Source organism: Henckelia pumila, chromosome 1 (genome assembly GCF_033568475.1).
Source record: "Henckelia pumila isolate YLH828 chromosome 1, ASM3356847v2, whole genome shotgun sequence".
In the NCBI taxonomy this organism is placed as follows: Eukaryota; Viridiplantae; Streptophyta; class Magnoliopsida; order Lamiales; family Gesneriaceae; genus Henckelia; species Henckelia pumila.
This window is the reverse complement of record NC_133120.1, coordinates 129,699,181-129,771,269: the sequence shown is the minus strand read 5'-3', so window position 1 is coordinate 129,771,269 and position 72,089 is coordinate 129,699,181. Positions and strand designations below refer to the sequence as shown.

Here is a 72,089-nt window from a genome sequence, read left to right as displayed (position 1 = left end):
AAATTAGTTGATTTAAAAAAAATTAAAGATAAATCAACTAATATTTTTTTAAAAAATTTATCCGATCAAGAATAATTTTTAAAATCACAACCATATGTGATAGACAGATATCCAATCCCGATTCAAACAATGAAAAATATTTTGATTTAAAAATAACAAACAAAAAAAATTAAAAAAAAAGGAAATGTTGCAGTGGATGCGGACGCTGCAATTAAATTGCAGCGTCCGCTCTTCGTGGTGGTGTTTTTGAGTTTTTATGCAAAACTCCACCACGCACAGTATTTTTAAAAAATTATTTATTTTTTAAATTAATTGTAAAAAAACCCCGACCTAAATACCATTTTAAGTCAATATAATGCTAAACATGATTATCTAAGCAAATCAAGTGGTTAATCGGCTTTAGAACCAAGAAAATAGGCTTCGAAACGTTCGAAGTGTAGTTTGGAATCACAGAACTGGTCAGTGTTGAGTTCGGAAGCAGAGGAAGAGTTCGAAAGGTCCAAACATAGATTGAAAGGTCTTATCAGTAGTTAGGCCATGAAGTTAGTGAGGTGTCAATAGTGCACCAACATGTGGAATATCGGAAGCTCCGATCCTGAGTTTGGAAGGTTGGAATGCAGCTATCCATTGATGTGTCAAGACGCCATAGACATGTCACTGCATGTAGAGTTCGGAACTTCCGAACCCAGCCTATAAATAGGCCATCCAAGATTCAGATTTTTTTCTCATTCCACATTTTTCTCTCTCGTTCTTAGTGTATTCCATAGTGTTTCTAGACATATTATCGAGGATTGAGTGATAGCACGGCGCTTTCGGGATAGTAATGGAGATGTGCCAAAGTGTTGAAAAATCAATTATCAAGTTTTGGTGTTATAAAAAATTAACTAAGGCAAAATAAAAGACTACATAAAGAAACTCAATTGGACGATGTTAGCCATCTGAATCAAAGAGGACCATGATTGGACGATGATCAAGTCAACCAAAGTTAGGGAACTAGTACAAAAGCTAAATTAGAATATTACGTGAGTGGACTAGACAAATTAAGTACGAGAAGAAATCATAACTGGGTACAACCGAGTAATTGACAACTGAAAACTACGACTGAACCATAATCAGAATATTGTCTCGATTAGTCAAGAATGCTCAACTAGTCTGATCGCAACTGGAGTTAAGGGCGACTGACATATTTCAGGGATATTCAAGAATTGCAGTCTTGATCCTTAAACATTCCCAAAACATTTGGAAGACTCCATATTTACTATTAGCTATTTTTGGATATAAATATTCGTATACTGTAGACGCCGCAGCAGTGGTAGTGCGCATTATTGTACTGAAAGTGTATACAAGAGTTACAAGACAAGACAACGGATATTTATGAGAGAAATGGATATATTTTGAATCCATTTATGACCATTGCAATCGGTGCCTATAAACAGGCTTGAAGATAACTTGAAAAACCTCTCCAAATTTATACGCATTCTAAGCTATCTTTGATTTCAAGCTTTCAGCCGTACTTCCAAGATCACGAGTTTTATGACAACTAATATAGCATACTCTTTGAAGTTCTTAAATGATCAAGTTAGGATCTTTTTGTGCTAAGTTCTTAAAGTGTAATGTTGTAAACATTCAATCAGCCGAGAATTGTTTATTGTATTTAATTGAGTGCTAGGAGTTTCAGTCGAGGCACTATTAAGTTGTGACTGAATCGGGGTCTTACAAATTACTTGTAATATCCAAATCTTCTAGTGAATCTTTCCCAAAATGAAGAAGGGGTGACTTAGGATTTTTTTAATTTTCGAACATCCAGAAACATCTCTTGTGTCACTTACTTTCAGTTGATCCATCAGTATTCTATTTTTTTGCACATATTTTTGGCTAATTGACATCAACGGTCAAGAAAGAACAAGTGGTTCAGTTGACATCTCAACTGAACTCATCATTCGAAGAAGAAAATTTTGAAGTGTGTATTCAACCCCCCTCCCCTCTCCCTTTCTACACACGCTTAATCGATCCAACAAGTGGTATCAGAGCAAAGACCTTTCTTGATTTGAACACATATATCAAGATGACTTTATTCAGTAAAATTCTCATGTTCTCCAAAGAAGAATTTGACGATTTGAAGATTCGTATGCAAGCTCACTTAGCAGGTCAAGATGATGACTTATGGTAAGTCATCACTAATGGACCTATCACTATTACCAAATCCAATACATCCATCTCCATCCACAGTGGTGCTCCACAAATGATAGAGAAATACAGAAGCAAGTGGACAACAGAAGATAAAAAGAAAGAAAATCTTGATAATGTATCCAAGGACATCCTCTACAAGACTCTCAACAAGAATACCTTCAGCAAAATCAAAATGTGTAAAGCTGTCAAAGAGATATGGGAGAAGCTCATCCAGATTTGTGAAGGGAATGAGCAGACGAAAAAGGAAAAATTGTCAGTAACCACTCAAATGTTCGACAATATCAAGATGAAGCCAGGAGAGTCAATTATTGAATGTGATAAAAGAATTAGCAACATTGTCATTGATTTGCTTGCTCTCGGGAAGACTTATACTAATTGAGAAATCATTTTAAAGGTGATGACAGGGCTACACAAGGAGTGGGACGTCAAGACCATGGCAATGCTTGAAGGATCCAGGAATATGATTTAGGATGGGCTTGAACTTAATGTTAAATAAATTATATATTATTATGAAAAATGTATAAATTATATGTGCGTGTGTGTGTGTATATAACAAAAGCCAATATATCATGTTGTTCAAAGTAATGCTCTGCAAAATTTTGAAATATAAAATTCATCTATAATAGAATCAACATATATATAATTAGCTAAATCTCGTTGAATAAATAGAGTGATAAAAAATCACAAAAAAAGTCATCCTCAATTTTATTGAGAAGTATCATCTTAACATGTTTAATTGTTACAAAAAAAACTCACCGATGAATAGTGGCGATAAAAACATATAACATCAAAACCAGATGAATCAAAGGGATTTTATTTGTCACTAACTATCTCATCATCATATACACATTTATATAATATAATATAATATAATTATAATAAATTATTTTTATTATTTATACTAAATTATAATGAAAGAGACGTGAGAAAAAAAGAGTTTTGGTTTCTTAAGATTTTAGCCCATCGCTATATATTTAAATCCAAAAATTTTTAACACCTGAAAACAAGAAAAAATAAAATAAAAATCCTAATGAGTAATGATAGACTGAATTGATAAAAAAAGCAAATACTTATTATATATAAAATAAAAAATTTATAAACAGATGATACATTACTATAATACATATATAAGTTAAATAAAAAAAATTTGTATTGTCAACATGTTGAAGCCTGAGTTGCAGAGCAGAGAGAGTGATCAGTTGACCACCGCAGTCACCAAGGCCTTAGCTGCAGTAAAATTGGAATCACCATGTCCAGTCGATAATATTGTGGAACAATTGAGCAATGATATAACTTATCAAATCAAACAATGAAACGTATCAAAATCACACAAAAAAAATAAAACTTCAAGTTATCGTCTTCTTCAACCAAGAATTAAAACTTAGCCACGAAGGGCTATGAAATTTTTAGAAAAATTAATGAACGAAAAGAATCTAAGAACAAGAGAGAGAAACCTAGCCGCCGAACGTCTTCCATAGCTTTCTGTCATTTTTTCCTTCTGGTTTTCGTAAGTGTTTATCTAAGTAAAACCCTAGAGTCCTTCCCATCCTTGTTTCTTTTTAAAAAAACTTTATTTCCTTATCTCGGGCACTCCAGCGGATAAAGTTTACGGCTCGAGCCCGATGTTTTTTGTTCTTGTGATTTTTTTTTTGTGTAGGTGGCGCCTAGCGCCGCTGACCATCACCTAGGCACTGATTTATTCACTCCAGGGCGTAGATGCGCCCTTCCTACAGCACAGGGGCGTTGTCCCTTCCTTTATTCGCGCTTGAGCGGCCAAATTTCACGTCTCGAGCGTGAATACTTATGTCCAACATATTTTCTTGATCCTCGAATGCGCTAGAGCGGTTAAAATTTGCAGATCGAGTGCAATACTCTCTGTCCATTATCAAAAATTCTCTCTTTTGCACCATTTCTTCTCTTGTTCCTATATCAAATCGAAAACCATGATTAGAAACTATAAAATCAATTTAATCACTGCGTATTCACCCAATCATAACAAATTAACCCAAATAAACATAGGAAAATATAACCACATCAATAAGTTATAGTGATATGACATTTTCTTGACTTGTAGGCTTGTATTGTAGACAGTTGTTATGCTAGACTATTAGTTGAGGTACGTAAGTACTGACTGAGATAGTCAGCTGAGTATACATATCTATGTATTGCATTATTATTTTTCATGAGATGCATGATATTACTATTCATGATTTGTATGCGGCATTGGGATACCATGTTGAGCATATGTATCCTTTCGATATAGCCAGTTGTTATAGGGTCGCTCAACCCTAGGGTTTTTATTGTACGATTGGGTATCATGTGACACCAACCAGACCAACAAGGCACCGTGTGCGGTTTACCCAGGACAATGATAGTCCAAGATCGAGTTTAGTATATGTGGCACCAAATGAATCCAACAAGAGCAGCATACGTATACTAGAGGCACCTATGTTTCTGAGCATGATATTCCAGATCTTATCCCAGTATACCAGAGCATTTAATATTTCATGTAGCATGCATCATAGAGACTAGTGTACTCGTACTTTATGTACTGGGCGTTAGCGCTCATGTCCTTTCTTTTATCTCGGACACCCAATTCGATGGGACATGTTTGCAGGTGGACCAGGAGCGAGTTCAGTGGTTGGTTAGGTGACCATTGCTTGGTGGCAGAGGACTGGTGATTCCATGCTTCAGATTCTATTTCGGTATTCATTCAATTGAACTCTATATTAATTGTCTTAGGTTTTCAATGATTTACCGTTTGTATTCTGCCGGGTTAGTATGTAATTGAGTTTTCATGTTTAACTCTGATTGTGTTTATGTTTAAGTTTAATTGCATACTTAAGTTTTTGGCTAGTAGGTGATTTCGGAGTGGGTCGCTACAATCCTTGATATATATGTAGACTAAGATTTTAATTTCTCTCATAATATTTTGAAACAAATTATGAGATATAGTCGTCTGGATGAATAAACTAGATAGATCTTCATGTGTTTATGAAACACTTCTTCAGTAGACTGATTCTGATTCTGTCTCTCCATCAGATTCTTTTAAAAACTTTCTTTTCCTGGTATATACTTTCATCTAAGGGGATATCCTCAAACTCGTATACCTGAATCTAATCTTGATAATAAACCGTCTCTTCAATATCTAGAGTTGGTTTGAGGCGCCTTATTCTTATTTTCTCATTTTTTTGGTCAGTTAGTTGAAATATGTCCTCTCGTTCCACATATCCAATAGTTTCAATCTTTAAAACTTTTCAATAGCTCGGGTGTGAGATTTTTTGGAATTTTTCCTTGTTGGTGTTCGTCTAGTGCTTAGAGATAAACTTGATGTTTGAGACAAAATTCTACTTTTTGATGTCCCACTTCTTTGTTTAGATTGATAAGTTCTGGCTTTTTGTCATCACCATATTGTTTTTGATTTCCAAGAACTTCTTCCACTTCTAGCATAAGAATGAGTTCTGGATTTCTTCCTTTTCTAATTATGTGGATTACTTCCAATAAAAGTTGGAAGATCATTTCGTCTACAACATAAAGGAGTACGTTTGTTAATATCCCTTAATATTTTGTAGTTCTTTTGTAATGAAGTGGGTGTTTGGTTGAGTTTATAAGCTCTCCAAAACAGCTTCTAAGATGTTTTGGAGCTTATAAGCTCCACAAATTTGTTTGGTAAAAAAAATTAAAAACAGCTTATAAGCTGTCAAACAAAGTTGTTTGACAGCTTATAAGCTGTTTTTAAAAAAAGTAAGGGATGAGGTACTTTCTTCAAAAAGATCTTATTTTAACATTCTATCTTTCTAAAATATCCTTGAATATTTTAATAAATATCCATCATATCCTCTACCCATTAAATATTAAATATTATTTTAAAAAAATTCCAAATCACATAAATTTTTCTAAAGTAAAATATTAAAAAAATTTATTTTTTAATATAGGTTTATTCTAAAACTATTTTCGTATATGTATAACTCAAAATATTATTTTCATATAATTATACCCTTTTTGGTAATTTTGACAATAAAAAGATCTATAATACCAAACATAACAACATCTTTAAGTTATTTAAAATAAGTTTACCCAAAAACTTTAACAACTTATTTTTAAAATAAGTTCTAACAGCTTATAAGCTCATAAAACTCTAAGCTCTAAGAGCTTATAAGCTCTTTTTAATAAGCTTAGCTAAACACCCTCGAAGTCAGATGAAACCATTCTGCCAATTTTTCTTTAAGAAAAGAGGCTATTCTAGGCTCTATCCAAAATATCTGGATCTCCCTTATAAGAATTTTGTTAGAGTAGATGACCTACAAATCAACTATTGGCTAGAGATTTTATTGACTCATGTATAATAAATAATTTTTATTTTAATATAATTTATTTTTTATATTTTTGGCAACCACTTTATATGTATACTCTTGCAAGATGCATATATAAAGACCTTAAATATATTATTGTATTATAAATAAGAGGTTGTACATATGATGACAATCATGAAACAAATATTTGAGTTACTATATATTGTAAACAAGTTCCTAATCAATTAAGCCGCCTAAAAGAAGGATAAAGATTGCTTGAGCATGAAACTAGCATCTGTGATGTTGTGTATCATGTTTCATTGGTAAGGATATAGGGATGTTCAAACATACAAAATGAGTGTTCATTTGATGAGTTCACTAAACAAATCTCCTTAGGACTTTCCTAGTAGTTATCATTTATCGAATTGATAAGTCTCTGATTATATTAGTACATCATTAGTCATTATGACCCGGGACAACATTGAGGCCGCTTTACATGCTAGGGGTCAAGGCTGCACTTTTATTCGTTTATCTACTCCATGATGGTCATTAGGTGGCGATTTTGGGTATAGTCGTGACACACGTAGGAGCCGGTGCATTGTATTCGAGGATTCACCGCTCACCTATGGGAGTGGATATCCTATGTGATATAAAGAGTTAATTGTGCAAGGAGTCTCTGACCAGAGCAAGATATGTGTTTTAGATAAATGAGTTTCTATATTTGTACATGTGATGCCAATATATCTTCTAATGTATTTCAAACGGTTATCGAATCACGATCAACCCTTGGTGTACCAATGGTTGAAGATTCGATCAAGATATATGACATAAAGGGACTGTATTGTACTATAACCATACTCGATTGGTTCTTGCAGACACTATTAGTGATAACAACGGAATCATGATATGATGTTACTAGATGCTCATACCATGATTCGATAGGTATAGTCAGAAATGATTTCAGATATTTTGTGATCAAAGAGTTGATGCATGGAATGGGATTGATAACTGCATTTTACGTGCATATTTTGGTGTTGTTTTTATATTTATTTTGCATGCATTCATATTTTTTATAAGTTTTATTCATGATTTATTCCATGTGTGTGCATTTCACTCCCTGGGTTGATTTTTGTAGGAATTTGGAAATTTTGAAGAAATTTCGGGCAGAAAGTTTCTCGCTCGAGCGCAATTTCTTGTCGCTCGAGCGAGCTCGGTGGAAAAAGAAAAAAAATTGCAAAATTGTTTGCGCTCAAGCGCAACTTCTTGCCGCTCGAGCGCGACGCGTACAGAGTTCTATTCTGAGAAGACTCTTTGTGCGGGAAGGAAACCTATTATTTTAAGATCTTGGGCATATAAATAGAAAATCTTCCATCAGATTAAGGGTTCTGAGTTAAAAATGACAGAGGAGGCGGCTACAGCACGTTTGGAGTGAAGATTTCTCCCATCTTCATCCTTTATTTGAGTTGTTATTTTTGATTCGTACTTTTTGTTGAAAAAACTTTAGTTGGGAATTATGTTTAGTTTTGAGTAGCCGTTTTTCTTTGATTGAGGCCACGAGATTGGGCCGAACAGATTGTTGTTGAATACTTGGATGCTTATTTGGGATTTTTCAGATTTTTATTAAGATTATTGATTGTTGGATTTATATTTTGTTCTTGTGAATAATCTGGACAATTATTTACTTGCATGTTAATTGATTCTAAGTCGAAACATTAGGAATTAATTTTGATCATTCCAACAATTGACACAGGGTTAAATCGAATAGAAATAATATTCGATTTCATTGTGCGGCTTTAGGTGAAAACTAAATTTTCATAGTTCCTAATGCATTTGAATTTGATTAGAATTACTTAGAGATAATTAATCCGTTAATATTTGAATAGGTTTAAATGTTCTAGAAATAGACTATTAAATAAATTAGGAGAATTCGTCGTGATTTAAGATTAAATCTGGATTCAAGATTTACTACATGTTTGCATAATTTATTCGGTATCTGCGCGTGTTTTGATCGAATTTTCTCTTTAGTGAATTTAATACTTAAATTGTTGTTGCGTTCTTATTTGAATTTATTTTATTAGTAACTTATCTGTTAATTTTGGTTTTGATCAAATCTATTAAATCAATTTTTATTTCTTGGTCTAGATTAAGTGCGAATAATTATATTTTGGTAATCATGATTGCAGTCTGTTGCGTTCTTATTTGAATTTATTTTATTAGTAATTTATTTATTAATTTTGGTTTTGATCAAATCTATTAAATCAATTTTTATTGCTTGGTCTAGATTAAGTGCGAATAATTATATTTTGGTAATCATGATTGCAGTCTCTGAGAGATTTATATCTGAACTATTGTCCACTTACTATTACTTGACCTATTGTGCTTGCTAATATTATTTTTAAACCGAATTTTAAGCGGTCAGTGATTAAATAGGACAAGCTCACATAAAGAACGATGTCCTAAATCACATGAACTTGTGAACCCACTGCTAGCTGTGTTTCTGAACCATTGAAGGTCACACAAGTATTGGTTTCTTTATTTCCGTTGGGATAGTCAATTCAAATAATTCAATTTGGAGAAGATAATTTGATAAGATCAAATGTAATAAACTATAAAGGATTTTATAAGTGATTTCCAATTTTGTAAGTTTTACTGGTAGACATGATCAATTTAAGAAGTTTTCTAATTTGGAATCAGTGATTTTGAAATATTGAACTTGTTTTCATAATAACAAGTAGATTAAACTCGTCACATCAGTGATAGTGGATCGTCGATTGGGATTATGATAATTTTTTATTTACGGAATAAAAGTATATTGGCTTACAGAATCAAAACACATTAGAACATAATTAGTTTGATTCTTGTTGGACTAGAATAAATTATATTGCAAGAAGCCCATTAAAGATTTAAAAATATTTCTAATACGACTAGGATAATCGTCAAGACATAAAATCTTGAAAATCTTGAAACCTAGTTGAAAATTAAAAATCTTGGACACCTCTATAAATAATAGGTATGATTTTCGAATATATTCACTCCATTGGAACATCAATCCTTCGGCCATAACATATTCCCAAGTTTGGAATTTTTGTGCCGTGTATTTTTCAATCTCAACGAAAAATATACTTTTGGTTTTCTAGTGCGATCAAGAGAAAGAACAAGATAATCAATCGTGGACATGATTGATTGAAATTTTTGCGTCCATTTGATCATTCTTAGGGATTACGAGAAGAGTTATGTCCACTCAAAATCCGAAATAGTTGGTTACAAGCCATTTTCGTTAAAGGTAAATAAGTTCTAAACACTCTATGAATGATTTGATAATTAACTCTATACGACATTGAAGAATATTTGTATGACAAATGTTTGCTAAAATTTTAAATTATGTTGTGTTCTTAGATGCGAGAATCACGAATCCCGACATCATTCCCTATAAGGACTTGGAATTTTCGTGAATAAAAGTTGCATCGCCTCATCTTTTTCAACTCCTAAACTTCATCTATATTTAGTGTATAACATTAATAATATATTAATTCACTAAACATATGTCATGCAATTCAATGATATATAAATCTTATGTATATTTCTCTGTATCTTGACTATTAAAATAATCAACTCCTATGAATTGTGCTTTAAATAAGGTACTCATATTTTCGGCTATCTCACTAAGAGATTCTCCGGCTAGGTTTGACTCTTTAGTCTCTAATGCAGATATGTCCCAGGATATCTTTACCGATCCCATCAACACATTAAATTTTTTTAATGAATCCCTCTTTATTGAGATCAAGAGTTCCTCCTTATGAAATTTTCATAGCTGATGTCCAGTCATCTATGAGATCTTCTCTATTTTTAAAGCTCAATATATCTAGTTAAGAATAACTCTGTAAAGATGTATTGATTCTAAAATAGTTTTCCCAAAGGGTGTTTGGTACAAGAAAATTTGATTCCTCCTTAACCATGTTCCTGTTGTGGTGATGATTTTTCGGTTCGATCTTTGATTTTTTCGATTTAGATTTTCGGTTTTTCGGTTTTATCCGAAATATGAACACCCCTATTTATCATATTTTGAAAATTTCCTTACTACCAATATGAATCATAACAATGCTACTAAACTATCATGAAAAAAACCGAAATTGAATTAAATTAATAATTTTATTTATATTTTTTATTTATATTATATATGTTATGAGATAATATTTAGTGAATGAATAATCATTTTGAATAATTTTTAGTTGATTGTTGTTTATTTAATTCATTGTTGTTGTTTATGTAATTTATAGTTGATTAGTTGATTGTTGTTTATGTAATTTTTAGTTATTGTTTTTTTTATGTAACTCATTTAAACTTTATTTTTAAAATTTTTACTAAGAAATCATGTAAAAAACATATAAAATTTTAAAATGTATTTATATTATTAATTTTAATAATTGTATCAAAATCAGAATAACCGAATCAAAATTTGTTTTGTTTTTTTGAAAATATTATAGGACTATGGTTGAATGTTTGTCCTTGTATTGTTTGTAATTTTTTGCTTCTTCAATATATATATGACTATAACTTTAATTTGTGTGTTGGGGTATTTAAATTACACGTTGGATGGAATTTATGTTTCTTTTATTGTGTTATGTATTATTAATGATCAAATCGATCAAACCAAATCGTATAAACCGGTCCATTATATTACAAAAACCGAACCGAGCCGAATTAGAGCGGTTTGACTTCGGATTACATTTTTTATAAATCAAAAATCGAACCGAAATTAAAAAAATTAAAACCGAACCGACCAATGAACACCCCTAAATTTATAAGATATGACCTTAATTTATATTTATATAATTAATTAGTATGTATATGCATGTATGTATATATGTGTGTATTATTTTTTTTATTTATATATAAATAATAGTGACATTTTGTTAATACGGTCGCAAATATGAGCGACGGTCGCTAATATTTGCGACGGTTTTGGTAAAAGATTTGCTAATATTAGCGAAATTTTTGTAACATTATATTTGATTCTAACGAGTAACGACTAAAGAAAGCATGACTGTTTTTTGTAAAACGATCATTGTTTCTAACGACTAAAGAAAGCACGATTCGTCATATTTCTAATTAACAATGGTTTTGCGTCGTTAATCTCTGTTTTTTCTCATAGTGATGTGAATATTATAGATTTGTAATCCATCATCTACACGTCAATCCAACCGCAACATAAAGAAGGTCTTCCCGCTATACAATATATGTCTTTCAATAACGTGACTGAGGATTGATCCTAGTTTCCTTATGTACATGCATGTAATTTAGGCACAAACTATTAGGATTTTGTCTTGCAATCGTAATCAAAATTTCCTCCACATATATAATATATACTTTTAAAATTTTTATTATTCGGCATGCATCAAAATAACAAAATTTTATATATATCTACATTAAAAAAAAAAAAAAAAAAAAGGTCAACTTAAACTTTTTTTTTAAAAAAAAACAAACAACTTCTTAAACGTGTTGGTTGCAAAATTGAAGAAGCAAACTGTAATAATTTGACCAAAATAAAAGATTATTAAAAATGACATTTTGAAAAAATTGACCACTCAAAGTCAAAAGGAACTTATTTCCAACGTGTAACACCTGCTAGCCGCCATCAATCTCCCGACGGCTTCGCCAACCACGTCCCCACCAAACGCCGCCGCCACCAACTCCTCCATCCCGCCGTCACCACCGCCGGCAGACGGCCTTACCGCCACCACCGTCGCGCCCTCCATCACCTTCCCCATACTGGGTACCTCCAATTTCTCCACATACCACATTTTCATCCTCAAGGAATGAACTTGATCATCTCCGCCTTTCTTCCAAGAATTCCTCATCTCTTGAATCTGCCCTCTGTTCATCTTTACTTTCCCCTGATCACTCACATCCGATATCACCACATTTTCCATGTTTTCCCTCTCTTTCGCGATTTCTCGAATCAACTCGTGCCTCGCTGATGCTGCGATCAAGCATGAGATCGTCCACACAATCCTCAGTTTCAGCTCTTCATCAGAAATCAAATCCGGTTCACAAAAATTCTCTCCGACCAATTTCTCGCTAATTTCCGAGCAAGATTTGGCTCCAAGAATCACGCAGCTCTGAATTTGGCTCCCGAATTCTGCTTTCCATTTCAGCAAATTCGTACAAACATCTGGATTCTTCCCAGAACCCATATTTTCATCTCCATAACTGGGAATCTTGACATGAAGCGATCGAATCTCTCCAAAAGGCTTGAGAATCTCATTGGGCGTGTGATACGAGCAGCCATCACAATCACAGTACTGATCCTCTTTCTTGGCCTTCAATTTAATCATCAACCCAGAAATGAAGCGAAGGGGTTTGATAATCAGCGATTTAAGCAACAGATTCTTGGAGAAAATCCTAGTCCAATATTGCCCATTTTCATGAGCTCGAATAACAGGTTTCCTCCGAGGGACTCGAAGAAATATGTCATCAACTTGAGGGACTATGCTACAGAAACGCCTGCACACTGCCATGGATGCACACAGAGATTTAGCATCGTTCAATCTGCTAAATACCGAATGCAAGATCTCATCCGGCAAACGATCGAACACATTATAATTATTTTCTGAACCCAGCTGGCTCATCTTTATATATATCCGTACGTGTAATTCTTTTTTCTGAAAACTTATGGAATGTGAATTAATATTATAGTGGGATTATTCTTGCAAGTAATTTGGGGGAGGAATCATGGGTTTATATAGATGGTGGCGAGGATAAGGAGGAATCTGGAACGAGAAATGCGTGGAAAAAGTAGAAGATGCTTACGCGGGGGAATATGTATATATATTTCACACGTTCTTGTTTCGGGGGAGCTGACGCTGTTGACTCAGGGAAAAAACCAACGACTAGCTATTTTAATTTAGCGACTTTCTTGTCGTGTAATGGTCGACAGCTGGCTTTTCGGGAAATAAATCTTTTGGTTTTTATATTCTCAAAAAAACTCGAGGCTGACACTGTTAAAGTGTGTGAGATTGTTCATATATAATTATTAGATATTTAATTCTTAGAATAAATTATGTGGGTAGAGTACTATATATGTGTAATACGGATGATCAAAGAAGAATGTAGATGTTGAATTTAATTAATCAGCTTTTATATGTGGTGGATACAAATTTTTGTTGGGGAGTGAGAGTTTTAAGAATCGTGTATATTTTTAAATTTGTGGATAGATAGATATTCGATGTAGTGGTGATTATTTGGTTAATTTCATTATTTATTGAATCAATTTTATAAAGTTTGATTGATCAATCTTTTTTTTTTTAATTGAGAGAGGAGATTGTTATAATGAGATTTAAAACTCGAGACATGGTCTCATATTTGAGATTTTAGTGTCAGATGAGTTACACGTCATCGATATTTGATTGATCGATGTTTTTTCTCGACAAATTGAACCGATCAAAACTGATGTTTTTTCTCGACAATTGAACCGATCAAAAATTTCATCCGTATCGAACACACTGATCAAGTGAATTAAATATTTTTTATTGACAAAAACTTTTATGAGACGATCTCAAGGATCATTTTTTTGAGACGGATCTCTTATATAGGTTATCCATTAAAAAATATTATATTTTATGCCAAAATTATTACTTATCTATACTTTACTTATTTAAAAGTGTGAATAAAAGGTCAAAATTTTACAATTGTGAAATAACAACTTTATCCTTTTATTTACACTATCTATATCTATATCTATATCTATACCTATTTAAAAGTGTGAATAAAAGGTCAAAGTTTTACAATTGTGAAATAACAACTTTATCCTTTTATTTACACTATAAGCAAAACCATATAAAAATATATAGGGTTATGAAAGTAAAAACAACATTTTAGTTAGGGCATAAACGTAAATCAATATTTATATTATATGTAAAATTAATTATTATGATAAGGTTAAAATAAATCAATTCAATTCAAGTAGAGTCAAGTTTTAATCTAAAATAATAAATAAAAAATACACCAACACACACATATCATATATACAAAAGTTGAAATTAAAAAAAGTAAACTAATTTTTCTCCTCATAAAAGCTAAAACCATTAAAAAAAATTATAAGATAGTCTTACAATTAATGAAGGAATATTAAATACACCAAAATAAATAAGAATATGCATTTACTCTACAAATAGAAAAAAAAGTTGAAATAAAAGATGAAATGTAAACGTTTTTAACTAATGACATTGAAAATTCAATCAAAAATTTCGGCAACGAAAACATTATAAGCAAAAGGAGATAATTATATTTTAAGAAATAATAAATTAAAAAGAAAAGAAGATGTCCAACAATTACATCAATCATTAACGATATTGACATACAAGTAATAGAAGACGATACATACCAGAATGTAGTTGGAAACGATGAAATTATTGTTATTCTTGCAACTAAAAAATTTTTAGTAATAAAAAAACCATGTCCAACGAAAAAATAAAATAATAACGATAGCAAAATGAAAATGATTGATAGAAAAAGACATCATCACAAAAATTCTATTAAGATGATATATGTATTGATTCTTTCATAGAGAAATAAAAAAAAAATGGTAAATGGAAAAAAAAAAAAGTGAGAGAGAAAAATTCAAAATATAAAAGAAAAAAATAATTGCGCAATAATTTAAATTAAGGTTTAGAATGCATTATCTATATTACATTTTTTTTTCATAAATTAGTCAAAAAATAAATAATCAAAACATAAGATAAGAAATTACAAAATAAATATTTAATTTAATTAACTTATCTCGCTTATTAACAAATACAGAATAAATAATATTTCATGAAAACATACATACATGAGTTAGAAAATAAGACGAATTCGTGATAAGAAACAGACCATAATTGTACAAGAATAATAAAAAAACAAAAAAAAACACTAGCTGTAATAATTGCATAGGTTTCAATATCAATATTGTGAGAAGGTAAAACTACATTAAATACTATATTTATAATTTTACATGAGTTATGATAATGTCTTATTCTAAACTGTTAATGTAGATATAAAATAATGATGACCATAAATGAAAAAATTATTGAAACTGGGGTGTTACATTGTTCGAAAATATTGTAAATTTTTTATTAGTTGCAATATTAAAGATTATATTGATTCCATAACTAAACTTGTAATAGTTTTTCTTTCAAATAGTATATATATTACCAATTATTATAAAATATACTTTATTTAAAGAACGACAACACTTCAATAAAGGGATGATAATGAACCGATTCTAAATTTAGCCTTGTATTAAACCTGCCTCAGAGAGACGAGTTTAGACTCGCCTAAACGTGGTCACAAACAGGTCCGCGTGGGTCTTCGCGTTTGGCCAAACCCACCATAGAAATTGCTATTAATAAAGATGATAAGAATATTGATTTTTTCATAGAGAAAAAATAATGCATGGTAAATGGAAATCGTGAAATAGATAAAAATTCAACATATAGAGAAAAAATATATATTAATAATTTAAAGGAAAAATTGCAAATTTAGTCATGTATGTTTGTCACTTTGCGATTTTGGTCCTTTATGTTTTCATATTTCAGTTTTAGTCCTGTATGTTCTGATTTTTGGCAATTTCGGTCCTTTTTAGTCTAAAATGCTTACGTGGCACTGTATACGTCAGCTCCACATTAGCACTGAATTGGTGCCACGTCAGCGCCACGTCGGAAAAATGACTAAAATTGCCAACAAAATAAAGATAACGGACTAAAACTGAAATCTGAAAATATAAAGGATTGAAATTGCAAAGTGACAAACATACAGGATCAAAAAAGCAATTTTCCCTAATTTAAATTAAGGTTTAGAATGCATTATATATGTTGTTGTTGTTGTTTATTATTATTATTATTATTATTATTATTATTATTATTATTATTATTATTATTATTATTATTATTATTATTATTATTATTATTATTATTATTATTATTATTATTATCATCATCATCATAATTATTATTATTATTATTATTACATAAATCAATACTCGTAAAAATAGTAATTAACACATAAATTAGAACATTACAAAATAAATATTTTATTTAATTTGATTAACATATCTCACTTATTAGCAAATACGTAATAAATTATATCGATTCAGAGCATACATACATAAGAAAGAAAATAAAACAAATGCATGGTACCAAAAATTTCATACTTGCTCAATATTAATCAACCAACTGATGGGAACTCGAGTTAATAATTGATTCTTTCACAGAGAAATAAAAAAACGGATGGTAAATGGAAAAAAAAATTGAGAGAGAAAAATTCAAAATATAAAAGAAAAAAATAATTTGCGCAATAATTTAAATTAAGGTTTAAAATGCATTATCTATATTACATTTGTTTTTCATAAATCAATAGTCACAAAATAAATAATCAACACTAAAGATAAGAAATTACAAAATATATATTTATTTTAATTAACCTATCTCACTTATTAAAAAATACAGAATAAATAATATTGTTTGAAAGCATACAAACATGAGTTAGAAAATAAGACTAATTCAAGATACGAAACAAACCATAATTGTTTAAGATTACTCAAGAAAACAATAGAAAACACTAACTGTAATAATTGTATATGTTTCAATATCAACATTGTGACAAGGTAAAACTACAATAAATTCTATATTTATAAAATTACATGAGTTATTGATAATGTCTTATTCTAAACTGCTAATGTAGATATAAAATAATGATGACCATAAATGATTAAAATATTAAAACTCATTATTCGAAAATATTGCAAATTTTTTTATTAGTTGCAATGTTAAATATTATATTGATTCCATAACAAAACATGTAATAGTTTTTCTTTCAAATAGTATATATATTACCAATTATTATAAAATATACTTTATTTAAAGAACGACAACACTTCAATAAAAGGATGATAATTGACTGGGTCTAAACTTAACCTTGTATTAAACCTGCCTCGAAGAGACGAGTTTAGACTCTCCCAAACGTGCTACTATTAATAAAGATGATAAGAATATTGATTTTTCATAGAGAAAAAATAATGCATGATAAATAGAAAAAAAATCATGAAAGAGATAAAAATTCAACATATAGAGTAAAAAATATTTATTAATAATTTAAATTAAGGTTTAGAATGCATTATTATTATTATTATTATTATTATTATTATTATTATTATTATTATTATTATTATTATTATTATTATTATTATTATTATTACATAAATCAATACTTGTAAAACAAGTAATTAACACATAAATTAGAATATTACAAAATGAATATTTTATTTAATTTGATTAACATATCTCACTTATTATCAAATACATAATAAATCATATCGATTCAGAGCATACATACATAAGAAAGAAAATAAAACAAATGCATGGTACCAAACATGTCATACTTGCTCAATATTAATCAACCAAATGATGGAAACTCGAGTTAATAATTGCATAAGAATCAATATCAATATTGTGCAAAAAAAAAAAAAAAAACTACATTGAATATTATATCTATAAGCTAACATGAGTTATTGATAATGCATTATTTTAAACTATTAATATATATAACTATAATAACGGTGACTGTAAGTGATGAACATTGAAACTGTAAGCTTTTGGTAAAGTGACAAGCGATCGGTCCTACAATTGGTATCAGAGCTAAGATCATGAGTTCGATTTTCATTGATTACAAGGAGTGCAATGAAGATTGTTAAATGCAATAATTGTCCTTGCTGGGTAAAACAATCGAACCATGAAGCTTGGCTGCTGTGCGGTTTAAAAGATTTGAGTTGCACTATTACCGCCAGTTATAGCTTTTGGTAAAGCAGCAAGCGCTCGGTCCCATATATTGTTATAAATTATTAATAAAATCTTCTTTATTTATAGGACAACATCACTTCAATATACTACAAGATTTTAGAGACACAAAATAAAAAATATATACATTTATTCTCAAAATGGATAAGACGGTTGAAATACAAGACAAAATATTAACAATTTTAATCAAAAGCATTCAACATTCTAGAAAAAATTTAGCGACAAAAATTATTGCAACAGTAGATTTCGAACAACTTAGTATGAAATTTAAAAATAGAAAAAACGTCCAATAACACATTGATTTTTAACGATATTGCCTTGCAAGTAATAGAAAATAATAACACAAGAATGGAGTACAATGAAATTATTTACACTCTTGCAAAGAATTATTTTAGCATGATCCAATAAAAGAATAAAAAAATAAAGATATAAAAATAAAAATAATTGATAGAGAAAACATCACAATAATTATTATCGAATATGATGAGAAAATTATTTTTTTTAAGAATAAATAATTGATGACAAACGAAAAAATCGTGAAAGAAGAAAAAATGGTTATGTAAAGAAAGAAAAAACGCTGTAATTTAATTTAGAATTTAGAATGCATTATCTATATTATTATTATTATTATTTCAAAATCGGTAGTGGTAAAACAATTTTTCAACACTATGTATTATTTATTATATTTTTTCTTAAATTTTATTTATTAAATATGTCATGACATCAAATTATATATTTTGCTTAATGTCTAATTTATACAAATTATAGCATTTGTTACAACCATTATTTGCAATAACGTCTATAAATTCAATTAGACTTGTAACATATAAAATATTTAAACAAGATTATGCGTACTCATTTTATAAAAAAAATGTTGTAAAGATCATATTACATTGAATTTAATATTTACTAAAATATCATGAAAATTATTAACTAATTGCATGTTTATCTGTTCTCATTTCAACTCATTTATTTAACAACATTTATCGATAATAAAGAGTTGTTCCCTCGTGCAACACACGCAGAGACGGATCCGGGAATTAGAGTTAGGGGAGGCTTGAACTTAATATAATAAATTATATATTATTACCATAAAATAAAAAAATTTATATACAATATTTTTTAAACTCATTTGATAATTTTATGAATTTAGTCTTTAGTGTAATATGACAAATGACAATAAATATGATTTAATTTTTTTTCTCAATCCACATAATTTATTTTGATCAAGCATTGAATAATTGATCAAAACTAAAAAAAAAAATTTTAATTTTCATTATTTAAGAATTACGATTTTTAGTTCTAGCTCAATCATGAAAATTTTCATTTTTTTTTGTATACATTTGTATCACACAAGCTTACAATATTTAAAATTAATCTAAAACAAATAGATTTTGTGTGTACTCAAGACTTGAGAGACCAAATTAAAATCATGAGAGTAAGTTTTTTACCGAAAAATTTCAGAGAAACAATGTTTATATTATAAATGTAAAAATTTTATAACATTATTAATAATATATATATATATATATATATATTTAAAAAAAGTTTTGGGGTGGGCTATAGCCCACCATAGCCCCAACATAGATACGTCCTTGAACACACGTGACTTTTACTAGTTATTATAAATATGTGTAGTTATCTCAGTCAGCTTAGCACCATAAATGTTTTCAAGTGTGCGATAGATATATATGCTCAAGAAGATGCGGTGAATATGGCGTTCGTAGATGGATAGAAAATATAATAGGCAGATGCAAACATAGCCAATAATAAAATAGGAGATGAGAGATGACAGAATTAACATGATGTATCATGACACAAAATTTGTTTATGGAATTCGGAAGGTTAAATACTATTTCTACGTCTTCTCGTTCTTCTCTTGTAGGATGGATTTCTTTGAAAAATTTGATTTGTACAACTCTTATAGGAACTCAATTAAACTGATATAACACTGTCATTTCAAGAGTTCTCGTGACGACAAGCCAAAAACAATTACAAGATCTTCTTCACAATTATAGTGGCTCAACATGCACGTGCAGTGAAAGATTTGAGTTAAGAAATAAATGTGATACATTAATAAATGCGTCTACCAAATTAGCACTAAGATCCCTAAACTGATCACATTCAGACTTGGGAAGAGGTGCCTTTAATGAACTCTTTAAAAGAGTAGAGAATAAGGTTGATCGGGCTCCTTCTATGATCCACGGGGTGAATTACACCCGGTGGATCTGGACTGTTCATGGAGCCCGGGCCCATAAAATGAGGCCCGGGCCCCATGAACCATAGATGCTGCCGGTGCAGCATAGAAGGAGTCGGTTGATCGAGAGTTTTAATGGAGAATATTTATTATTTTGACGGTCTCAATTAAAAGATTCGTCTCACGAAAATGACACGTGAGATCGTCTCAATTTTTGTATTTTTTTTTTGCGTAGATTCGGTGTCTTAATTAGTGTGGTCTTCATCTGATATTTCTACAGAAAATTCCAGGATGGATTTCTGTAGAGAGGCGAGGGCCTTCTATACAGATATTTTAAAAAATTAAATTTCTTTCTCACGGATCTGTTTATTCGGATTTTTTTTCTAAAATAAAATAAATTACTCTTTTTTTTTTTCAGTTTGTATCTTTTTTTTAAAAAAAATAATCCGTTTTTATCTTTTAGCATGGTTGTTATTACTCTTTAGTTTTAGTTTTCACTTTATCCTAATACTTTTTTTTAACGTAAATATACTTTATTGTTAGGCAATATTCTAACAACTGTGTATTAAAATTTTTAATCCGTAAACCATTAAAAATTATCTCAGGCCAAGACCCTAAATATACTTGTCATTATATATAATATTCTAATGCAATAAAATAAAGTTAAAAATTTTAAATAAAATTTAAACTGTTGTATTTTTTTTGATATTATCTCAATTCAGCATGACTTAACAAGCAAAGTAAAAATATCAGCCGTAAAATAAAGCCGAATGCACTATTTTTCGGGAAATGTTTTTTCTTAAAAAAAAAAAGAACTCGCAGAAAATACGTAAAACAATTCAAACATTACTAAACTAGTTCATTTTGCATATGAGATTGTGAAATTGATTTGTAATAATAACTTTTTTTATATGATAAATGCTATGTGATAGATTCGCTCAAGAAAGTTTGGGATGAATCGGAGAAATAAAATTCATTAGCATTGACTCAGTCATCACTTACTCCAAATCATACACCTCATTAGGAAGGGATTTATAATAATAACTTGTAGAATATACATTTGATGTTTGCTTAAATTTTTACAAAAAAATATGCACATATATAGTGACACATGAATATATGTGATGGGAAATTAGCAGAATTAGCCATATAGTTTATCAAATTTTGTTTGTGATAATCTACTTAATCAAATTTCAATTTTAGTTCAATAACTAACATTGCAAGGAAAACGAATTTATTGTACTAAAATTACATTTAATAATTCGAATTAAAAATTTTAGAAGAAATTTACAACTTTAAATGCAACTCATATGGACGGTGGGTAATGGGTTTATATGGTGACAGTGTGGCAGAACGTGTACCATGTGATTAATTATTATAAATTTTCTTTTTATTATATCTATAGCGACCTATGGAATGTACAAAAATTAATTAAGATAAATCTCCGAAGTGAGGGTGACTCTTCGGAATTTGAAAGCGAGACATGTCTATATAATAATAGTAATTTGCAGAGTACTACGTTTCTACCAATTATGTCATTTTTTGGAACGAATCTGATGTTCCTTCAATACATTTTATTTAACTAAGGTGGTTTACAGGTCTATTACGATTTGTATTAACCTAGAAGTCTATTATGCAGGGGCGGAGCCACGATCACGTAAGAGGACATAGACAGATAGATTTTTGACTTTTTTTAAAAAAAAAAAAAAGAAAAGAAAAGAGAGATATTATTAGAAATAAAAAAAAAAACAAGAGATGAGGACTAGGCCAAAACCTCTCTCAAGATCTAAACAATTAAATAAGTTTCGAGTGAGTTCTAATATAAGGAAGTTGTCGAACATGATCAAAATGCTCAAATTGGATTCTTAATTGCAGCATCTCATGTTCCGCAAAGTTTTTTGGATAAAACTTAGTAGATGAAACGAGATTCATTGCATTCAATTTTTTGCTAGTTTATTTAACAACAATTTTGCTATGCTGCCCACCAACCGTGCCAACCCCTGTGCCTACCATTTATAAAGCACTCAACTATTGCAAATAGTGGGCACGGTTGGTGGGCAGCATAGCAAAACTCTATTTAACAATATCTACTTTATCTTTATCAATTAAATTACATTATGATTCATGAATATAGTAAAATACATTGCTATCCACAAATATTTTCGACCAATTATTCAACAGATAGAAATAGTCAAAAAAAAAATAATCAAAGACACAAAAATTAACAATGCTAATTTCATTTTTTTTACAATAAATTTAGTATTTTTAATATTGATATCAAATGTGTTGTCCCATAATTAAATAAAACAAAAATTTAAAACAAGAAAAAAAAAATAAATAGAAGAATTAAGAAATATATGCTCTCAAGAAACCAAAACCTAATTTTTTGAGAAAAAATGATTTAAAATACACGATATGAAGAAAAAAATACACAAAAGAAAACCTGAAATCATTTACGAAATGCCCTTAAATTTTTTTTTAAGGCAAAACGACCTTAAATCTTAATTGATGTTGTGTGTAAATGTGTTGCCGACTACTTGAAAGATTCGAAGAGAAAAAAATGAATCAAATATCCCATAAAAAAAGAGTTTGATCGCCACTTAAAATAAATTACCTTATTTTATTTAGAAAGCCAATGTATTATATATTAAAGGAGATGAGGCACAACCCATTAAAGACCATTAAAGAAAGTATCAAACAAGCCAATATATATATATACACTGATTTTTTTTTGGGGCCGCAATAGGTGCCTCCGCCCCTGCTGTTATGCCTCATAGAAAAACCTAAGGTTGTACTTGGATGGCGGTATTTGGATTTGAGAGAAGATTTTAAATTAATAGATTTGAAAACCATTGATTTGAATTCTCTTTTTTTTTTAAATCCCTTGCTTGGATGAATATAAAATTTCAAAAAGTGAATTTGAAATCCATTGATTTGAAATATCTTGCTTGGCTAAAAAAATTAAGAATTTCAAATCTCAAAATAACATACTATATTATTCTTTATATATTTTCAAATTAAAACAAGTATTATTATTACAAAATAACCTGTACAATTAAAAAAATATAAATTTACATTTTATTTATTTAAATTGTATTAAATACTAAACTTACATATATAAACTTTTTTAAAAAATATTTAATAACATATAGAAATTTTAAGTTAGCATCACATGCTCCTAAGACATTAGTACACAAATCACCTTTTCTACTCCTATATAGACTCCGATCTTGAGCGGGAACTGTGTGTTTAATAAATGTTTCATCTAAAGCTCCCACTGCATTCTAAAGTTCTTAATAATCAGTTCAAAAACAAATGGAAAAATAAATAAAATATTTATAATTATTATGAAATTTACCGAAAACCATTTTCACTTGTCAAGATCTCTTTCGTGACGAATTCCACTTGATTGTTGCTTAATACAAAGCTTTGCTATTTTCAAGACCGCCCGCAAAACTATATGAAATTGTCTGCTAACAGTTTCTCCAAAGCGTCCAAACACGGATTTAATAGTACCATGTTTTTTTATCATGTCCTATAATATATAAAAAAAATGCCACAATTTCTTCTAATGTTACAGTTTTTGTAACATTTAAATCTCCTTCACAACACAATATATGACACAACCTGTTAAATCCTCTAATGTTTATACGCAACTGGCTCATACAAGTAGGATCATGACTTAAACATTTCATCCAAATTGACCTTTGATAAGCCCTTATATGATAATCACTCGTTGACATATCTTTGATCGTATATCTTTGACGATGCCAAGTTCCAATAATTACTATAAGAACATTTACCAATAAAATAATTATATCTGTCTCTTCATCATTCTTTTCAAATTCATCTCGTGAACGCTTTCTTCCTGTTTGTGCATCTTTTTCAACAATGTCCATTGATTCTAAATGTAAAATACAATATAAACGTTGATAATAAAATAAAATAGCTTTGAATCATAAACATGATGCTATTAACGTATATCAATCAAGTTTCACATATCCATAAACATCAATGAATTCAAGAAAAAAAAAAGATCACGCTCAATTGGCAGAACCATGCTATATATCAATCAAGTTTCACCTCCATTAAATTTTCTGCACTCAGTTTTCACTGTTTACATTCTGCACTAGATCTATTGACTTTCTTGTTCAAATTACAATTCAATGAAAAGAAACCAACCAGGATTTACATGTACAAAAAAACATAAACAGAAAGGAGTAAACTGAAAGAACAAGAAACAAAAAACCAATCAAGTGCAACAGAAAGAAAGGACAAGCTGGACCAATCAAGCTACTTTTTTTCCCTGACAAATATTCAATTCAAGTACTTATCGTAAGCTAATAATTCAAGATTCAAGCCGATTTCCAAAGCCATCGACCAATCAGCATCATAACTTACAATGCCAACAGGGGGCACGGGCACATTACTTTTGGTTCTACGGTCCAAGAAACTTAAACCGCTACCACCACTATGCAACCTGATAGGCGCCGAACCTATTATATCTTAAAATTTCTAAAATGGACAGAATACACCCAGACAAGATTCTTGTCACAAGAGATCATGACAAATGTGAGAGGAAATGGAAATCAGAAGTTCACAAATCTTGTTCAGTCTACCACATAAATCATTCGAGTTAATTTTAAAAATTTATCGACTCAAAGCAGACTAGCCACATAAAATGAAGATAATGCTCAAGGGAAGTGACGAGAATCAATTACTTTGTCAGAATTTGGAATTAAATTTTGAAGTGCTTTCAGTTTCTCGTTGATCCTACTTCTCCTCTGTCCATTATAGTCCAATCAGATAACCATGAGGTAAAATCTTCATCATAAAATCCAAACTAACACCAAGGAAAACAAACCTTTTCTAACTAATTGTGAACTTCTGCTGCTCTACTTCTCTTAGAAGAAGAAGAACGAGGTATAGCTGGATTCACTTGACCTTCAGAAGCTTCAGATCCCTACATAGCATATTGTTTTGACATAAAACAATCAAAATTCCAAACTTAAAGTGAGCAGATTACCGATAAGATTCATTAGATCCTAGAATGGAAAATGGTAGTTATCAATTGATGATATAAATGTCTAAACAATTATATATCATGTCTTTACGCGTCCAATTTAAACAATCCCATATTTAGTGCTAAAAGGGTTGGTGTCTCTGTCTCCTCCCTCCACCACCTCTCTTCACTTCTTGATTTGGACGAGGTATGATTACTTGTAACTTATTCAAATTATCAGGCATTGGTATGGCTCGGTTCGGTTAATTTTAATCCATGCTTTTCTCCAGAACTGCACATTTTACTTCTGAAGAACACCATTATGCGAAAAAAAAAATGAAACTGCAATTTCCATCTTTAAAAAAAATTGATAAATATGCGAAAAAAGAATTAATACAATACTATTCTACGACCATCATTGCTCTTGAAATAAAAGAGGTTGAGAGAGATAATCTTGACTACCAAAGACTTAAAAAAAAAAAACATTACAAAAATTATACATAAGAAAATTCAACCAAAATCTAGAATCTGACATATGAATTCGGTATCACACAATATCTTCCTAAAAGTAGAGAGAGGCCTAGAGCACAACAAGAATCCGACATAAATTGAGACGATTGTATTATGATCTGTTCTCCTAAAGTTTCAAAATCTGTTTTAGAATAATTCTCAACATGTTGGACATTATTTACATGCTAGAGAGTCATTCGAAAAAGCTCGTTAATTACTCAAAACACTTGTCTTTAAAAGGGTGGAAATTTGATTGGAAAAGGCAACTGAGATTCAAATTTCATAATCCTCAGAACAAAATTGAGGATAAAAAATCAAACAATTCGTGTAATGGAGATAGTAGTAACTAATTTCGTAAGAAGAATTGAGAGAACGGGGCCCACACGGCCGGCACCCACGATCAAGACTGGCAAGATTCGATCTTCGGCGTTGATTCTGCTAGAAATCCCCAACCTAAAAAATCCCTACATTGATTAATCCACAAATCTTGAATATTTGTTCAAGAAAGATAATAAACATCATCGTGTTTGGGGGCAGCTGAGGTGAGAGGCGCCCAGTAAGAAGAAGAAACGAGAAAAGAGAGCAAGCGGAGAGGAGATTTCGAATGAGCCGATATAAGAAAGGGTTGAATTCCCCTAATTTTAAGGCATAAATCGGGGTAATAGCATTTTGATCCCTTATGAAACATCAAAAGAGCATGAAACCCCCTATAAAAAATTAATAAGCTAAAAACACCTTGTGTTCTTAAATCAATGGCTCACGTGCCCCATGTTAACTTTTTAGAGTTTATAATAATATTTAATTTTGTGAAGACTTTTTTGCCCTTAATTAAAATATAACCAAATAAACTATTATTTCTCACCCATCGTTCTAGACACCTTTGATCGTGAAGCTTGAATAGAAAATGAAAGAATACCTAATCCCCAATCAATGTGACTGCAATCGCTAATTTTTGGCGTTATTACTCCCAAATCGGTACATTTTCGTGTTCTATTTCTCTTACACTGCATGGATCTTTCCATTAATTTCGATGTATGGTATGGAGGTGAGTTTCGGGTTAATCGGAAGAGCATGTATCCGAAAATAATTTATGTTGGAGGGGTTAAGCACGAGTTTAAAAAAATTGAACTTCGATAGGTTTAATTTTATGGATTTACATGCTCTGTACAAGTTGTGTGGTGGAAATAGGCTGAATGTTAAGTTTTTTTTATAGAATTCCTGGTGTAGTGATCAAACACGGTTTGGTACGTATTTATGGAGATTTGGAAGTGGCAAATATGTATTCATTGTATAAGGATTCAGACTTAGTAACCATATGGATTGAAGAGACAATGGCAGAACTTGAAATGGTGTTAGATCCATTGGAAAATATTGTACCAGTTGAGGAATTTGTTAAATCTGGTCCCATGGGTTATATTGAATATACAAAGGATGTTCACAACAAAGAAGCTTCACCTGTTCATTTAGAGTTTGACAATCCAGAGTTGGAGGATGATTATGTACCCTAAGATCCTAAAATTCCAGCTTCTGCTCTAGAAATTGAGAATGAATTTTATATAGAAGTTCCAGCCTCTAAACAGGTACTTGATAATGAATGTAATCCCAAAATTCCAGCCTCTAACCAAGTACCTGAGAATGAAAGTGACCAAACTAATTTTGAACATCATGTTTCTAAACCAATACATGAGCATCAAACTGATACAAACACTTTTGAAATATTTGATTGTTTTGGTCCTGTCTTTTCTGAAGTTGATCCTTCTTACCAACATTTGAATCAAGAAATTCCCTCATTTGATGATCATTTTGATAGTAATCATCATACTCTTCCTTTCCAAAATCCAAACCCTCATGACCTTGATCCTACTAATGTTTTTTGTGGTTCACATGATGGCATTTTAGATTCTAGTGAATTTGATGATTCATCAGATGAAAATTATTCAGCTGCATCATCTAAAGGAGGTTTGAAGGATGTTAAATCCAGCAGTGATGAAGATATTTTTGTTGAAAGTTTGAATACTGAGGGTGATGAAATTTCAAAGAAGAACAAATTGAGAAATGACTAAAAGAGAAAGAGTAAAGTAGGTGAAAAGAGGAAAAAAAAAAGTGAAACCAGGGCTGACTTTGAATGGTGCAGTGAGGCAGATGATGAAATGATGATCTAAGTATGAAAGGATCTGATGAAGAGGGGCCAGGCATCCCACTTTCAAAGATGGATAAGATATGAAGAATTTTTCACTTGTTGTAGGCATGAAATTCAAGAGTGCAAAAGAATTTAGGGAGGTTTTGAGAGATCATAGTGTTAGACATGGTTATGAATTAGTGTTGAAGAAAAATGAAAGGACTAGGATAACAGGTGAGTGCAACAATGGTTGTAATTGGAGGATTCATGCGTCTTTGGTCAGGGTGGACCAATATTTCAAATCAAAACTATATCAGGTGAACACAATTGTGCTAGAAGTAATGAGAACAAGCTTGCAAATTATAGATATTTGGGTAAAATAATTGAGAAGATTATTAGATATAATTGTGCCATAAAGATTGACCAGATGAAAAACTTGATAAAGACGAAATGTGGAGTTGATGTGAGCAAATGGAAAGTGATAAGAGCTAAAAAGGCTGTTGTCCAAAAGATTCGAGGGGTGGGTCAGAAGTTTACAGTACCATCATCTATGGGATTATTGTGAGACAGTGAGAAACTATAACCCAGGAAGTTCTATTTTCCTCAAGAAGAAAGAGGATTTTGAGCCCCAACGTTTGATAAGCTTTATTTTAGCTTGAATGCAATGAAATGTTCATTTTTAGCAGGTTGTAGGCCAATTATTGGTCTAGATGGTTGTTTTTTGAAAAAAACACACGATGGACAGCTATTGGCAGCTGTGGGTAGGGATGGGAATGATAATATGGTGCCCATAGCCTTCGCAGTAGTATAAGTTGAGAACAGAGAGAATTGGACATGGTTTTTTCATATTCTTTTGGAAGATATTGGAGGAATGGGAGAAGATAAATGGACTTTCATCTCAGATAGACAGAAGGGACTAATAGAAGCATTGAAAGAACTTGTACCTGATTGTGAGCATAGATATTGCTTGAGGCATATGTATCAAAACTTCAAAAAAAAAAATTCAAAAGCTTAGAGTTAAAAGACTTATTTTGGAAGGCTGCTACAACAGGAAACAAAAATCAGTTTGAGGAGCATTTGAAGAAAATTGCACAAGTGGATCCTAAGTTGAATGAAAGCCAAGAGACAGCATGTGAATGGCTGAAGAAAATTCCTCCAGTTCATTGGGCTAGAAGCCATTTCTCTTCACAATGTTTGTCTGACTGTGTGGTCAATAATTTTTCAGAATCATTCAATAGTTACATCATAGATGCAAGGGACAAGCCTATCATAACAATGCTGGAGTGTTTGAGAAACAAGTTGATGAAGAGAATTCAAGTGAAAAAGGCTGGTATGGAAAAATACATTGGTCAAATATGTCCTAACATATTGAAAAAGATTAACAAGAATCAAAAGTTTTCCAGAAAAGTTTTTGCCATATATTCAGGTGAACATGAGTATCAAATTCAGTGTTTGTCAGTCCATGGAGTTTTAACACAACATGTGGTTGATTTGGTGAAAAAGACTTGTACATGTGGGATGTTCCAGTTATGTGCCTATCCGTGTTCACATGCATGCACTCCTATTGGTCATAATAGGGTGAAGTTGGAAGATTTTGTACACAAATGTTATAGCAAGGATGAATATTTAAAGGTGTACTCGCACATCATACATGATGTTCCAGGAGAAAGTGATTATTTCAAAACACCTTATCAACAACTGAATGCACCAATTTACAAGAGCAAAAAGGGCAGACCGCAAAGAATGAGAAGGAGACAAGCTGATGAGGAAACTAGTGTTTCTACAAGAAGGGGTATAACTCATACATGTTCAAGGTGTTTGGAGCAATTTCATAACAAGGCAACTTGTAAAAATCCAATAAATCCAAGATTCAAATATTTTAAGGTAGGTTCATATATACATTTCAATCACACTTTCATAAAATTGAATTATTTTGATAGAAACTTCATTGCAGGGTACTAATGAAGAAGCCGGTGGACAATGTGGGAATCCTGAAACAAATGCACAAGTTGTGCATGCTAGGTCCCAATAAAGAGCAACAACTGCTAGGCCTCCAAACAAAGCACCTAAAAAAAATCAAAAAAAGCTCCTAGGACAGATGTGAGCCTAAATATTTTAAGGACCTTCATATATACATTTCAATCGCATATTTATAATCGAATTATTTTGATAATAACTTCAATATAGGGGCTTAATCAAGAAGCACACACACAAGGTGGTGGGCCACCAAACAAAGCAACAACTGATGCTATTGTCAGGGTGAGACTTATAATCTATTATAAACCGTTGTGGTTGTTAGTATTATTATAATTATTATAAATAAATACATCAACTATAGCATGATTAGAATTTAGACCCCTGGCTTGTATTATTATATTGGGTGAACCTATATTCATTGAACAAACACTCTATTTTCTGTCCACTTTCTATTTCTGCCATCCTACTTATAAATTTTCCCATTTATTTTCCTAATTATTATTATATATTTCTCAAGTCATTAATCCTCGGTTGCTAATTATTCATTTCTGTTTTCAACATATAACATTTATTTTCACTTAGTATATATATAATATATATACTTGAGAGACATCCAACTAACTAATTATTGAATAACTATGATTGTTTGATTAAATTAGCTATTAATGAGTGGACTTGGGTATATATAATTAAAAAAAATTAATATTGATTTTTTTTTTTGAATTGTGGAGTAAGTGAGATTAACTTGAAAGAAGCAAGCATTATTGAAGAAATTAATGATGCAGCTGTTTGCTAGCTAGCTAGTTGGGCAAGGAATTGAAGCTGGAAATATGGAGCTACCTTATAATATGGAGCTGAGCGACTGGGGATGCAACAGCCAAAGCTACAACCAGTGCAAATGAAAAGATCACTTCTTCAAGTCAAGGGACACGTTCAAGTTCAAATGCATGTGCTGCAAAGACCACTTCTTCCAGTGCAGCTGCAAATACCACTTCTTTGACGTTGGAAAGATAGGGGTTGTAGGCTACAAGTGACTCCAATTTTGTATTTTGTGTCCGACCTCGATGTATTTTGTCAAGGACCTTTGATGTTTGTTAGGTGATTTAAACAAATTCTAGCCTAATTTTAATGATTTTGGAATATGAAACTCAAGATTTTGGAATTGTATAAAACACAGTATCTGGTATGTTTGTTTGAATGATTCCAACATCAGTTTAAGTGTTTCTTATTGTTGAATCATTTCCTTAATAGTATTTATTGTCTTGTGCTTAAAATTCAAATGAGTAAAATTTTTAAATAACTTAAACTAACACTAAAATCAAAGCATTCATATCCCAAATGATAGAAGTTGCAATTCATATTTTAACATTGAGTTACAACATAAGAAAACACACACTAACTCCAACTACATCAAAATGAAGCATATTCTCTTGCTTTTATAGTTTTACTTCAACAAGAGAACAACAAGCACTAGGAAAAGAAAAAAACAAGCAACTCACGAAACATGAACGTAACCAGCTTCAATTGCACCATTATTACTTCCTCGCATAGTGGACATAACCTCTTCTTCATGGGGTTTATCTCGACTGTTAACACCACCATGAAAGCTATAACTCGGACCTCTAAAATCACCATGAGATTCATCTTCTTCTCTATTTGGAAGCAAACTATAATCTTCCGTGTGACACCAACGAAAGAACCCACAGTGGTTCGTCGAGCAACAATAGTACAACAAGCCCTTAGTTTTCTTCTTCTCGGAAAACACAACCCTAATGTCAGCCCTAATGTTGCAAGAACAAACTGGAGGAGTTGGATACCTTACATCTAAACGATCGGAAATGGCCGATTTTCTGCCCCTTTGAGAAGACTCCATTAAAGTACTTCAAAGAACCAAGCAATTGAAAAATGAAAGAAATAAGAAAATATCCATGTTTTAATCTAAAAGTAAAGGGAATTTACGGTAACTGAGATTTATAACTCTTGAAAAGACCAAAAATACTCACATTCATGGCGCGTGAAGTTTATTTCCTCGACTTAGGAGGTTGTGAGCCGTTGATTTAAGAACACAAGGTGTTTTTAGCTTATTAATGTTTTATAGGGGGTTTTATGCTCTTTTGATGTTTCACAAGGGGTCAAAATGCTATTAGCCCGCATAAATCAGTCGGTCAAATAAACATATTTAAGATATCAAATCCATAGGCTAGCCAAATAGATGTAGTGGATTTGGCCTGTGGCCCAAATCCACTATTCCAGCAGGGCCTAAGATTTTCATTCCGGAAGACTATATTTTAAATAAAAAAATTTATTGATAAAAAAACTGACGAGTGAAGATAACTGTTGTATATTATGTTAATCTTTTATTTTCTTAGTTTATATATTTTAAAATTTATTTATATTTTTTTAGATATCAACCTTATTAATAATGGCAGAAAAATTAAATCATAATTGTTAATATGACTATTCTTCAAATTTAATTGAAAAGATTATAGAATATTTTAATAATTAAATTTTGATTTTAAAAAACAGTTGTGTAAAAAATTTATAAATGATTGAATATTTATCTTTTGAGTTACGTGAAGAAAAAATTATTTAATATTTATATTATTTTCATAAAATAAGGTATAATTTGTAAAATTTAACTAATATTCATTTCTAATTATATTGCAAAAAAATTAAAAAAAAAGAATTCGTCCATTATTTCATGTAGTGAAGACCAATATGTAAATTAGAATATTTTACATAGATATTTGTCCATTTAATCAATTTAAATTTAAGCTAGACCACCAATTTTTTTTATTAAAAAAATCCCTAAAATTCATTGATTTGATCATTTCATAAACAAACATTTATATAGAAATCCCAATAAAATTTCTAATTCTTGATTTTGCAATTAAATATTAGCAAAAACAACAGGCACAAAAAATTCACAACTTTAACTACAAAATACATATAATCTATAATCCACGCAAGAAATACAAGATCATTCATACATGTAAATGATCATCATAATCCATAATCTACTCCAAAAAAATAGTCCATCACTCATCAGATAGTTGAACAAAGTAACTAAAACCTAAAGAATTCATAAAGTAAGAAGTTCAATAAAGTCAGTGTCATTTAAATCTCATCAATCATCACATCATCCATATCAAATTCTTCTCCTCCATCTCCTTTCTATTCATAAATATCCTCTAGAGCATTTGATTCATTCTTCGACAATGTTGCTTTAATACTTGTATTGTCTTCATTACCGTTATCTACATATAAAACACAAAGATGAAGATGGTTAGAAATTAAAATAACACAAACTAATATATAAACTAATTCAAGCACATAATTAAAAATTTGTAAACAAAATCACCAATGGCATAGCCATATAACCTATTTTGAGTGAAAATAAGAACTTGTACTTTTTCAGGAAGAGTGCAAATTCTATACTTGGTATACACACGAACACCAATGAAAAAAGTTGATTCTGATGCAATAATAGATATAGGAATAACGATTTTGTCTATGCTGCCCCATTCGGACAGTCCGAATGAGGATCTAACGGTCCATTTTTTTGCATTTAAGATGTTCACATGAACATTTCAAATGCAAAAAACAAGAGCTGTTGGATGCAACAAATGAGCAGTGTCCATGTGCTAGCATAGACATACCCAAGAATAACCAAACAATATATGGCATTAGTGAAAGGGTCTGATACCAATGCTTTTGATTCTTCCAATGCTTCAAAACATCCAAATCTTGACAATATATAATTCAAGTTTTGGCTTCTCCAAATAAAGATCAAATTGATATTTTTTAGTTGTTGTGTTGTTTGGCTCTTGTATGCCATTTTCCTTACATTAATTGCATAATTAAAAAAGCCTTAAATTTGTATCTGCACAGGATGTTTGTAAAACTTTTTGAAAAAAATTATTCTCCGTATATAGTTTTTAAAAAACAATTGAGATGCATTTCTTCACGTTTTTAGAAATAATAAAAAAAATCAAAACATATTAGTTTTTTTTATTGTAAAAACATTTTTATAGAATATAGTTTTTCGAAAGGAGAATTGGAAAAAAAATCTGTATTGACAAACATATTTTGATGTTCAGTTCCAGTGTCAGGGAAATTAAGTGTTCACTTCCTGTGTAGTGACCCGCTCCGGAATCATCTAACAGAGACTTAAGCATGCAATTTAATCTTAAACATAAAACATAAACAGAGATACCGCGGAAACTTAAACAGTCTAACAACCCACTAAAATACAATCGGTAAATCACTTGTACCTAATCAGAAATAAATACAACCCTATAACCTAATCGATAAATACCGAATAAAGTTTTTAAACTAGAAACTTCTCGTGAACGTACCCCTGCTACCAAGCCTTGGTTACTGATCAACCACTAATATCGCTCTTGGTTCACCTGAAAACATGTCTCATCTAATAGGATGCCCGAGATAAAAGCAGGGACGTGGGCGCTAGCACCTAGAACACTAAGTACGAGTGATTTACCGAGATAAAAGCAGGGACGTGATGCATGCAACATGAAATAATGAATGCTCTGGTACACTATGATCAAGATCTGAAATAACATGCTCAGAAGCATAGGCACCACCAGTATGCGCACGCTGCTCCGAAGATACAGTGGGTGCCATCATACTGAACCTTGATCTTGGACCATCACCGTCCTGGGTATAAACGCACACGCTGCTCCGTCGATACAGTGTTTGTCACACGGTATCCGATCGTGCAAAGAAAACCTAGGGTTGAACGGCCCTAGAAACAACAGACTATCTCGAAAGAATACACAGGCTCAACATGATATACCAATGCCGCATATAAATCATGAACAGTAATATCATGAATCTCATTCAAGATAATAATGCAACACATAAACATGTTGCGTAGCCCGTTTCCATTTTATAAGATTAAGTGATTTTAAACATGTTAGAAAATGACATATAATTTTGAAAGTGTCAAAACATGTTCAAAGAGTCCTTATTTGGTTAAAATAAGTGGGAAATCATATTCGGAACGTCCGAAAATGATAGGGTAGGTCCCAAGGGGTCCAAAATGAGTTCGGAAGGATCAAAATAGTTCGGGCCATCCGGACCAGTTCGGGCCGTCCGAACTTAGCAGAGTCCAGGTGTCAAAAGTGGCTCGGACAAGTGGCAGTTCGGAGCCTCCGAACCCACTTCGGAGCTTTCGAACCCAGTTCGGACCATCCGAACCCAGGCCTATAAAAAGGGGTCCGAGGCTCTCATTTTGGATATCCAATTTCCTATCCTCTCCCGGTAATAGCTCTATTTTAAGGGCTTTGAGACTCTTTCTTTAAGAGTTAGAGTAGAAAATAGTATTTTTATACCGGACAGTGTTCGTAGTAGCAGCCAGGTGGCGGAGCTCTGGCGAGGCATCCAGGGGTCGTATCTAGGCTATGCTCAGGCTCTGGGGCATGCGACATCAGTAGGCTGACGACGGACGAATGTATGGCTTTGGTTTCCTATAGTAAATAGAGAGTAGACTATAGTTTAATTAAGGATTTTAGATCCTGTTAGGTGATGTTTGGCATGTTAGATAATGCATGGTATTTATGCATTGTAGTGCTGCATGGTAGGCTTGGACCTAGATGGGAGCTTCTAGGATCTGCCTTAGTAAGGTACATAAGTATTATTCGAGATATCCAGATTGAGTATGCATGTATTATGTATTTGCATGGATTATGTGATTGCATGTTTTATATGCCTTTATATATAGCATGTCATGACTGTATGTTGCATACACGAGCATATTGAGCCTTTACCTTAGAGGTATCCTATAATAGGGTGCTCACGCTACGAGTTTGTGGATGGTTGGATACGTAAATCTTGTGTCAGGTCACCGTGATGGTTGGACACATGTACTAGTATCAGGTCACCATTATCCACTGGGTATATGAGCCACCTCCTGAGGCGACGGTGCAGCGTGCTATATACCCTGGGCCCAGTCTATGAGCTAGTTTTTTGACCTGAGTGTCTTGGTACCCAGTTCATTTGCATTCATGCACATATAATAATGTATAATCATACTCTCGTACTGAGCATGTTAGGATCACTTTTGGTTATTTTCTGTTGGCTGGATGCCCTATTCCATGGGGCAGTTGCAGGTAGTTCTCCCGGAGATAGGGAGGTTAGGTGGTGGCCAAGGCTGGATAGCAGGGTTGACCACTAGGTTTTGCTTACCTGGTATTTGATTTCTTTTAATTCCGCAGTTACTCTGATTAAGTTTATTTTATTGATTAATTGCATGTTTAAGTTCTGATTAGTAGGTGATCACGGCGCGAGTCACTACACATGCATATTCATCTGGCTATCTCAGTCAGTACTTACGTACCTCAACTATTGGTCTAGCAAAACAACTATATACAATCCAAGCCTAAAAGGCACGATAATATCTTATCACCAATACTAGGGGTGGCAAATATTCCCGAAATCCCGACCCTTCCCGAATCCCATCCCATTCCCGTCCCAAAAAAATCCCAACTGAAATTTTCTCGACCCGAACTTTCGGGATTTTTCACATCCCGATTAATATCGGGAGAGGGATCGGGAATAAAACCTTATCCCGACGGGATTCCCGACCCGTCTCGAAATAATATAATAATATATTTTATTAATAATTTTATTAGTATAATAAGCTAAATATTATTAGGTTTTAACTCATATAACACTTAATTCTGAACTTAATTCGCATAATTTTATTGTTGGAACGATCAAATTGTAAAATCACGAAATGACATTTTATTTAATAATTATATCCGAACGTTTTATTAATAATTATCCGATACATTTTTCTCTTAATAAAACCTTGAAACATTATCCGGATTATTTTAATAATATATGTTTTAAGTTGAATATTTCTTTTTATTTATAAATATAAGTTTCTAAATATAGTATAATAATCATATTTTTTTATTTTTTGAACGAAATCTTGAATTTGAAAAAAAAATCGAGATTTTCTCTCCCTACCCGACGGGATCCCGAACATTCCGGATTCCGAATAGTCGGGTTCCGAAATGTTTTGGGTACAGGATCAGGAGAAAAAAAATTTTCCCGATTCTTTTCGAAACGGGAGTTGGGTAGGGGGTTTACGGGACGGGTCCCGACCCTATTCCACCCCTAACCAATACTTATCTAAAAACCTTGACTAGACTAATAACTACTCCCAATATCTAATAGGAGTCTAGACTTATACATGCATCTGTCTTCAGTCCATTGATGTCGAAGGTCATGACCCAATCACAGCTCCGCTGCAAGCCTCGTAGCACCTCGCTATCGCTCGGGCCTCTTTAAGACTACTAAAAAACTAAGAAGTATACACTAAACACTGAGCCATACCTCCAAACATACACTAACTATGAGGAAGTCGGCTCCTATTTATAGACCACGATCGGACCTTGGGATCGCCAATTTGGACGTTCCGAATGCTCTTCGGAGTTTCCGATCATCTGATCATGGCTTTCGATCACTGCCCAACGAACATGTGTCTATGATTGAACAATCACTGCTGTCGACAGAGTTCAGAGCTTCCGATCTGTCACCCGTCGAATCCCAAATCAAAATCCATACCCTATCTAACTGACGGACTTTGGAACTTTCTATCGTGAGTTCGGAGTTTCCAAAATCACCCTCTGCATCCAAAATACATCCACTCTTCCAAACACTTCGGAGCTTCCAAACTTCCTAGCTCTCGAGTTCGGACCTTCCGAACCACTCAAACCCTTGTAACCCACCTGACCATTTTCGGACGTCCTGAATCCGATTTTATACTTACTAAACACAAACTAGGTTTCCTTAATCATGTTTTAATCATTGTAAACATGCTTAGCTATTATAAATACTTAAAAAAATAGGGTTACTATATTCTCCCCACTTTAAGAGATTTCGTCCTCGAAATCAGGACTTGGTCAACCCTGAGAAAGTAACCACAAAAATACTTCCGAAAATTTTCTGATTAATCACTGATCTAAACCCATGAGAACTAACTGTTCTGAAGTCGGATGATAAAACACTATATTCTTTTAAGCAGAGTCTTAACAACAACCGAACATGCCTCAACTAGAACCAACACTGGAATTAAACCACGAAAATCCAAATACAATACAATTCTTATTACAGTCCCAAAAAAATAAAACAGAATCAAACCGATACAAATTCAAACAACTCAACCGTCGAACTCATCCGGAACATCGTCATCCATCCTAGGCTGCACCTGCTCTTTCCAGAATGCGTACACCTGGCCCGAAACATGAGACAGTTGACTGCCTCCACTACACCTACTCTGGGCTCTCTGCTGCATTGAAGCCTCTGATGTTCAACTAGCCTGAGATCCCATCATCGATCCCTCTCCACCATGCTTAGGACAATCTCTCTTGAAGTGATCCACACGTCCACAGATAAAGAAAGCTCATGCAGTTGCCCGACACTTCTTAGTGGGGTTCTCTCTCCCACAAAGGTCACACTGAAAATTCATCTTACCAGATTGACGAGTCTCACCAGATCCTACAGATGAAGAAGATCCGGGATTCTTGAATGACTGCCCCCTCGGTACCAACATGTACATTCGGAGTCCTACCTGCCTGTAGATACTTCCGCCTCAAGGAACTATTCTCAACATGTCTACACCGATTCACCAAGCTCTCATAAGTATTGAGATTATCGAAAATAGTCATGCGCTCATAGATATCTTGATTCAGTCCTAGCATGAACTGATCATGCTTCACAGTTTAACTCTCACTGACGTGAGGACAAAAAAGCAATAGGTCTATGAACTTTTGCTTATACTCTTCGATTTTCAGCTCCCCTTGCTTCAAACTCAAAACTTCCATCGATTTAGCCTAACGGAGTGTTGGATGAAAATGAAAGTCTGAAAATTCCTTGCGAAAATCTTCCCAAGTGACGCGCCTTTGCTTGGCCAATACAGATGCAGACGCGGATCTCCACCACTTGCGAGCCCAGACCTCCAGAATAAACTCAGTGGTCTACATATCATGCTCCTCTAAGCAATGGAAAGACCTTAAACAACGCTCCATATGCTCTAACCAATCCTCTGTAGTCTCTGGGGTCTCATTTCCAATGGCTTAGGCCCCAACTGGATAAACTTGTGCAAATCAAACCTACGACGATCATTCTCCTGTCGATGACGACGAGCTCGAGGATAAATCTAGACATCCTCATCTCCCCAACGTCCGTCACTGTCATGACTACTCTCATTGTCATGCCTAGCCATTTCTACAAAGATACAACGGAAAATAAACCCCAACAGGAAGTTCTATATAACAAAAATCTAATGCATGCTCTGATACCAATAATGTAGTGACCCGCTCTGGAATAACCTACTAACAGAGACATAAGCATGCAATTAAATCTTAAACAGAAAATATAATCAGATATACCGCAGAACTTAAACAATCTAACAACCCGACATAATACAACTGATAAATCACTGGTACGTAATCAAAAATAAAATACAACCCAATCAAATTAATAAATACCGAATAAAGTCTTTAAACTAGAAACCTCTTCTGACCCCTGCTACCAAACCCTGGTCACTAATCAACCAATGATATCGCTCTTGGTCAACCTTCAAACATGTCCCATCGAAAATGGGATGTCCGAGATAAAAGAAAGTGTTGGGTTGTGAAACACAATCAATCTTGATTTTGATGATAACAAAACTTGTTATTGTGTTTCTAACATATTTAATCAAGTGTTGTAGATAGTAGATCAAAGTTGGAAAGTTTGAGCTGGAAATCAAGTTACTCAAGCTGGCACAGTTCAGTAAATCGATCATATCTCATAGCTCGGTGATCCAAAAGACTTGTGGATAAAAGGTTTGGAAATCTTACTCAAATATCTAAAAGTCATATCTCAGGTTAGATGAGTTAATTCGGACGTTATCAAGGCGAAATGGTGGTCTCAACATCGAGCTGGATGCAAAGCATATCGAAGTTACAGCAACCAGATCAAACAGACCAGTCCTGGTATTTTGGCCATAACTTGCAGCTCGCTTATTCAAAAGGTATGATTCAGTATGCGTTACGAAGCTAAGACAATTATCTACAAATCATCTTCAAGCATATCAATCTGAATCGGAGTTTAAGAAGCAGATAAAGAACAATTAATTTTCGAGATCTGCACAGAAATTCTGAAGAACAGAATTTCTGACACAGCATAGTATTTCGAGTATATCTTTCACATACAAACTTGAAATTAAGCGATTCTTGATTCCGTGGAAAGCTAAGGGAAAGGTCTACAACTTTTATGTTCATAACCTTGCCCAGAAATTAGTGAATCAAGAGTTATAATCAAATGAACAGATCAGATGAAACATGGCCAAACCAGATCAAGTGAACAAGACCAGGTCGAATTTGCTCTAGCCAGATCAATTGAACAAGAACAGATCAAAGCTCGACCAGATCAAAGTCGGACCAGACCAGATCAAAACTTGACCAGACCAGATGAGTTTGACCAGATCTAATTGGTCAAACTAGTCCGATGAACAGTAAATCAGCTCGAACTCAGAAAATTGACAGCTACTCAAATATGACCGTTGCAACTTCAGAAAGTGTCCAGAAACATCCCAAACGGTCATATTATTGAATCTAACGTTCAAATCATTCTTGGAGCTTATAAATACAACACTTTGAAGATCAAACACAAGCTTGGGCATGAGATTCAAAGTGTGGGCAGCCTACATGAAGAAAAAAGCTAGAATGAGAGCAAGCCCAAGGTGTGAGGAACAAGAAGAAGATATGAGCTTTCAACGTTAAATCCTCTACACCAAATCCACTTTATAGAACACTCTTCCACATCCAAATATTGTTGAATATCATTTGAAGAGAGCTCACTCACACACATACGAGAGACATGCTTTGCAAGATTAGTTGAGTGAAAGTCTTAGCACAAAGACATTAATGATTGTGTTTGTAGTCTTGGCATAAAGACGTAAAACATTATGCGGATTGTGAGGTTGAGGTCTGCAATCGAGAGTGGCTAGGAGTTCTTGTTTAGGCATTGGATAAGTCCTAAATTGGATTGGGTTTGTACAAATGGGTTTGTATAAATCAAAGTCTTCTAATTGATCCTTCCGAGGTGGAAGAAGGGGTGACGTAGGAGATTGAGCTCCGAACATCCATAAACAAATTCATGTCTATTTGTTTATCGCATTTACATTATTATTGCCACTGTTTTAAGATGCATTGTTGAAGCATTTTATGTGTTCTTCATACACCAAAATATTGCATACAAAGTGTTTGATAAAATACTTCAACTAAACTGTTTTTATTATTTCAACTTGCATTATTTCAAATGATTTATAAAATGTTTATTGGGTTTCTACGAAGGATTATTTCGAGTGTATTTCGCTTGATTTGAAAACCAAACTCGATATAATTCATCGGTGCTCGGTTTATTTTTGAACATTTCAAAAACGAGCTATTGTAGCTCTAAAATATTTTTAAGTGTGTATTCACCCCCCTCTACACACTTATTTTCGATCCTAACAATCGGTATCAGAGCGGTTGTTCTTGAAAGAGCATTTGAAACTGATTTTGATCTTCAAAATTTCGTTTGTAATATTCTCTAACACATATATGCATAGTTGATAATTTTTGACAGCTTGCAGCGACTTTGGAAAAAATGACATAACTCATTGCTCGAGTGTCCAAATGACAAACCGCTTTTTGCATTGAAAACCAGACTCGTAGAGGATCGCAGAGGTATATAATTTTCAGCCTGGTAATGCGTGAAAAAATGCAGTTTATTCGTTGAATACAGACCATGTGCGCTGCAGCAGAAACTGGAAATGGACATAGAGTTGGTGTTTTTGTCAAAAAGCTCAAGGATGTTGCACTCATCAATAAAAGGGACTTATTACCTTGAATCAGAGCCACACATCATCAAGAAAACTTGGTACACTCATTTTAATATTGTTGGAGAACGCGGCGATCAGATCAATTAGGATTGATACCCGGTGCAGCGGAAGTTTAAAATTTTTATATGGAACAATTCCATAATGGGTATCAACCTTACGATTAAATTGTGTGTGTAAAAATTAAATAAAGATTATAAAATTTTTACCTTTAATCTCGAATCGAGATTTTGGACACCAACAGATTTCTCTGCTCTTGTTGTATATCCCTGGAACTGATGGACGAACTGTTCTTCAATCAGGTCCACGAACGGATATTTAATCCCTCTGATAGATTGCACTAGAAAATCTATCAGAAGTTTCTACGAAGAGAATTAACGAATTTGATCCGTTAAACCAGACTGTAATTCAAAATTCACAAACTGGATTTTCCCGAGTAGAGAGGGAAGGGGGGGCGGCCACTTTAGAGAGAAAATAACTAGGTTTTCGAAAATTGTGACCTGTTGTGTGTAATTTCTGTACTGCAATAACTTATTTATAATGTAGGCCACTAACAGCTTAGGGCCCATTAGTCATAAGTTCAAGCCCGACAAGCAAAGCCCGCATGTTCAGAAATTAATATAAAATTCATCGTGACTCCGATTGATAAACCGATTTCACCAATGTGCACAGAAACCATTTCTGCACCTTTTAAAGTCAAGATAAAATTTTCTGAATCCGAATTCAGTGGTTTCCAAAAATGGCCATCCCTATGTCATTTTAGGAAATCTTACTCCTCTACTCTTAAATAAGAAGTCCAACTTCTTCGTTCATTAAATTTAACTCTTTAAATTTATCTATCTCAACGGGGATTAAAAATCCATTACACTGTGTGACCCTCAATGGTTCAGGGATACAGCTAGCCGTGGGCTCACAACTCCTTGTGACTCGGAACAACAATTTCCGACTTGCCCATCGAATCATGGTAAGAGCGTCTAGCAACATCGCCCCATGATTCCCTAGGTATCACTGATAGTGCCTACAAGAACCAATAGATTTTGGTTAGCGTACAGTACGGTCCCTTCATCCATATATCCCGATCGAATCAACAACCATTGGTATATCGAGAGTCGTTCGAGATTCGATAACTATGCAATACATCTTGAAGATCAAATAGTGACATCGCATGTGCTACTAAGAAACCATTTCTTAAATCACATCATGTACTCTGGCCAGAGATTCGTCACACTAATATCTCCTCAGATCGCATAGGATATCCACACTCGCAAGTATGTGGTGAATCCTTGACAACAAAGCATCGACTCCTATATGTGTTGTAACTGTACCCAATCCCGACACCTGATGACTCCAATAGAGTCGGTAAACGAGTCAAAGCACAGTACTAGCATATAGAGTCTCAATGATGTTTCAAGTAGTAAGGACTAATGGTGTACAACCAAAACCGCGGACTATATCCACTCGATAAGTGATAACCACTTGGAAAGTCCGGATAGGGTAGTTCGATCATTCATCGTATGAATATCCATTTGCATGCTTCGAACATCTCTATGTTCCTTACCAATGAAACGTGGTACTCTGCATCGCAAATGCTAGTCTCAAACTCGAGCGATCCTTATCCTTATTATCGGACGGCTCAATCGACTAGGAACAGTTTAGAATATACAGTGACTATAAGATGTGTTTCATGATAGACATCTCCATGTTCTACCACATCTTACATACACTATAGTATATTCAAGGTCTTTATCAAAACAACAATAGTATATCACAATATAACAATATGAAGAAAGATAAAGTCATTGCCATTAATAAAAGTGTAAATAATATTAAACAAAAGATTGTTTATACAAAGAGTCATCAAAGCCCTTAGCCACAAGTTGGCTCACCGGGCACCCACTCTTTCAAATATTAGCTTTTAAAGAGCTTTTGAGTTTGATTGTCATCTTGATATTTTTTACTTGTGCTAGCATGTCTTGGATTAAGAATGTCTAGTCATTTTCCTTACAATTGTGGTTGTGCTTAGTGACTAAAGGGACGCTTAAATGCTTCATGAATATTTCAGTTGGCATATCAATCTTGATTTTGTGATGCCTACTAGTTTGAGTTAATTTGGTTCAATCTTGATGAAGTTTGCTAGTTGCTCAACTTGTTTTATTTATGTTGAAAATTTGTGTGCATTGCATATTTTCAAAAAAATGCCGTTTAGTTATCCCTCTACTTTTATCGATTTCAAAGTTTCAAAAATATAGGGGGAGAGCTAATTATAATTTTAAGGGGGAGAAAAATTTTTTGCTTAATATACACCTTTTTGATTCACACAAAAAGGGGGAGAAATATGTTAGATAAAAATAATGTTCATATTTTTATCCAAGTTTTGTGATCATCAAAAAAGGGGGAGACTGTTGGGTTGTGAAACACAAGCAATCTTGATTTTAATGATAACAAAACTTGTTATTGTGTTTCTAACATATTTAATCAAGTGTTGTAGATAGTAGATCAAAGTTGGAAAGTTTGAGCTGGAAATCAAGTTACTCAAGCTGGCACAGTTCAGTAAATCGATCATATCTCATAGCTCGGTGATCCAAATGACTTATGGTTAAAAGGGTTGGAAATCTTACTCAAATATCTACAAGTCATAGCTCAGGCCAGATGAGTTAATTCGGACGTTATCAAGGCGAAATGGTGGTCGCAACATCGAGCTGGATGCAAAGCATATCGAAGTTACAGCAACCAGATCAAACAGACCAGTCCTGGTGTTTTGGCCATAACTTACAGCTCGCTTATTCAAACGGGATTATTCAGTATGCGTTACGAAGCTAAGACAATTATCTACAAATCATCTTCAAGCAGCTCAATCTGAATCGGAGTTTAAGAAGTAGATAAAGCACGATGAAGTTTCGAGATCTGCACAGAAATTCTGAAGAACAGAATTTCTGACACAGCATAGTATTTCGAGTATATCTTTCACATAAAAACTCGAACTTAAGCGATTCTTGATTCCGTGGAAAGCCAAGGGAAAGGGCTACAACTTTCATGTTCATAACCTTGCCCAGAAATCAGTGAATCAAGAGCTATAATCAAATGAACAGATCAGATGAAACATGGCCAAACCAGATCAAGTGAACAAGACCAGGTCGAATTTGCTCTAACCAGATCAATTGAACCATAACAGATCAAAGCTCGACCAGATCAAAGTCGGACCAAACCAGATCAAAGCTTGACCAGACCAGATGAGTTTGACCAGATCGAATCGGTCAAACCAGTCCGATGAACAGTAAATCAGCTCGAACTCAGAAAATTAACAGCTACTCAAATATGACCGTTGCAACTTCAGAAAGTGTCCAGAAACATCCCAAACGGTCATATTATTGAATCTAACGTTCAAATAATTCTTGGATCTTATAAATACAACACTTTGAAGATCAAACACAAGCTTGGGCATGAGATTCAAAGTGTGGGCAGCCTACATGAAGAAAAAAGCTAGAATGAGAGCAAGCCCAAGGTGTGAGGAACAAGAAGAAGATATGAGCTTTCAACGTTAAATCCTCTACACCAAACCCACTTTATAGAACACTCTTTCACATCCAAATATTGTTGAATATCATTTGAAGAGAGCTCACTCACACACATACGAGAGACATGCTTTGCAAGATTAGTTGAGTGAAAGTCTTAGCACAAAGACATTAATGATTGTGTTTGTAGTCTTGGCATAAAGACGTAAAACATTATGCGGATTGTGAGGTTGAGGCCTGCAATCGAGAGTGGCTAGGAGTTCTTGTTTAGGCATTGGATAATTCCTAAATTGGATTGGGTTTGTACAAATGGGTTTGTATAAATCAAAGTCTTCTAGTGGATCCTTCCGAGGTGGAAGAAGGGGTGACGTAGGAGATTGAGCTCCGAACATCCATAAACAAATTCGTGTCTATTTGTTTATCGCATTTGCATTATTATTGCCACTGTTTTAAGATGCATTGTTGAAGCATTTTATGTGTTCTTCATACACCAAAATATTGCATACAAAGTGTTTGATAAAATACTTCAACTAAACTGTTTTTATTATTTCAACTTGCATTATTTCAAATGATTTATAAAATGTTTATTGGGTTTCTACGAAGGATTATTTCGAGTGTATTCCGCTTGGTTTGAAAACCAAACTCGATATAATTCATCGGTGCTCGGTTTATTTTTGAACATTTCAAGAACGAGCTATTGTAGCTCTAAAATATTTTTAAGTGTGTATTCACCCCCTCTACACACGTATTTTCGATCCTAACAGCAAGGACGTGAGTGCTAACTCCCAGAACACAAATTACGAGTACACAAGTCTATATGATGCATGCAACATGAAATAATGAATGCTATGGTAAACTGGGATCAATATATGAAATAACTTTCTCAGAATGCGCACGTTGTTCCGAAGATACAGTGGGTTTCACACATACTGAACCTCGATCTTGGACCATCAATGTCTTGGGTAGAACCGCACATGCTACTCCGCCGATATGGTGGGTGTCACATGGTACTCAATCGTACAAAGAAACCCTAGGGTTGAGGGGCCCTGGAAACAACATGTTGTCTCGAAAGAATACACATGCTCAACATGATAAGAAAATTCCGCATATAAATCATGAACAGTAATATCATGAATCTTATGCCATATAATAATGCAACACATAAACATGCATACTCACCTGACTAACTCATTCAGTACTTACGTACCTCAATTATTGGTCCAACAGAACAACTGTTAACAATCCAAGCCTACAAGGCAAGATAATATCATATCACCATTGCTTATGTTGGAATATTTCATGGTTTCGGTGTTGACAAAACAAAGAATCAAAATATCGAGGTAAACTATTTCTTTCCAAGAGCCAAACTAAAGATGTAAACTGGACATGTCTGCACCAAGACTGAAGCGCTACATAAACTTAGTTGACTTTGACCAAGAGCCTAACTGAAGTCATCAAATTGGTAAAGACAACGAGACTGATTTTATCAAGTAAACTGCATTCAGTTTAGGGGACTAAACTGAACAGTCTACCATGGTAGAGACTGAACCCACTGGTAGCGTTTATTCGTATCACGCCCAAATTAACCCAACTCAGATTAACTAAATAAACATGTAGTAGCGAGAGTAGGGATCGTTCCCACGATGAAAGTGAAATTTATTTGTGTTCTTAAAATTACTGAAAATAAATAAAAAGGTTTTTTGGATTTTGAAATTAACTAACTTAAATAAAAAGCAATTTAAAACAAATTTTATTAACTAACATTCAATATTAAGAGTATGAAAAATCAATGAATTAAACAAGTCTTGGTATCAGTCGACTATGCCCTTGAAGTTATTCACTCAATCATCGATTCTTTAAAAATAATTAATTTTCATTGAATATTCATCATTGAAAATTTAATTTCTATTTCACCTTAATTTTAGTTAATTTGACACAAGCGTTCTAAATCAACCCTTACCAATAATTTAATCCAAATACAAGCGATTAAGGTTTAAACCCAATGTAGCATTCAAACTAGTGAAATTGATAAAGCTAAACAATACAAATACAAACGGTTGTATTTAATCTAGTCAATTGTTGTTCTTACGAATTAATAAATTCACAAGCGGAAGTTAGCAGGTGTCTATAGGTATGACTCCTTATGCGGCTCTTTACGGGAGGAGATGTAGATCTCCAGTACACTGGGATGAAGTCGGGGAGAGAGTTTTACTGGGACCCGAGATAGTGCAGCAGACTGCTGATATTGTGACACAGATTCTGACCGTATAAGGACTGCTCAGAGTCGTCAGAAGAGTTATGCTGAAAGGAGACGACGAGATCTTGAGTTTTCTGTGGGTGACCATGTGTTTCTGAAAGTGTCTCCTATGAAGGGTGTGATGCACTTTGGTAGGAGAGGCAAACTTAATCCGAGGTACATTGGTCCATTCGAGATTTTGGAGAGGGTTGGCACGTTGGCCTATCGTTTGGCGCTACCACCAGGTCTTGCGGCAGTGCACAACGTGTTTCATGTGTCCATGCTTTGGAGGTACATCACGAATCCGTCGCAAGTTTTGAAATATGAGCATCTACAGTTGACGCCAGAGCTAGCATTCGAGGAGAGGCCAGTTCGTATTTTGGTTAGGGAAGAGCGGAGACTTAGGACGAGAGTCATACCGATGGTCAAGGTCCAGTGACTGAATCACTCTGAGGAGGAAGCTACTGTGAGACTGAGGCCGACATGAGAACTCGCTAACGGAGTTGTTTGGGTAAGTACCTTAATTTCGAGGACGAAATTCAATTTAAAAGGGGGGAGAATTATAACACCCGGAATTTTTCCTACGTAAATCCGCATGCATAATTAGAAAATTAATTATTTAAAAATTTAGAATTTGGGTTAAATGATATTTATGTGATATTATGTGAATTATGTGCATGATTTAAAGTTTATTTTAGCATTTAACCCGCCATTATTGAATTTTTAGATTTTTGAGTAAATTATTTATTAAATCTCGTAGACGGGATCATGGACAAACGAGATATTGGATTTTCATCCAAAATATTTTATGAGAGTTTTATGGGCCTTAAAATATTAATTTAAGGTATTATTTCATGAAAATTTTATTATTTATAAGTATATATATATATATCTTAATTGAATATTTCGGGATTTTGGTTTTATTATCAGATTAATATTTTATTTATGAGTTTTAAATTTTATTTTTATGGTATATTAATTAATATAATTAATTAGTGTTATGGTAATTAACTTATATCCTAATATCTACCCTAATCCCATGCCCCAAGCCCTTAGCCGCCTCCATCAGCATCTTCTTCACGTTCTTCATCTGAAAACCAGCCTCCATGCATAGCCGAACCTTAAGGATTTTTATTCAGGTTTGAAGATCCGTTCGTCCCGGAGCGTCGTACACGCGTCAAAAGCCCCATTTTTATTCAAATCTTCATCAAAGGCATGTAGAATTCTCTTCTTTTCCACCATATAAGCTATGTACACGTTTTTATATCTAAAAAATCATGTATTTTCTGAACATTTCGAAATACTTGAAGATCCATGGTTAGAACATGAACAACTCACTCTTTTGCCTGATTTTCACATGCATGGCCACGTTTTTTTATGCAAGGTGAGGATCTGGGCTTCTAACTAGAGGTTAAAGGGGTGTATCATGGTCCCTATGGTAAATCTAGGTCGGGGTTTGAGGCTGATCTAGGCTGGAAACGAAGCTTCCTTCTTCTGGTGTTCATGGGAGCGCAGCTTAGGGTTACGGGGAAGAAGTGTTCGTTCTCCCTCCTCAAGCCACAGATTGGGGTAAGACTTCATGTGTTTGAACCTCCTAGATGTTGGCTAAGTTTTTGAAGTGGTTTCGTGGTCATTGGTGGTCGGATCAGGCTGCAAGATTGAAAATATGGCAGCTGCTCCTGTCTGCACGCGAGCTGGGAAACAGCATGGTTGCAAGGTTTTGTTCTCTTCCTCCAGGTCATGGTTTGGGTTGGTTCTTGGATTGATGGAAACATCTAGGTGTGGGAAAGGTTTAGGTGGTGGTGCTCCGGCCAGGGGCGGCCAAAGCAGGCCGGCAGCAGGCCATAAAGGCCTGCTGCTCACGGCCGTAAGGGAGAAAGGGGAGGGGTTCGGGTTTTGGGATGGAGGACGGGCCGGGTCGTGTCTGGGGGTCCGGGTTGGGTCCGTATGGTCATGGGTCAAGTTATTTGGGTCCGGGTCCGGGTTATGTTAGTCGGGATCGGGTATTTTTACTTTTTTAAGTAATTATTAGTTTAAGTGTGTTATTTGGGTTAAGTTTCATATTATAAATATTATTTGGGCTTTTAATTAATTTAGTTAAGCCTTAAAATATTTATTTAATTATGCCAATAATTTTCATGGGCTTGGGAGTCCATGGAAATTATTGGGCCTGTCTGTGAATTTTTGGGCCTGTCAGTGATTAATAATGAGCTTGGGCTAGTTATTGGGCTTAAATATTTTATTTGGGCCCAATTATGTTTAAGTATATTATTTGGGTCTAATTGTGAAATTTGGGCTTTAGTTAAGTTAATGAGTCAGTCTTAAAATTATGGACTTAAGTCTAAGGGATCAGGAGTCTGGAAAATCCCATGAAAAATTATTGAGTCCGGAATATATATTTAATTTATGTTATGAATTATCCTTATTTTATGTACAAGTATAAATATTATGAAAATTAATTAAATATATATTATGGACATATTTTAAGTGCATACGTACATGAAATAATTTTATGATGAATTATATATTAATGTTTGAGCATGAAAAATGTTTTATGGAAATTGAAGTGATGTGGCAGCACAGAGGTGATTTACCACCAGCACATAGGTAGTTCTACTTCCGGCATAGAGGTGGTTTTACCACTGACACAAAGGTAGTTCTACTACCGGCATAGAGGTGAATTTATTCACCGCCACGTACGATGGTTCTTAGACTGATCAGTCGCTCTTGACTATGAGCCACACTCATAGATATGACCTACACTGTTATTTATGATTATTACATGCTCAATTATGATATGTATTTTATGATATAGCACAGTATAATTTATGATGAAAGTATGATATGGAAGATTTTATGATGCATTATTTTAAGATCATGCATGCATGTCAATGATGAATAGTATGATTATGTGCTTGTGTGATTTTAAAACTTGTTATGTTATGAGATAAAATATGTTGAGCTTCTAGGCTCACTACGCTTATATGGTGCATGTGAGCATGACTATGATGATGATACGGTAGATCCGACCGACGGTGAGGGCCTATGAGTTTCCGTACAGACGGCGCCCGTGACCGATGTTAATTTCATGTTATGGGAATTTTTACAGTCTTCTTTTAAAACAAGTTTTTCCGCATATTTATGTTTTTATGGTGGTTTGAACATATTATTTTTATTATGCATTGCATGGTAAATTATTTGTTATGGTTTATTTCAAATTTAGAATGTTGAAATTTATTTCAGTGGTATTTGGTACAGGATTTTTATTTATACTCATTTAAGTTATTTTTCATGTTTTTAATTAAATGTTATTTTAAGTATTTATACATATATGTATGGGCATATATATATTAGTATTATTATTTTTATTTAAAAAAATTTTTACTATTTAGAAGTCGGAGTTGTTTCATTTCTATTGAGTAGTGACATTACTTATTTGAGATTTTTTTTTAAATAAAATATGTCATTCCATGATAATGAGATGATATTTGAAGATGATTTATGATATAAAACATTTTTCAATTTGAAAATTAGTTTCATTTTAAAAAAATTATCATATATGAAATTTTTATTTTATAGTTTATATATATTGAATATAGTGTTTTGTCATTAAATGAAATGAAATAGAAAATGCGTAAAATTCAAAATGATAGATTATCATCACAAAATTAGAAAAGAACATGAAATGACAATAATGTCAATTTATAAAATAAACTGATGAAATGAAGTGTGCTTAATATTTTTTGGAGTGTAAATAACATTTTTATTTTTAAAATTGAAATGGTAAAAAATAATTGAGAGGATGAAAAGAAATTTGTTAATATAAAATAGCTCGGTAAAACTATTTTTTGAATATTTGTATTATTTATTACACAAAAACTCGGTGAGACGGTCTCATGCGTTACTTTTGTGAGATGGATCTTTTAATTGGGTTATCCATGAAAAATTATTACTTTTTATGCTCAAAATTCTAATTTTATTGTAAATATGAGTATGATTGGCCCGTTTCGCGAATAAAGATCCGTGAGACCGTTTCAAAATAAACCTACTGTATTTATTAATATTACTATTATGCTGCACAAAGTGAGTGTTATTTTGGTAAATAATAAAAACAAAAACAAAAAAAAAAATGGGTGGTACCCTCGGCCAATTTCTCAGACGAGGGCATTCAAAGAAACACTTGATGATTGCTCCCTGCTGGACCTACACGGCAGTGGAGAATTCTTTACTTGGATAAATCGAAGAGAGGTCGAACACATCATTTTTGAACGAATTGATCGGTATGTGGCTTCGTTTGAGTGGCGGCTCATGTACCGAACAGCAGCTGCACAGTCTTTAGAACTTTACCACTCTGACCATCGACCCATAATCATTCAGCTCAGAGAATCGAATCAGCAGAAGAGACGTGTTTCGGTTTAAACCCAACTGGGTGACAAAGAATTATTGTCATGATATAGTGACACAAGGTTGGAACAGTTTGGATACAGCCATATCATTTCCTAATCGATTGCTAAGTTGCAAGGAAGTTCTCCGGGTATGGGCTGGTAATCGCTTCCACCACATCCCTCGGCTTCTGCAAAATAAACGTAAAGAGTTGAACCCCATCAGATCTCAATCTCTTTGGCATTCTTCTGAGAAATGCATTGGTGACCTGGAGTGTGAGATCGGGTGTCTGGTTTCTAAGGAAGAAATGTATTGGAAGCAGAGAAGTAGGGCAAACTGGTTAGCCTCTGGAGATCGCAATATGAAATATTTTCATGCCCAGGCTTCAGCTAGATGAGCTCAAAACCTTATTAAAGAGCTGGTGTCATCTCATAGGGATTGGTGTACATACAAAAGCAGTATGGTGGAAATTGTTGAGAATTACTTCACACAATTTTTTCGGTCAGATAATCCTACCATTGAGGATAGATGTCAGATCCTAGATTATGTATCGCCCAAGATAGATGCCACTATGAATTAACTCCTCTGTGCGCCTTTTACGGAGGAGGAGGTGAGGAAGAACTTATATGATATTCACCCAGATAAAGCTCCAGGTCCGGACGGGATGTGTGTCTTCTTCTATTAGAAGTTCTGGGATATTGTCAGTAGAGAGATTTCATCAGCAATATTACAATTCCTTAATGAAGAAAGGGATATCAGAGCTTGGAACGAGGATATCAAAGCTTGGAACGAAACTGTGGTGACTCTTATTCTTAAGCTACAGCCATATCCTTGCCAGTATTTTCTATGCGGAGTAAAAAGTTGCAGTTTCGATAATAAGTGGAGAGGATCAGTAAACGTATGCAAGGGTGGAAGAACAAGATATTCTCGTCAGGGGGTAAGGAGACCTTGATTAAGTATGCCGAGCGATTCCTATAGTGACCCTTCCCGAAATCACTAATTAAACAAAGCTTAAAGCATGCAATTATACTTAAATAACAAAATCAAATAATCCAGCTGAAACTTAATAATAAAACCAAATTACTACCGGCAGAACAACCAGTTCCTAAATTTCATACTGCAATAAACCAATATTGTTATACAACCCCATCGAAAGTACTCCTAAAATCCAACAACAGAAACTTGGTAAAGAACAATCCTCCCTGCTGTTCAACGACAGCTACCACCCGGTCCGTCCAACCTAAGTCCTGCCCCGTGGAATGGGGTGTCCAGAACAAAACCACGGACGTGAGCATAAAAATCCCACTACGAAAGTTTGAGTAGCCATGTGCTATGAATGCATAATGCAAGTGAAAGGTATCGGGAAAACCTATCAGTTTTTACTGCTCAGTCAAAGGCATCATGATATGTAGTACGATGGACTGTCGTATCATGAGGCACTCCCATACCATAAACCATGGACATATTCGGATCCAAATCCATGACATACATCCACAATAATAATGGGGCTGAGCGACCCCTCTACTGGGTATAACAATAATAAAGTTCCAACATGATAATGTATGCAGCATAATATCCTTAACATAATAAATGCACATAAAATCAATGCCACATAAATTAGACCTGGCCAAGGGCCGGGTAAAACCCGAAACCGGCCCGTGGTATTCAGACCGGGTTAATGGGTTTGACCCGGAACCATGACCAGATGGTATTGGGGCATCACTCTTGCCATTGGCTAATAGAATGCGATTGAATATAATTAAAAGTAATAAATTTTTTATACAAGATGTTTAAAGTTGAAATGTAATAAAAAATTTTATTGAGATAGATAGAGTTTTTAATATAAGATGTTGAAAGTTGAAATATATATATATATATATATATATATTATTAAATAAATGTAATAAATTTTTAATTATGATAGATATAATTTTTAATATAAGATGTGAAAATTTGAAATGTAATATATTTTTTTATTGAGATAGATAGAGTTTTTAATATAAAATGTTGAAATTTGAAATGCCATATATTTTTTTATTGAATAAATGTAATATTATAAGATGTTAAAAGTTTAAATGTATATATGTTTTATTGAATAAATGTAATATATTTTTTATTGAGATAATGAAATATTCGATAGAATTTTTTAAAGTTCAATTGTAAAAAAAAATTTAAAAAAAAAACAATGGTTGACCCGGACCCGAAACCGGTGGTTAACCGGACCCGGACCGAAACCTCTGGTTTACCAACTCGGACCGGAACCAACCATGGGCGGGTCGGTTATAATGGTTGGTAAAATACCAAACCGGACCCGGCCCGTGGCCAAGTCTAACATAAATCATGCAAATATAGAACATGCATACTCAGTTATGATATCTCGGATAGTATGTCCGTACCTCAAGTAAGCAACCTAGCAGTACAACTCCTCTAGTCCAAGCCTATAAGCAAACAATCATTGCATCATTATTTATTCTCTAAAAATCTTAACAAGACTAATAGATACTCACTTAAATTTATCTGAGTCTAGTAGTATACCTGCGTCCGTCGTTAGTCCACTGATGGCGATATCCCCAAAACTTTGGCACAACTCTGCTACTATTTCGGCAGCGCTCCGTCGCCCCTTGGCTTCGAGAAGAACGCCTAAAAGACCCTAAAAACTAGCTAGAAACTAGAGAAGAAAGTTGGAAATTGGCAAATGAAATGGAAGCTCTCGGCCCCTATATATAGGCGGAGTTCGAATGATCCGATATCCGAGATTGGATCGTTCGATCCCTTCTTATCAACCCTCTCCGAACACGTGTCCTGCCAACTGCCGACAACAAATTGGATCGTCCGACCCACCTTCGGATTGTCCGATCTCTTGATGCTATCAAATCAAATCTTTTATCTCTTATCTGCACAAGATCGTATCGTCCGATCTCATCTTCGGATCATCCGATCTCCCCGGATCCTCCGAACTCCAGTCTAGCTTCTGAAGTGTTCAGATGGTCCGATCCCTTTGCTTAGCACAGTTTGGATCGTCCGAACACCTGAACAATAGGAACTCCCCCGGACTATTTTCGAACGTCCTGAATCCGATTTTAAGCTCCTTTAACCCATTCGATAATTCCTTAATCATGTTTTAGGAAATTGATTAGTTTTAAAAATAGTAGCTAGGCTACTACAATTTCCATTTATGTCATGTCCTATTTCTTCATACCCAAATCCATCTGTAGTGAGATTGAACGTGAATGCTCTAAATTTTGGTGGGGTGTTAACGAGGGTAAGAATAGTATGCATTGGCAAACGAGGAAGGCTCTTAGCAAAAAAAAGTGTATGTAAGGCACAGGATTTAGGGAGATGGAGGCTTTCAATAAGGCCTTACTTGGAAAGCAAATCTGGCACATCATCGCTAACCCAGGATCGCTGTTGGGACAAGTCTTGAAGGCTCGGTACTTTCGCCAACGGGATGTTATGTCAGCCATCTTGGGTAATAATCCTTCTTATTTCTGGAGATCGGTCTTGTGGAGTAGGCCTTTACTGGCAAAGGGACTATGTTGGCGAGTGGGTGATGGGATGCAGATTGGATCTTTCAGTGATAGGTGGGTGCCGAATTCTTTCGCTAATCTGGATCTTCATCAATATCATGAGATGTATAGCAAAGTGAGTACCTAGATTGAGAATGGTATGTGGAATGAGACAATGATAGGGAATCTATTCCCTCCACATGTTATCCGAGATATTCTTGATATTCCTCTAGCGAGCTCTCGTCATGAGGACTTTATATATTGGAGATATGATGCGAAAGGTAAATATTCGGTGCGAGATGGGTACAAAGTGGAAATCGGTTTTTATGAGCCCTCATCGTCTTGTTCGGCTACTCGATCTAAACGATGGTGGCTCTTCCTCTGGGCTCTGTCGATCCCTCCGAAAGTTCGTATATTTTGGTGGCGAGTATTACTTAATCTTATTCCTACGGAAGCAAACTTGGAAGCCCATCATGTCCCAGTTAAGGGTATTTGTCCATTATGCCACAACCGAGGTGATTCCACCAGTCATGCTCTAATCCTCTGCCCCACCATCAAACCTTGCTGGAAATTCACGAGCTTTTGGCCACTTTTAAAGAAGGCAGGGCATTTGCACACGCTAGATGTATTTCTTTGGATGCAAGATTCCTTAAGCAAATCTGATTTTGAGTTCTTTGCTATGCGCACTTGGGCTACTTGGAAAGTGAGGTTGATATTGTGCATAACACTACAGACCGCAGTATCACTTTGAACGTGGATTGGTGTGACGGTTTGTTAAGGGATTTCCAAGCTTCACGTCGTGCACTAAACATGACTCACCCACGTGCACTGTGCCCATCCAAGGATAAGTGGACAGCCCCTTCGTTCCCTCAGCTGCGCTTAGACGTTGATGCGGCATATTATGAGAGTACTAATATCTATGCTATCGGTGGAGTAGTCAGAAATCACGAAGGACAACCAGTTCCGCGTTTGGAAGGAAGATATATCGGCCCCAGTTTGTTGTTTATGCTGAACTAACTGCGATCTAAGGGGGTTTAAAGACCAGTGTAGAACGTAACTTAAGAGTACACCGCATTACTTCGAATTTTCTCTTAGCTGTGCAAGCAGTCACAAGGTCAGAAGAGGATCTTAGTTATATTGAAGCATTAACGACAGACATTCGAACTTTATTGGTTCAAGTTGAATGTTCGTAGGTCGGCAAATGCAGTAGCCCATTCGCTTGCCACTTTTGCTATATCATCCCTCGCCTCTTTTGTTTTGGAACACGGGAGTTTATTTTTTTTAGTTGATTGATCTTGTAATTCAAAATTTGTCTTCTTGTCGATTCTGATAATATGAGATCTTATTTTTTTTAAAATAACTATAAAGATCATATCACTGGAAGTTTGGACTCGGGAGTAAAATTCAACTACACGTATCAAAGTTTGAACTCTATTTTCACCGTCTTTCGCTAATTAGTAGTGTTTGGTGGACTGAATTTGAAGGGGATTTGGATTTGCAAATACTGTTTTGATGTTTGGCAAAATGAAATTTTAAAATTGGATTGGTATTTGATGAGATTTCATTTAACTAAGTGAAATCCTTGCAAAATTGGTCGGATTTCATGGGATTTCATGAGATTTGGGTTTATAAAAACAATAAAATTATTTCTAATAATAATTTATAAAATTTAGTTATAAATTTAAGTTTTTCTAACATTTTTTTTTTTACAAAATATCATTGTCCTAAAATTTATGTGAAATTTATTTCACTATGTATTTTTTTTTTTCAAACCCCAAAATAGAATTTGAATTCCATCTATTTCAATCCATCGATTTAAAATTCAATTCCAAATTCCATTTTAATGCCATAAGCAATCGATCGGGGAGACTGGGCGGAAAATGGCGTCTTCCGCTCTCTCCAGAATATCCAACATCGAGAAACACTTCAACCCCTCAAATCTCACCTCAAAGGTATCATTTTTGTGCCCCATTTATGGATATTATATCTTATATGATCGTTTGTGGTGCTGGGCAGACCCAGCAAATTCCAGCAACTATGATCAAGGTGTCAACTGATGTTTTGATGTTCATATTAAAAACTGCTGTCAAGTTTTTTTTTTTTATTGAGAAATCAGAGTTCCTTGGCCAAGATTTATGATCTTGGAGGATGTAGAGATTTCTCATTTCCTAAATTCGACTCTGTATATTCTTTCTGTTTGCTTTGTCTGGGTGAGTTGGAGGGCTATTAGAAAGTGGCATTTAGATAAAAAGAAAAAAGAAAAAGTCACGAACTTTGGAAAAGCTAGTAGAAAATCCTATAGCCAGAAAATTCTTATATTTTATATAAAAGAAGCACTTACAAAAATTGGGCCTCAATAAAATGCTATTTTAATCTTTAACTTATGCATCCAAACTGGTAGATATCAAAAGGTTGCAACGAAGTCGTGGAAAAAATGATGAGTAAGATACAAACAAGTGAAACGTCCTCATTCTTCTCCGGTTTGTCCACCATATGAAGTGAATGTTTCTGTGCATGTAGAAAGTTGTCTCATTTTGTTGTTTTACTTCAAATCTTCATGCTTGGCTAGGATTGTGATTTTGAATTGTTTACTTTTTTCCTCATGCTTAATGATCACCATGTGAAACTTTTTCTGTTTTGGGGCTCTGGTAGACTGATGTATGTATTGTGTGTATAGGGTGAAAAATTAATTAAGATTTCCAGTGAAGTTTCAGAAGCTTTATCTGGTGGGAAAGCTGTGGTTGCTCTCGAGTCCACCATAATATCTCATGGTATGATTTGAAAGCTTCTCATTCCTGCTCAAATTCTTTATCAACACTAAGTGCAGAACAAAATGAAAAATAGGGCCCAATTGGCTTTGGTTGAATTTTTCTATGCGAGTAGTGAATCCATTTAAGGTAGGTCATATTTAGAATGTTATGTTTGTCAGAATACAACTCAATCATCTTTCATGAACAAAATCCTTGTATATTGAAGTCTTTCCTCCTATGTTAAGAATGTGGACTTGGACCCAACTCAACCCCGAAAGCTAGCTTAAGGGGGAGGGCTGTCCAAGTTCATATATGCAACTCCTAGGAATTTTATCCATCAGACAATTAACCTTGGCTCTGATACCATGTTAAGAAGGTAGACTTGGACCTAATTCAACCCCAAAAACTAGCTCAATGGGGGAAGGTTGTCCAACTCCATACACGCAACACCCAGGAATTTTATCCAACCGATGTGAGACATTTACACATCAATATCCTCATTAGTGCATTTCTATAAAATAATAAAATAAGCCATGTTTCGGCCTTTGTATTTCCTGGTTTAATTGTCATTTGATCATATAATCCCCTATTTAAAAAATGAGAGTTAACTTGCTTTTTATTAATTTCTACCATGATAGCCCTCATCGTTTAATATACTCTGACATTTCATTGTTTTTCTAATATTATGTACTTAGGAATGCCATATCCTCAGAATCTTGAGACTGCAAGAGAGGTGGAGGCAATTGTGAGACAAAACGAAGCTATACCAGCAACAATTGCTATTTTGGATGGCATACCCTGCGTAGGTGTTTATTCAAAACTTTGTCTCAGTTCACTTTGAGTCGCTTGGAGTTCCAAATTGGTTTTTTACCTCTCTTTCAGAAACTCATAATTTGCGCTATGAGTCCATTATGGAGTTTTTGGATACCATAAGAATTAAGAGTTAAGTTAGTGAATCCAAACCTTACTTTATTGTTCAAAAGAAATGAGCTAATACTTAGAGATAGATATTGATGCAGACATAATTGTAGATCTAAACAAGTAGAACAAGATTTTCGGAACCAGTTTAGAATATTTGGATGCAATTCTGGTTGACAGAATTTGTCACAACTTCAGTATAAATTCCTTCATAGAATAAGTATTATATGGTTATTACCTTCTAAAATTAACTTCTTTTTCCGCTGCCATGCGTTATCTTGTGAGAGCCAGCTCTTTTGTCGGAAAATATTGTGTGTTTTGCTTGATTAGTATCAGCGGATTAGATATCTTATCTTCATCTCACTTTTTATGAGTTCTGCCATTCTCTCGTCTCATGTTGAATGTCATGTTTTTTGCATCGATGGGAAGTGAATTCTCGCTATATATTGTACTGTGTAATTGTCTTGTTAACTATTATTTAATTTTCAAATATTGGACGGTCAAGCCGGCATTTACCCTGTCTTCTACTTTTCTATTTTTAGCTGTGTGGGGGATTGTGGGGAGGAAATGTCTGCAGTGAACTTGGATTTTCTTCTGAATGTTTGAAATTCACGTTCTTTTACTATTATTTGGTTAATTTCTTCTGAGTTTTTCCTGTTACTTTTCTTCCTGTATACCGGAGGGAACAAGATGGCGACAATCATCTGATTTGTGAAGAAGCTTTAAATTTGTAGGTTTAAGCTCGGAAGAACTTGAAAGGTTGGCCATTCTGGGAAGAAAAGCTCGAAAGACAGCTCGTAGAGACATCGCCCATGTTGTGAGTATTTAAAGATAGGTTACACTTTGTTTTCTGCATTGGTTTTATTATTTGGTCCCCACTCTCAAAATTTTCAGTTCTTGATTGCGCCATGGCAAATTCAAAACTTTTTTCAATTTTGGTTGCCATGCTTAGAAGATGCCTGATGAAAACTTCAATTTTGTCCTTTTCCTTCCTTTTTATTTTTTGTTTTTTAAATGTTAGTGAATGGTCTGTTTTGAAAAGTTAATAAAATCCTGATGACTAGGGGTGATTATGTTATGTGCACGAATCTGCGATCTCGTTATGGGTCTAACTAATGGTTGATCGTGTAAATCTGTAATGTTGGTGTGCTTAGATGTTTTTCTTCCTTTCTTACCTTTTTTGTAATGTGGGTTGGTTCCAATTTGAGAGATCCCCATGATCTCCTGTAACAAGAGAAATTTTTGGAATTCAAACTTGAATATTTGTTGCTTCGTGTCGAATATATATGCAAGAAAGAGTCCTTGAAACTTCAAAATACCGCATCCTAAATCTAAGAATTATCCTGCGTGATAATTCCCTTTCTTCAAACTTTTAACAAACAAAATGGTAAAGAGATAGAAATTTATTGAAATGCTACAACCGAAAGATAAAACGATAAACTTCAATCTGCTGGACTCTTCTTGTATCTTCCCTGGGCCTGTCGACAATATGCAACATCCTCTTGATTTGTTGGGCTTGTTGGGCTCTTGCTCGTGCGCAATTGGGCTTGATGGATCGCAACAGGTTATCTAACATCTTGCCATCATATTTTCACTCATTCCCTATATTGGTATGACTTCATTCTATGATTATTGTCAACCACCTGATTCTTCAAATTTATTGCTTCACAATACATGTCAACTGCATGCAATACCTGAACTTGGATTTGTTTCCCTCATAAAGCTAACTAGTATCTCGGAGTTTGAATAACAAAAAACATTTCAGGTAGCTACTAGAGGGAATGGCGCGACAACGGTTTCTGCTACAATGTTTTTTGCTTCCATGGTATTCCTTGCTTTGTAATAATCATTTATTACGTGTCTTTCCTTCTTACAAACACTCCTTTAAGGCAAATAGTTATGCTGCCAACTGTCGAGACTTCAATTATTGCAGGTGGGCATTCAAGTATTTGTTACTGGTGGCATTGGTGGAGTTCACAGACATGGACAGAGTAGTATGTTTTGTGATTATTTTATTTTATATATTGAAAAATATTTGGGGTGCTTCTTGATATGAAGTATCTCATAAAAAGATGTGGTGTAATTTGATGTTCTGTGTATATATTATAATTGCATTTGTTTTTATATGTTCAGTTATGATTTCAATTCGGTGCGCTGCTTGATTGGTTGAAACCAAAAAGTAAAATATTTCGTAGAATGGAGTTAAAACCATGCTGAGCTCATTCATTTGCGAAATAGCTTAATTGTTGAATCATTTTGTGCATAGTATGCAAAATCAGTGAGAGTCAACTATTTTTGGAAAATTCAAGAGAAAAAATTACTGGAACAACTACCTGATATAAACTGAACCTTTTGTTCTGTCGAGAATAGGCACGACATTTATGTGATTTTTGTTGTATTAACTCGTCCTGATTTGGTATGTGATTTTTGTTTCCTGTTTTTTTTTTTGGTTAGCTATGGATATCTCTTCAGATCTCACAGAGCTGGGAAGGACCCCTGTTGCTGTAGTTTCTGCCGGTGTAAAATCAATATTAGATATTCCAAGAACTTTGGAATATTTGGTATGACCCTTTATTGTTTCACATGTTACACAATCTTATGCAATGAATGCACAATCATTTTCTGTTGTGTTTCAGGAAACTCAAGGAGTTTGTGTGGCTGGATATAATACCGATGAATTCCCTGCTTTTTTCTCTGAAACAAGTGGTTGCAGGGTAATTTTTTTTGAAATAATAAATCTAGCCAAAGATTTGTGGTATTCCTTGTCCCACGATTTTTATGATTCTGTCTTAAATTACGTGCTGCAGCATCATAGGATCGTTTCCATTTTTTTCCATTTTATAATGCTTATCAATGTTATGTAAAATTTAGAACTGGTTCCTGGTTTTGTTTTGTGAATGTTTCTTTTTTTTTTTTTTTTCTGAGGAGGTGAATTTTTCTAATTCAGCTTGTGTTGTGTCTGTGTTACCAAAAACTGTGGGATTCTCTCGGTATCAATATTTAGCTTGCTTTAGTTGTTTCCAGGAAAAAAACTGTTGATAGTTTACTATAAAATTTCAGGCACCTTGTCGTGTTGACTCACCTGAGGATTGTGCTCGACTAATAGGTAGGGAGCATTCCGCTTTCTTTATTTTTCCGCAGTTAATAATATTACTGTGCTTAGTAAGATTCTCAATCACTATAGATTCGAACACAAATCTTGAGCTCGGATCTGGAATCCTGATAGCGGTACCTATTCCTAGAGAACATTCTGCTTCAGGAAATAAAATTGAATCGGCCATACAGAAAGCTCTGAAGGAAGCTCGGTAAAACTCGTCATCAAATATGTGAAATAATGATGATCAGGCTAATATTCCTATCTTATATATATATACATATATATATATATATACATATATATATATATATATATACATATATATATATATATATATATATATTATATTTCATTTGAGTGACACAGGGAGCAGCATGTAACTGGCAGCGCTGAAACTCCTTTCTTACTTGCTAAAGTAAACGAACTGACCGGAGGAGCCTCCCTTGCTTCAAGTATTCTTTGTCAGATACTATTGCATCACTAACCAAATAATTTTATTTATTGCTTGATGGACGTCGAATATCTGATTTTTTCAATTTCCTTAATGGAGATGTTAGATATAGCTCTTGTAAAAAATAATGCACAAGTTGGTGCGCAGATTGCTGTCTCCCTCGCTCATCTCAGACGAAATAATACTAAAGGTGAGCATTTATTTAGTTTTTCTAGTTTATTGCTTCGGAACAACGATGCATCCCTGTTTCCATTTCTAAAGTACGTCTTGGAAAACATTATATTCAAATTGCTATGAACTACCAGCAAACTTGCTGATATTTGATTGCAGGTGCCTAAGGAAACAGAGAGGATCTAACTCCTACTGCCATCTTTCGAGAATTCAAGGGTTAACTAAACAGACATACTCGCAAAACTTGGAGGAGTTGCATTTGAATCTGTCAAGATTTTCAAAATATTTCCCTGTTTGTTCCAACTTCTCTCCCCGTAGATTCTGTTGGGGTTTGAATACACTAGAATTGTCATAAATGCATAATTTTCTGTAACGAACTTCGTCTTCGTTCCTCTCGGACTTTGGAACATCACATGTTGATCAGAACACTTGCAAACCTTGAAAGTTGAAACCCAGATGAAAAATTCCGATTTAGATAAGATCCAACAAATATTAGTTAATTTTTGTATATTGTATCAAATTAGGTGAGGAAGAATTCAAGATCAGTGCCATCTTTCTTAGGATTCTGATGTCTTCCTTTGGACTTTTCCTTTTATCCCTTGCTCTTTTTTTTCCTTGATAGGAGAAGATAATACCAAACTAAAGTTGTTTTAGCTCCGCAGAAGAAAAGGAATTGAATGTTGGAAGCATGTGGGAGAATTTTCTTGTTATTCCCACACTTGGAACGCACTAAGGAACAAAAGTGATGGCCCATTGTTTGGCTTTGTTAGGGCATGTTTGGAACTTAGTTGATTTTCAAGAATATTATATGCTTTGGGGCAGTTCTTGATTCCCCATACACTTATGTCGTGACAAGAATAACACAAAAAGGCTTCCTTGAAGTGGGGTGAACCAACCTAAGCCATGTTAAAACAACCAACATACTCGTTTCTTTCGAGTTTTGTTGGTGTAATTTCTTTTTATCTTACGAAATAGTATTAAAAAAATATCATGCAAAATGTGAAAATAATTCACGGGGCACTACTAAAGTGGTAGCTTTTTTGAGCCATTTCAAACAAGAAGTTTTATTGAACCTTTAATATTTGTTATTAATGTTGTATTGTTAATCCATCAACACATGAAGGAATAAGCCTTATGTGAGATATCTTATGGATTTATATTTGTGAGACATATCGACTTGGTTCATATCTGCCGTAAAAAATAATATTTTTTTTATAGATTGGGTCGGGTCGAAGATTCGTCTCTCTAAATTTCCGTGAGACGATCGAGTTTTTGTGTGAATAAAGTGGGTGATGTAATACATATTGAAAATAAATTATTTGGCTTGTAGCCGAATCACAAAAGGTTACTAGATCAAGAAAAGAAAAAAAAAACTACTCATCATATCTGTTTGCAAAATCCGAAACTTAATGTCCATCATTATAGCCTATAGGAGATCCGCTAATCAAGTGGCACACACTCTTACTATTTCGGCTTTGTCTTCCGATCAATCTCAAGCGTACAAGGACTCTTGTCCTCTCTTTTTGAGTCGTTTCGACGCATCGTGACTAATGACTTTGTATAGTAAATGATACTTGATAGTAATATATTTAATTTTTTTATAAAAAAAAATCAAAAAAAAAAAAGTTTTGCCGAATAAAAATGTGAAATTTCATTATCATAATCCCATTCTAACTTTGGAAATTTTTGAAAGTGACAAAGATATCCGAGTGATATGACAAAATATCCTTACAAAATACGATGTTTGAATTATCCGTCGACAAACAATTGATTACTATTATTTAATAGGATTCTGTATCAGCAAGCGTAAATGATTTTAGAGTATGGAAAAATATTTGTTTTTTAAGAAAATTAAATATAACTTTTGTTTGTTTGTGTTTGATCCCAATTTGTCTTGCTTGTCAACCCAAGGTTATACCCAATGAAGGTTAACAAGGAAAAAATATTTTTTATGAATCATATTCAATTCATATCATCTGGGAAAGTTGGGTGGTCGAGGTGGGCAATTTCTCGGGTAGAACAAAGTTCTTCCCTATCCGATTTACTGACCGCATAATTGATAACATGTATCGTCGAGGTCTGCACACACTCAAACAAGAAAAGTTAGTGAGGTGTGAGAAGAGTTTTTGGCGAGGCCGCTCAAACAGTTCGAGTCAGTATGATGATCACACAAGGCAATAAAATATTGTGAGAGAAGGATATAGAGAATGTTTGTATCGAACCGGTCTATTTTGAAAAAACGGTGCAACTGGTCGGACCGTTTTAACTGGACGGTTGGATCGAAAAATCGTTTATATAATATAATATAATTAATAATATATTTTAAATTTTAAACTTAAAAGATGTATATAAATAAAATATATATATATTTATCTTAATTTAAAAAATAAATAATGTTATAAATATATTCAAAATATTAATTATAGTTATATATATTTTTAAAATTAAATAAATTAATTAAAAAAAACTTTAATAATACTATAATAATATTTTTAACGATGTACAAATTACAAATAATCATTTATTATATATAATAAAATATTAAATTAGCGTTTTAAATTAAAAAACAATTAATTTAAAAAAATAAAAAAATATTCAAAAAGCGGTTGAACCGGTTCTTGGGGCCGGTTTTTGGCCGGTTCGACCGGTTCTGAGCGGTTCAATCGTTAAAACGGTTTTTGAGAGTGTTTCGGATCGGACCAGTGACCGGTTCCCAGTCGAACCGGTCCGTCCAGTCCTAATATGAATCTTATATGCATGAAAAACAAACACGATTATAAATTAATCGTACCATCAATTCAATAACAAAAAGACTCGAATTGTTGTCTCAATCTTTTGACACAAGTAAGTTTTGGATATCCACGTCTAGTTTACAACGAAACTAGCAACAAATAATCACAAGATAAACAATTAATCACAACGGAACCTTCAAAGAACTTGTCTTTGAAAATCCACGAAGATAATCAATCGACAAACGCCACAAAGTTGTTAAACTTTGATAAGTTTGATTTGAAAAAAACAAAGCAAAGCTTTGAAAAAAATTCTAGAGAGAATTTCAATTGATAAAATCAATAATCTGAATACTGTGTTTTTTTTTTTTAGTTGAGAGAGGAGGGATTTGTTACAATTGGGTTTCGAACTCGAGACCTCGTCCCACACTTGGGACCTTGATGTTAGATGAGCTACACGTCATCGGCGAATACTGTGTTATTCAATAATGAATAATATGATTGTTTTATAGTTTACAACTCAAAAATAAAAGATAACACAAAATAATTCAAAGATCTAATTTCCTAAAGTTTCAAAACTCTTAAAATAGGAAATAAATCATCAAAATAACATATTCCATCGAAACACACACTAACATGCCGCACTATGTGTTTCTCGGACGTGCTAGGGTGCATAAAGTTGCGCTAGAGCGCGCTAGTGTTCTGTCCAAGGAACATGTAATTGCACAGGGCGCGCTGGGGCGCAATAAGTTTCGATGGAGCGTATGGTCAGTGCGCTGGAGCGCAAGAAGTTGCGCTCGAGCGCGAAGGTCTTCAGTCCAAACTTCAAATCTTCACTCTTTTGATCTCTTAACATTTAAATGACATCCAAATGTCCTCCAAATTGACTCTCATGCTCTCCAACTTGGTTTTCATAAATTCCAAAGCCTTTTAATCTTAATAGCAACTTATGAGACACTTCTTTAAACATTACGAATCTTTGGCGCATCTTTTTGAATGTTTTGCTTTGGCTCCTTGATTTTGATCTCCCCGGTAACTCTATCGAGTTCATAGCACCTTTAACAATTCGATCACTTCGAGATCTTTTCATAATCATATCAGGTCCGGTTTTGAAAACACTAATTTATAGGTCCTCAGAGTTGATGGCTCTTTCAGGTTTCTCGAGTGATGGCCAAGATGCATGGTCATGGCTCACATTTCAATCGTATCCAGACCGGTGGAGGTGGGAGGAAATGTGTCCCTTGATTGTTGGTGAGAGCGACTCATAATAAATTGACTTAGTCTTCTTGCCTTATCTAGCCCGAGAAGACTACTCTCTGAGCACTCCCAAACCTCGTCTCCCTGGGTTTTTCTTTCCTGTCGAGCTCCCTTATCTCCTGGCCTCTCTGGCTCTCCTTCTTAGCTGTCAATTTCACCCGGGCTCTACTCTATTCTGTTCTTCGGGTTACTCTCTCTGCCCAGGTTCAAGGATGACCTTGACACCTTTCGGGATATCACCACATACAATATTTTTAATATTAATTTAAATTTATTTTGAAGAAAATTCAAAAAATTCATAAACCTCGTCTCCGAAAGATTTGATTCCAAGAAGGTTATAAATTTTGAATTTCAAATAATATTAATTTCGAGTGACTTCAAAATCCATTAGCCACGCCATATAAAGTAACAAGATGAAGTTTTTTTGTTTTTTATTTAATAAAAAATCATTTCATTTTTTAAATCTCTACGAAGAAAAATATTAACAGTTATATTTGACATTACATAATAAACCATCATTTTTTATTTATTTTCCATCTAATATAAACATCTTTTGAAAAATAAACTATTTTTTCATCTTGATCGGTTATAAAATATTAAACTATTGCATATAAAATTAGGTTTATTCACTCAATATAATTTTATCCAAATAGATTGAACCATGTACTAATATTAACTTAAATAACTAAATCCAATACAATAGAAAAAAAAAAAAAAAAAAAAGAGAAAGGCTATTGCGAGACAGTAGATCTGTAAGACAAGAAACGTTGATTAGTTAATAACATTCACCGAACATTAATATTTTTAACATAAAAATAATATTTTTTATGTGTTTAATAGGTTGGTTTGGCTGAATCAAATCAAAAATATATGACACAAAATTTAGCCACAAGTCACCAAAGTTTTTACCTAAAACTAAAAAGAAAAGAAAAGAAAAGAAAGCTGTCTCTGTCACATGAGACACCTATTTCCCTCTGCCATTTGAGGAGAAAATGACAAGTGATATCCTAGACAAAGAATAAGAACAAATTTCGAGACAGGTCCTCTTAACTTTATGCGTAGAGAAAACAAGTGAAAAGGGGCACTTGTTCACACAAATTCCATATTCTTTCAACAAGCAAAAGGACACCAAATCCCTCACGACAAAAACTCATGTCACGCATGGTAGACAACCGAGCTATGTTGTCCAAACTAAATGACAAATTTTGCCTTAGGTAACCAAGTTCTCCAAGATTGACTCATCTCGTAATCCTCAGCCTTAAATTCAACCAAACCCTTCTCTATTTACTGCCACTTCTTTTCTTTTGAGTTGCAGAAGAACACGCAGATATTTGGGTTGTTTTGTGGGGATTTTCTTGGGGCTTTTTGTGGGGTTTTCATGAATTGGAAAACCCAGAAAGGGAATTAGAAATCTTGGCCTGGTTGGTGAGTTCTCGTATACTGATTGTGTTTTGGTGTAGTTGTGTTCCCTGTGGCGTGGTTGAGTTTTGGAATTATTCATAGATTCTTGATTGGCTTCATGTTGTTGTTTTGGGAATTGTTGAATAATTTCTAGTTTGTTTGTAATTTTTCCAGGAAAATATCTGATCTTGCTGCTGATTTTCTGGGAGTTTTTAATTCCAAAAATATGTTTCAAGAAGATGGATCATCGTCTGTGACTTCATCACCGCTTCAAATGTTTCCTATGGTGTCCTTATCACCTGGTTTTATGTCACCATATCCATGGCTTAAGGATCTGAAACCTGAAGAAAGAGGGCTTTATTTAATCCATTTGTTGGTCACTTGTGCAAATCATGTGTCAACAGGCAGTCTTGAAAATGCAAACATAGCCCTCGATCAAATCTCTCATCTTGCATCGCCTGATGGTGATACTATGCAGCGGATTGCGTCGTATTTCTCGGAGGCTCTTGCGGATAGGATCCTCAGAACCTGGCCTGGTGTTTATAAGGCCTTTCGTTCTACCAGAATCTCCATTGTTTCTGAAGAAATCCTTGTGAAAAAAATGTTTTTCGAGTTCTTGCCATTTGTTAAAGTGGCTTTTGTGATCAGTAATCAAGCGATTGTGGAAGCAATGGAGGGGGAAAAGATGGTTCATGTTATCGATTTGAATGTGACCGAACCGGCACAATGGTGTGCACTTATTCGAGATTTGAGTGCACGACCCGAAGGTCCGCCTCATTTGAGGATTACTGGGATTCATCAGCAAAAGGAGGTGCTTGAACAGATGGCCCATATATTAACCGAAGAGGCGGAAAAGTTGGATATACCGTTTCAATTCAACCCTATTGTCAGTAAACTAGAAAACCTCGATGTCGAAAAGTTGCGCGTCAAAACAGGGGAGGCTCTAGCTATTAGTTCAATGATGCAGTTGCATTCTCTTTTGGCCTCCGATAACGAGCTTAAGAAAAAGTCTCCCTCCACGCCTATGAATTCGATTGGTATTCACTTGCAAAGAGTAGCACAAATGAATCAAGGTACCTTGGGTGAATTGCTGGAGAAAGATATGGTTAATGGATATAGTCCAAGTACCGACTCAGCCTCGTCCTCGCCTTTATCTTCGACCGGTTCGTCAAATATAGACACTTTTCTTAATGTCATATGGGGTCTTTCTCCCAAAATTATGGTGGTGACAGAACAAGACTCGGATCACAATGGGAAATCCCTCATGGAAAGGTTGTCCGAATCTTTGTACTTCTATGCTGCACTGTTCGATTGCTTGGAGTCAGCTTTACCTAGAGCATCTTTGGAGAGATTAAAGATGGAGAAGATGTTAGGCGAGGAGATTAAGAATGTCATAGCGTGCGAAGGAATGGAGAGGAAAGAAAGACACGAAAAGCTTGAGAAATGGTATCAAAGATTTGAGATGGCTGGTTTCGCGAGTGTTCCATTGAGCTATTACGCGATGCTGCAAGCGAAAAGATTGTTGCAAACATATAGTTGTGATGGCTATAAGATCAAAGAAGAGAATGGCAGCGTCGTGATTTGCTGGCAGGATCGACCCCTTCTCGCGGTATCCGCTTGGAGGTTTAAGAGGTGAAATCTTGATCGATCCGCCTCGTGCTTTATTATCTTCGTTTCAAAGTTTGTAGAGGGGATACTTGATCCTGCAGATGTAAAAATCTTTAGTGATGTACTGTTCAACTTTAATATTTCAGCTCTTTGTTCATTTCTGTTTTTGAAATGTTTGATTTTTGTGATCAACTTAGGTAGTGTTTTGTAGAGCCGATTCATAAAGTTCTACAAAACACTACCTTTTAATGTTATAGGATGTAAACTCTCTTAGTCTTACCGACAATAACATGTTTCCTTTTTCCGGGCGTTTTGTCGCGTGGGCTGGGCCGTATCTGAGATTTACTAGGCCCGACTCCGGAGTCGAAAACACTCTTTAACATTAAAATTCATTTTTTTCACTGATTTTCTCAAACAATGGAATTCAATTTGTTCACTTTCGATATTTTTTTTTTAAAAAAAATAAACATAGGGTAAATGCACTTTAAATCTCTAGACTCAAATTCAAGTTTGTGATCAGTTCCTGTTAGAAAAGAAATGTGTTTAGGCTCCCTATCAACAAAAAAAAATTTCTGCACTCCTTAAGCCCACTTGTTTTTTTTCGGATGAAAGTCAGTACAAAACATTGAAAATATGGTACAAATACATTATAATTGAGTATCAACTGTTTCAAATTTGGTACTAATATATTATTTTTGAGTATTCAAACATGTAAGCAAATACTGATATTAATGACACATTTGTCTTCTTTGGATAAAAATCAATACAAAACATTGAAAATTTGATACTGATATATAATATTTGAGTATCAAATGTGTTAGATCTGTTACATATATATGATTTTTGAGTACTTGAACATATGTTCCAAGTGTTGATGTTAATAAAGATGTTAAGATTTTATACTCAAAATCTTTTCTTTTGTACCAGATCTAAATCACTTAGTGCTCGAATATTATATATTAGTACCATATTTTCTATTTTTTGTATCGAATTTCACCCGTGAAAAGACATGTGGGGCCAAGGAGTGCAGAAATATTTTTGGGTAGATCAGGGAGTTTAAATTCATATTTTTACTGCCGAAGACTGAAAACAAATTTAAATTTGGGTGTAGAAATTTAAAGTAAATTTACCCATAAACATAAGGATTTTCACCTCAAAATAGCTCACAAAACTTCCTATTGAGCACATAAATTTCAAGAAAATCATCTTCTAAGTGGGTATTTCGTTTTTCAGAAATGTATATTTTAAGTTGGTATTTTATTTTTGGGAAAGGTTTGAAAGGCTTTTAAAATGATTGAAAATCTTTTCTTGAGGGGAGTTGATATTTACACTCCATTTTGTGTTATTTACACTCCACTTCATGTGTAAAATAGAGTGAAAATTTATTCACATATGGAGTACAAATAACAAAAATTGGAGTATAAATATCAACTCCCTTTCTTGAGCGGCATGTCTACAAAAGAAGAAACAACAAATCTGTTTAAAAGCCGCGTGAAAATTTTGAGAAATTATACATTACTAATTATGATTTGAAATTTCACTTTTTCCAATCCATATAGCTTAATTAAGGGCCAGCCAATAACCCATTGTTGATACGTACTAATAGAGATTATATTTTTATTTTTCAAAAAATCAATATTCTCTCTTAATCATGAAAATATCTCAAACTTATCACACATAATGGCTGAAAAAAAAAAAAAAAAAATTCTTGTATAGTTGTTGATAGCTAGTAGTCGAAGGCCGAAAATTGTAGAAATTAAAGAGAACTAACTTAAAATCAGCTGATAAGAAAAAAAAAATGATAAATTCCCAACATGAAAAATTACGGTAATTTCGAGAAAAACAATGAATGGGATAAAGATTTATCCTTAACATCAAATGGTGTTTTTTATAAGTGTTTGACAGAGCTTATAAGCTCTTGAAAACAACTTATAAACTATTTCAGAGCTTATAAGCCCTTTAAATTTTTTTGGCAAATTTTCTGTCAAACAACTTATAAGCTGTCAAAATAAGCCGTTGTTTTTAAAAATATCATATTTTGATATATGTTTAACAT

The 72,089-nt window shown here is 33.8% G+C and overlaps 5 protein-coding genes across 6 annotated transcripts; 4 read left to right on the top strand and 1 right to left on the bottom strand.

Annotated features, from left to right (window-relative positions):
- The first annotated feature begins 2,065 nt into the window (after nucleotides 1–2,065).
- LOC140873990 (uncharacterized) lies at nucleotides 2,066–2,569 on the top strand. The gene is made up of 2 exons (XM_073277272.1): nucleotides 2,066–2,166; nucleotides 2,230–2,569. The coding sequence occupies exons 1-2, from the start codon at nucleotides 2,066–2,068 to the stop codon at nucleotides 2,567–2,569; spliced, it is 441 nt and encodes a 146-aa protein (XP_073133373.1).
- A 9,504-nt stretch (nucleotides 2,570–12,073) lies between these two features.
- LOC140873989 (F-box protein AUF2-like) lies at nucleotides 12,074–13,111 on the bottom strand. The gene has a single exon (XM_073277271.1). The coding sequence runs from the start codon at nucleotides 13,109–13,111 to the stop codon at nucleotides 12,074–12,076; it is 1,038 nt and encodes a 345-aa protein (XP_073133372.1).
- Nucleotides 13,112–28,242: 15,131 nt separating this feature from the next.
- On the top strand, nucleotides 28,243–31,020 carry LOC140873988 (uncharacterized). Its single transcript, XM_073277269.1, has 8 exons — nucleotides 28,243–28,375; nucleotides 28,459–28,665; nucleotides 28,828–28,902; nucleotides 29,002–29,081; nucleotides 29,180–30,025; nucleotides 30,096–30,149; nucleotides 30,329–30,400; nucleotides 30,919–31,020. The coding sequence occupies exons 1-8, from the start codon at nucleotides 28,243–28,245 to the stop codon at nucleotides 31,018–31,020; spliced, it is 1,569 nt and encodes a 522-aa protein (XP_073133370.1).
- A 26,452-nt stretch (nucleotides 31,021–57,472) lies between these two features.
- Nucleotides 57,473–63,590, top strand: LOC140881885 (pseudouridine-5'-phosphate glycosidase). Of its 2 annotated transcripts, none has more exons than XR_012150080.1 (13): nucleotides 57,473–57,603; nucleotides 58,329–58,422; nucleotides 59,097–59,207; nucleotides 60,054–60,136; nucleotides 61,085–61,144; nucleotides 61,253–61,313; nucleotides 61,774–61,880; nucleotides 61,956–62,033; nucleotides 62,380–62,425; nucleotides 62,504–62,624; nucleotides 62,783–62,868; nucleotides 62,967–63,057; nucleotides 63,198–63,590. XR_012150080.1 is itself a non-coding variant. In XM_073287528.1 (13 exons), exons 1-13 carry the CDS (start codon nucleotides 57,532–57,534, stop codon nucleotides 63,203–63,205), a joined length of 1,011 nt encoding a protein of 336 aa, XP_073143629.1. In that variant the 5' UTR covers nucleotides 57,473–57,531; the 3' UTR covers nucleotides 63,206–63,589. The 2 variants fall into 2 exon arrangements, 1 of the variants encoding a protein (XP_073143629.1); XM_073287528.1 differs by having other exon boundaries at nucleotides 62,974–63,057; nucleotides 63,198–63,589.
- Nucleotides 63,591–68,140: 4,550 nt separating this feature from the next.
- LOC140893127 (scarecrow-like protein 3) lies at nucleotides 68,141–70,312 on the top strand. The gene is made up of 2 exons (XM_073302196.1): nucleotides 68,141–68,449; nucleotides 68,600–70,312. Exon 2 carries the CDS (start codon nucleotides 68,652–68,654, stop codon nucleotides 70,059–70,061), a length of 1,410 nt encoding a protein of 469 aa, XP_073158297.1. The 5' UTR covers nucleotides 68,141–68,449; nucleotides 68,600–68,651; the 3' UTR covers nucleotides 70,062–70,312.
- Nucleotides 70,313–72,089: the final 1,777 nt, after the last annotated feature.

Bases quoted from the DNA above. Each gene is read 5' to 3' on its own strand.
- LOC140873990 (XM_073277272.1), top strand. From the start codon at position 2,066: ATGACTTTATTCAGTAAAATTCTCATGTTCTCCAAAGAAGAATTTGAC. The intron at 2,167-2,229 runs GTAAGTCATCAC...CTCCATCCACAG, and splicing joins GGTCAAGATGATGACTTATG to TGGTGCTCCACAAATGATAG.
- LOC140873989 (XM_073277271.1), bottom strand. From the start codon at position 13,111: ATGAGCCAGCTGGGTTCAGAAAATAATTATAATGTGTTCGATCGTTTG.
- LOC140873988 (XM_073277269.1), top strand. From the start codon at position 28,243: ATGAAGAATTTTTCACTTGTTGTAGGCATGAAATTCAAGAGTGCAAAA. The intron at 28,666-28,827 runs GTCAGAAGTTTA...CATTTTTAGCAG, and splicing joins CCAAAAGATTCGAGGGGTGG to GTTGTAGGCCAATTATTGGT. The intron at 29,082-29,179 runs GTACCTGATTGT...TTATTTTGGAAG, and splicing joins TAGAAGCATTGAAAGAACTT to GCTGCTACAACAGGAAACAA.
- LOC140881885 (XM_073287528.1), top strand. From the start codon at position 57,532: ATGGCGTCTTCCGCTCTCTCCAGAATATCCAACATCGAGAAACACTTC. The intron at 57,604-58,328 runs GTATCATTTTTG...TTGTGTGTATAG, and splicing joins CCTCAAATCTCACCTCAAAG to GGTGAAAAATTAATTAAGAT. The intron at 58,423-59,096 runs GTATGATTTGAA...TTATGTACTTAG, and splicing joins GTCCACCATAATATCTCATG to GAATGCCATATCCTCAGAAT.
- LOC140893127 (XM_073302196.1), top strand. From the start codon at position 68,652: ATGTTTCAAGAAGATGGATCATCGTCTGTGACTTCATCACCGCTTCAA.